This window comes from Passer domesticus, chromosome 12 (genome assembly GCF_036417665.1).
Source record: "Passer domesticus isolate bPasDom1 chromosome 12, bPasDom1.hap1, whole genome shotgun sequence".
In the NCBI taxonomy this organism is placed as follows: domain Eukaryota; kingdom Metazoa; phylum Chordata; class Aves; order Passeriformes; family Passeridae; genus Passer; species Passer domesticus.
The window spans coordinates 2,783,174-2,849,514 of record NC_087485.1 but is presented as its reverse complement, the minus strand read 5'-3'; the positions used below and the strand labels follow the sequence as shown (position 1 = coordinate 2,849,514).

Here is a 66,341-nt window from a genome sequence, read left to right as displayed (position 1 = left end):
TGTTAAAATATTTTCTCTCTATAAAAATGACAGTGACTTCTTTCATGCCTCTGCCAGACCGTTCATGAAGAAAAGCTAAGAACAAATTCCTCTTGTGCAGCATATTTCTCTTTATGACCTGAAGAGCAGTTTAAGGATTTTCTTTAGGCAGAACTGATTTATCATTTATCTCTCCACTCCCGGAAGAGACCTGTATTCTCTTTCTTATTTCTTTAAGCCTGGCCTTTCCACATTGTTTCTTCCAGCAGCCCAAACACTGTCTGGGCATCCTTTCCCTGCTTTGCACCCAATCACTGCAATTAGGAGAAATTTTGTTGTCTTCTCTGGTCCTTGTGCTGCTTTGATGATGGGGCTTTAGGCAGCAAAGAAAAGCCCAGCCAGATACCCCCAAAGCTAGATTTTAGACCTCTTTTTTCCTCCATGTCACAAAGAACCTTGTGCTTGATCAGACCCTTTCTGCTTTTTGTTTTCCCGTGGGATGTTGCCTCTTTCCATGTGTGAGTTTAGCCTCTTGTGGAGCGGCTGGAAAAGTTGCTGTGGGGACAACTCACATATTAAAATTAAAAAAGAGAGCAATTCAGACAATTTCTATACTCCACAGATAAAAAAGCTGGGAAAAAACCCCTAGACTGTGGGTCACAAATATCACTGAGCTCATCCTGGTGGTGTCACCTGCAGCTCCTCACTGCTGCCCCCAGCAATGGCTTTGGACCCAGCACCTCTGCTCTCCTTTGCCCTCTCACCTCTCCTCATATGGGATTTGCCAAAACCTTTTCCACAAAAGATTGTCAAAAGCTGGTCTCTTGACATAGCTTGAAGACAAAAGTTTCTTTGTTTAATTTCTGTTTTCCAGCAAAGGTCCAATGTCCTTTTCCACAGCAGGGAGAAATGTTTTCAGTTCATTTCCCTGACAGCTGTTCTACCTTGTATATTCTCCTTTCCTTCAAACCCTCTCTTAACACCATTAACAAATCTTCCCAGTCCTGTTCTCCCCAGGAAGTGTTCATATTTTTTGTACATTGTTCATTTTCTTGTCTTTTTTTTTTCCTCATCTAAAGCTGTAGATCCTTCAGGGTGAAGGAAAGAGCTACATTTTGAGTTTCTCTTTGAAATCATTGACTTTATCTGGGTTAGGTCACCAAGAAAAAGGGCAGCAGAGGTATTGTCTGCTCCATGAAAGTCCACATTTAGAGAAATGTTGGGTTTGAATATTTTGCATTTTAAAGCAGGGGATGGTTTAAGCACTGGATTATCTCTGCCACTCAGCTGTCCATCACTCCAGATGTTTTCTTGGCATTATTCCTTTGCAGCCAACAGTGCTCTCTCCCCAGCTGCCCAGAACCAACTGAATGCCCAAATGAGCTGAGACTCCTGTGGTTTGTCCCTCGTCCAAGAAGCCTTTCCAAGGCACCCGAGTGAGCTGAAAATGCAAATTTAATGTTGAGTTGGCAGCAGCCTGCACTGGGCAGGGATGAGATCTCCATAACAGACTCACCTCTCTTCCTGCTGGTCTCAGTGAGTCTGTCACAGCTTGTTATCCAAAAGTGATGCTCCAGAGAGCTGTTATGGCTGCAGCCTCTGAGATGGGCAGAGAAAATGGTCAAATGTGTCTGCAAAATGTGTGTGAGTGGAAGCCAGCCAAGAGTTACGGAAAGAGGCAGGTATTTATAAAATAATGGTCTTTGCAGTGTCTCCTTCCCTGCAGAGATGGGGTTTGGCCATGGCACTGGTGGCTCTGTGCTTGTGTATCAGGGTCCAGGAGCCCACATCATCCTAAACTTTAGAATTTGGGAAAATCTTTACATTTTCACTGTTTTCTGTTAGCTACACTGACAGAAAATACAGTAAAAAAAAAATACAGAAGCCCAGCAGCAATGAAAGCAAAGGTGGTGTTGGTATTTAGTTCAGCTAAGATAAATTTATTTCCTTCCAGTGGTGTTCCAGGAAAAGTGGCAGCAATGACAGATATAAAGATAATTTTGCCTATTATTATGTGATGACAATCCTCTTCCTTTCCTAACATATCACTAATATTTCAAGCCTGCTTTTCCACCCAGCTCTAGCAAGGTTTGATTATTTCCTACTGGAGGAACAAATAAAATAACAGAGAGCTGCTCCACTCGATAGTGCCTCATGGCTGGTGGTCTGGCAGATGAGCCTTAGGAATACTTAGAGGAAAAGCATCTTGGAGAGCTTTAAAAGCCTTTCTTAGAAATGGATATATGTGTGATTCCATTCACTCCTCTGCCCCAGCCATGACAAATAAACGCCACCAGTGTCAGGAGGAGCAGTCCTGGTGGAGGGCAGCAGCTCACTCAAAAAAGGGATTACTGGTGAAATCTGGATTTAAAACTCTGCCTGCCCTGCCCAGGGGAAGAGGGCAAATGTTCTCATGGAGAGGGATGTCACAGAAAAAAACCCCAAAGTGTTTCCTGCCCTCATGCCAAGTTTTTCTTTCTCTCCTGGGGAAAGGCTGACCCTTTTTCCTTTGGGGATGATGTGCAACCCCATAAAGATGCAATAGAGCCCTGATCCCTCAGCCACGTCAGACCAGACAAAGCCTTTGCTTTGTCTGTGCAGGTTTTGTCCAGAGCAGAGGAATTAATGAGCACTATAATTAATTTCATGTTTGAATTTTTCGAATCCGCCAACCAAGACTGTAAGTAATAACTGCATGAGTAACTGCAGAAGAAAAGAGATACATTGTGGTGTCTGCTGCAAGCTGTATTTTTCTGGGAACAATGATCCTGCTTTTCCAGCAGAGGATTTGATGTACATCCAGGCTGAGTGCATGAATCAGTGCTGAAAACCAACAAACTGCAGCTCCTCTTGCTCCTGGAACTCTGCTTTTGGAAGGGTGTGATTTGCTTCCTCTTGTGGCCATTGAATCACTGCTGCTGCTGGGGAAGGTGACAGCAGAGGGCTTGTCAGGGCTGTCCCCTCGTGTCACCACCCAAGGCGTGGCAGATGTCACCTGAACTCAGTCTGACCTGTGTGACACATCCTGGGCACCAAACCCGGGGGGAGCGCTGTGCTGGGGAGGGTTTTTTCTTTTCAAGAAAAGGACAGGACTGCTGGGAGATGTTCCTTGAGCTGTTATTGCAGCATCAGCCTCATCATGTGGTTGAGACAGCAGAAAGGTGGCAACAGCTCATGTAGAGCCAGCAACAATTATTCCAGCTGTTTACTGGGATTGGTCTGGCTGGTTACTGGGATTGATCTAGCTGGTTATTAGGATTGTTCTAGCTGGTTACTGGGATTGTTCCAGCTGGTTACTGGGATTGGTCTGGCTGGTTACTGGGATTGCTCTAGCTGGTTACTGGGATTGCTGTAGCTGGTTATTAGGATTGTTCTAGCTGGTTACCAGAATTGTTCCAGCTGGTTACTGGGATTGTTCTAGCTGGGATTGTTACTGGAATTATTCTAGTTGGTTACTGGGATTGTTCTAGCTGGGATTGTTACTGGAATTATTCTAGTTGGTTACTGGGATTGTTCTAGCTGGGATTGTTACTGGAATTATTCTAGCTGGTTACTGGGATTGTTCCAGCTTGTTACTGGAATTGTTCCAGATGGTTCCTAGGATTGTTCTACCTGGTTCCTAGGACTATTCCAGCTGGTTACTGGGATTATTCCAGCTGGTTACTGGGATTATTCCAGTTTGTTACTGGGATTGTTCTAGCTGGTTACTGAAATTGTTCTAGCTGGTTACTGGGATTATTCCAGCTGGTTACTGGGATTATTCCAGCTTGTTACTGGGATTGTTCTAGCTGGTTACTGGGATTATTCCAGCTGGTTACTGGGATTATTCCAACTGGTTACTGGGATTATTCCAGCTTGTTACTGGGATTGTTCTAGCTGGTTACTGAAATTGTTCTAGCTGGTTACTAGGATTGTTCTAGCTGGTTACTGGGATTGTTCTAGCTGGTTACTGGGATTGTTCTGGCTGGTGACTACAAGCACACACACCTGCTTCACACAATGCTTGCTTGTCTTCTTTCTATTAACAATACACAACATTCCATCATTAAGTTTAAAACCTTCTAGTGTCTTGCTAAACATATATTTTGCAGTCTTAAGGTCTGTCTCAGACAAGCCTAAAACTCAAGCTATTATTTCATGTCCTTGCTTTTTACTATTGTAACTTTTTCTGCTTTGGAACTTTGCAGCTGCAGCTAGCTCCAATTTCTCTGCTCTTTGTGTTTCTAAAACCTCCTTTTCCAACTTTCTAAAAATCTTACCTTTACTATTTCCCACAAGCACTGTCCCGTGATGTGCTGCCAGTGCTGATCACACCCCAAGAGTCCTCACAGGAATTATGGAATTGCAGTTCCAGGGAAATCCTCACCTTTATGCCTGGAATCAGTAGGTTTAAAAGGAAGGTTAAGGCTGCAGTAACAAGCGTGAAGGGTTGCTCATGCAACAGCAATCCCATCTTCTAAACAACCCCAGGAGCAGCTGTGTTTAATAGAATTAACCTTGCTCCAACAGCCTCCCCAGCTGGAAGAGTCTGAGATTACCCAGAAAAATGGAAAATCCCAGGGAAGAGGTGGGTCAGATTCAATATCTGCCCTTCCAGCACCACATTCCACAGGGGGAGACTGGAGCTGCAGGAGGGTGGGCACAATGAGGATCTGCTTTGGAAAGACACTTGCCAAAAATCCCGGGGATTTTCACCATTATTAACGTCAGCTCATGTGCCTTTATATTTTCCTAAATTCTATTTTTTTCAGTGTGGTACAAAAATCTGTCAAGGACTTTCATTTTCCAGTGGTTTTTCAGTATAAAAAGTGCCATTCCCACCCAGCCTGTTGTTCCCAGTGTAAATATGTTTTTAGGCACAGAGCAATATAATCCTACAGATTTTCAGAGAAGCTGCAAACCCTCCTGGCAGGGTCTGAGGCAGCATAAAGGCTCTCTTTCCATCACTCCTATATGGAAAACCAAAGGCCATTTATCTCCTTGATTCCCCTGAGATTTTCTATAGCTTAGTCAATAACCATGAATTACTGCTTGGTCGAGTTATTTTAGGGAAAATAGGATAGGATGGGAAGAGGATGTGCCTCAGCAAACAACCAGTGTCTCTAGCCTGGCTTCCCAGTGGGGCCACAGTGGGGCCCCTTCCCCTAGGAACTAATATTTCACTGCAAAAATCAGATTAAAACTTTAAACTTTAAAACTTCTCTGATCAGAAGTGAGTTTGGAGTTTGCCCTGCTGATCTGTGGCTCCTGGAAGGATTCCATCCCCACCCCCTAAACCTGCTGCTCCTGGGAAGTGCTGGATTGCTACCACAGGGAATTTCAGCCAGAGGGGAAGGAATTCCCTGGGTTCCCTCTGTGGCAGGAGGGGACAAAAATGGGGATGAGGAGGGACACAGGACAGGGAGGAGATGCAGGGACCTCCCAGCCATGGTGGCTGCTCCGTGTCCCTCACTCCTGCCAGGGACAGGCAGAATTTTTTCTCCCCATAGACATTCTGTAATTGCAAAGCTTTTATTGAGAAATTCCAGCTGTAAAGAAAAAACAAACAAACAAACAAAAATACCAACAAACAAACAAAAACACCAACAAACAAACACAAAACCAAAACAAAACCAAAATCCCCCCAAAAAACCAAACCAAACAAAAAAAAATTAGAGAATATTTAAATCTTCCTGATTGGACCAAGAGAAATTCCTCGTGGTTTCCCTGGTTAGACTTCAGCTATGTGCTGGCAGAGGGCCCAGCTGGGGGGGATGCATCCATGGCACTGAGACCCTTTGGAGTGTCCTGGGTGTCCCTCCAAGTGCTCCAGGATCCTCCAGGGAGCACCTCGTGGTTTTAGAGCTCAGCTGATGGTTTGCCCCTCACCAGTGACACTTTGGCAGCCCCAGAGCTGTTATTTGATTGATGTTTACACTGCAATTAACACCCTCCTATTTATTTCTGCCCTCAGCGCCTCACCTCGGTTTGGAGGGAGCTTTATGTTTCTGAAGTGCTTTGGCAAGAGTGGAGGGTGAAGTGGGGTTATTTCTGGGTTTGTTTTAAATAGAAACACCCTAAAAGGCAGATTTATTTATTTATTTTATTTTATTTCTAGGAGAAGATGCTGAGGGATGTGTAAACCACTTCGCAAGATCATCCCAGAAAAGGAACTAAAGCAGCCAAAAATTAGGTACAATTCTTCCCTTATTTTTTGGTAATAATTATTTGTAGAAAATCAAGCTTCTAGATAATATACTCTTGCTTTTGAGAAGATAACGATATTTTAAAATTAAGAAAAAAAGAAAATCCCTTCATTGGAAAGTTCTAAGAAGCAGAGAATGAAAAGAAGTTCCTGATCTATTTCCTATGGAAGATTTTCCCCTGCTCCATATCTGAAGGGATGTTTTAAATTACATGATGGCTTTGGAAATGCAGTAATTTCTGCTGGGACTTTAGTAGTTCCTGGGTTTGCTGTCAAGAAGAGCTGTCTACTCTCCCTGTGGCTTCTCTAATTGGGCTATAAGTTTGCAAGAAGCGACATCAGTCTCAGATTTCCCTGCTCCTTTGGATGATTTCTCATTTTTTCAGGGCAGCAGGGGCTGCACTGTGGAGCTCTTGGGAGGTTTTTCCTATTTTTGCTGTCCCCACTGCAAGTTGAACTTGCTTCTTAATGAAATCATACTGCCAGACTCATCTTTTTTTTCATTTGATCTTTTTTCACTCAGTAGCTCAGTGAGTTGTTTCAGCTTTAGGATAGCTGAAATATTTATGACAATTGTTTTGTTAAACACAGCCCGAGTTAAAAAGAGTAACATGATTTGGGACAATTCTTTGTTTCCATAGCACAAAATTGGATTTGTAGGGGTTTCACCAAGAGGAAGGGTGTGCTGGTCAGAGGTGAGATGATATTTGGTTGGATGATACTCTTTAATTGCTTTTTTGAAGGTAAAAATATGGATCATTCCCTAGGGAAATTATCTGTAAATAGGATATCTATTGTGCCTTGAAGGTTTTCTCCTTTTGGAGATGTTTGTAATTGAAAGCAGATAAACTGAACTCTACCTTTTGTATCTAACACAAAAGAAGCAGAAATCATCTCCCTGAGTACAATTACTGGTGTAATTATAATAAATATTAATGTCATTATAATGTCCCTTGCTCAAGTTCTTACACTGGCTCTGAGCCTTTGCCCTCCAGCTCTCCCTTCCACTGAATTTCTCAGATTTATTAAACTATTCCCATGTGTTCCAGGGCAATAACTGAGGGTTTGGAACTTATTTTGGGCAGCTGGTTCCTGCATGGATCTTCCTTGGTGACTCTGCTGCTGCTGGGTGTCACTGCTGCCCTCGTGCCCTTGTCAAGAGTGAAGGGCCAGGGTAATCAGCCCTGACTCTAATGGGAACTAAATCCAGTTTTTGTATTTCAAAAAGGGGTTAAACTGCTGGTCTGGTCAGGGAGGAACTGGCAGAGAGTCATTTGTGCCGACGCTGGCTCCTGGAAGATGCAGCAGACAGAGAGAGATTCATGTTTGGGTTTAATCCTCTGCACCAGGACAGAAACCCCAGACTTCTGTGCTCTGATAAAATCCCATGCAGGTCATAAATCCATTTTAACAGAGCCTAAAGAGCTCTGAGGGGGTTTTGCTGCTCTGAGCAGTGTTAGCAATCTGCTGTGGTGCCTCAGCCCCAGAGACAGAAGAAATCCTGGCAGTAAAAAAGCTTCCTCCAGTAACACCTTCAGTGCTGGCACTGCTTTCGGGGCTGGGAGCTCACATGGAAGCAGCTGCCTCTCACCATCACAGAGCACACATCTCCCAGGCACTTTTAGCACATGGAAACCACAAAATAAGAAAAGAAATAAAAAGCACAAATCGGGGCTGAGGCATGACATTTCCACCTCCACATACAGGAAATAAGAATGGTTCAGTAGTGCTGGCAGGAAAGGGACTGAGCTCAGCTTTGTCTCCTTGGGAAAGCAATAAACACCCATCTTTGAGCAGAGCTGGAGGTCACCCCCTTCTTCCTGCACACCCACTGTGCTTCTCTTGATCCTGTCTCCTGCCATCCCACGGAGGAGCTGGAATAACAAGCATGTCCTGCAGTGGATAGGAGATTGCTGAGGCACGGGGTTGGTTTTGTCCACAGCACAGCAAAAAGAGCCATTCTCTGCTCCTTGAACTTCCAAAGAAAATTCCAGAATAAAGGAGTAGAGGTGGTCTGCTAGATGGGCTCCAAGCAGAGTTAGGGAAACGGAAAGGGAAGGTTTTAATGGAGACTTTTGTTTTTCTGCAGCTGGAAAAGGGAAGGCTGCCTGCAGAGCATCAGAATTTTGCTCGCAACTTCAAATTTTTGTAATTCATAGAATCATAGAATGATTTGGGTTGTAAGGGACCTTAAACATCATCTAGCTTCAACCTTCATATTGCCCAGATATTTCATGTTTCATATTTCATATATGAATAAATAAAGAGCAGGTATAGAGCTGAGTTTTTGTTGTTAAGCTACCAGGGTCCCAAGAGCTCAGATTTCAGCCTTAAATTTCATTGCTAAAAGGAAACATTCAATGCAAGCTGTGGTAATACTGGCATGGGTTATGTGGACCTTTCAGAAGGGACCTCACCTACTAGAAATGTTTCTGCCTTTCCAACTCTCCTACCCTTTGCCACCCCTGGAAGAAACTTGTGAATAAATCTGTGTTATGTTTTCATTCCTGGAAGACAGAAGTCTTGGAGAAATGTCTACCTTTGCTCTCAAAGGGCTGTGGTAGAGAACATGAATTGTGGTGTGTTCCGTGGCTGGGAATGGCAGAAGGGGGCCCCTCTCTGGAGACAGAAATCCCCAAATCCCAGGTTTCCTTCTGCTGAATCCAGAGATGCTGTGTGGGATGGGATTGTGGGTTTGTTGTTCAACAGGGCTGGTTAACAGCAGTTCAGATTTCAGGAAAGGCAAGGCAAGAAATTCCTTCTCCTTATTGTTTGCTCTCCAGGATGGAATTGAGTGCCTGAGTGTCCTGCCTAACTTCACGGGCAGCTTGTTTCCTGGATGTCTTGAAACAGATGACCTGGAACAGACAGAACTTGGCTTTTTCCTCCTGCAGCTGTGAGGAACAGGAACACTGATCTCCCATTGTTATTTACTGGAATTCACACCCCTTTTCTGAATTAGCTCCTCCAGGTCGATTCTTCATTTTGAACAGGTTTAGCTTGATGCTGCCATTTCCAAGTGCTGCTCAAAACAATCTTCTCCAGAGATGGAAAACCTTCAGGGGTGCCATTCCATGGGCTACCAAAGCCTCTCCATAGACTGTGGCCAGAGACCTGCTGGGATCTGTGGGAATGCTCTTCCCTGGTGCTCCTTCAAGAGGAGCTGTGGCAGTGCCACACTCTGGTGCTGTCACCTGAGTGAGGTTTAACTCCCTGAGCTTCTGAGCAACACAAATTCCTCACTCAGGTCTCACCCTCAGCATCCTCCAGCCCAGTCCAGCTTCTGATCTTGCTGGAAAACCAGTTTGTTCCGCAGGTGTTTGAGGACAGGTTTTACAGCAGGATGCTTCTGTCAGTGGTGACCTTTCAGGAATGCTGCTGGAAGAAAATCCTGACAAACACCACGGAGTGGAGAGGTGTGGGTGTTAACAACCCTCAGCACTCACTGCAATGGACTGGAGGAACTGGGAGTGGGTTTTGGCTAAATGATTTATCCTCCCTTTCACCACTTCCTCCATATCTGCCTCTCTTGGACCATACCTGGTGGCAGGCATGTCAGCCACAGTTAGTTTGATGTGGGATTATTTCATGTCTATCCATCTGAAAACAATTGTCATGAAACATCAAAACCTTAGGATTTCCTAGTGTTTATTTAATATTTTCCCCCTGGATTCTTGTTCTTAATGCAGCAACTGAAAGCAAAAGAAATATCTTGCACTTAGCTTGCACTTTCTCCTCCTGCTGACTCTTCTGTTTTAATTCAAATTTGGAAGTTTTCTGTAGAAAACAAGTATGAATAAAGTACTTAATGAAAGCTCACATGCTAGTTTAACTTTTCAGGGTCCAGCGCTGCTGTAGTTTATTTACTTGCCAAGTAATTACCAGTTTGAAATTGCAGTTCTACTCCCAAGTTTTAGGGCAGTTAAATTAAACAGGAAAGATCATCCTCAAGGTCAGACTTTGAGAGCCTTTAATGTCTTTGTTCCTGATGTGGAGAGGGCACAGACTCATCCAGGTCAGTGGGGAGTTTGTCTTTCCTTGCACCAAAGTCTCCAGCCAAGTGTGGGAGATGTGTGGAGCTCCCTGGTTTTCTGTTTGCTGCCCAGGTGATGTCAGCCAAGCTACTTTTAGCCTGGGCACAACAATTAGTCCTATTTTATCCCTCCTTTAGTGGTTTAATTAAATTTTACAGCTGCAAACCCCATACTCAGCTACCAGGGAAATCTAAATTTCCATCAGCAAATGTTCTTAAACCACTAAAAAATACCTGTTCCCCTAAATTTACTAAAAATGTGGCAGTGATGAGGAGATGGAAGTTTTAAAGACAGTAACAGGATAATAAGGGAAGGTTGTATCAACTATAGAGCATCAGGGGCAGGCCTGGAGAGTGGCCTGGAGGAGGTTGGAATGCAGAGGTGAGGTAATTGGGGAGCAGACCCTACCTGAGTCTTTACTCAGGTGTGAAGCCTTTGCTTGGTAGGAAGCATTTATTGAGACAGACACCAATTCCACGTCTCTGCCTTTCCTATGGTGGGTCCAGCATTCCAGGATGCTGTGAAACCTGGCTGGTGGGAGACACAGGTTTGTTCAGGCTGATTTAATTTCCTGGGGTTGTAGAGAAATAGCCTTAGTGCTCAGATACTGGGAATATCATGGGATCACAGAATGGTTTGGGTTGGAAGAGTCCTTAAACCTCATCTTTTTCTACCCCCTGCCATGGCCAGGAACACCTTCCTTGATGGTTTTTTTAGTTTTTTTTTTCTAGATTTGGGGTAACTGAGAGGCATTTTAAAAGATTTTATTCCATTATCAGTTTCCATGAATAGTGAGACACACTATTACTACTAACACCAATCACCTATATTTTTCTCTACTCCCACTCCTACTACAATGCATCTTTAACACTTCTAATTTTCTAAAATATCTAATATTTTTGTAAGACATTATTTTGTAACTTATTAAAACTTCTTTCCAGTTCAATCTCTCTCTCAGCAATGTCATCTCTACTCCGTGGCCTTCCTGAGTCAGCACACCTTATCTCAGTGTTTGCACACAGATGCACAAAACTGTGTGAGCCTTCTGTCAGGTTTGGAGAATTCTTTACAAATCCATTCCTCACACTTCCTCTATGCCAGGTTGCTCCAACCCCCATCCAAGCTGGCCTTGGACACTTCCAGGTCTGAGGAAATCTGCAGATAAAGTCATAAAAGATGTCACGGATCAGGCACGTGAGAGTATCACAAATTGCTTATGGCTACTGGTGTGACAGATATGAAATATTGGTTTACAGCTCTTTTATGGCTGGCTGATATCTCTCAGTGTTGCAAATGCACACTCTTCAGTCAGTGGATTTCCATTCACCTTTTCTGTGGTGATCTGCCCAAAAGGGCCCAGACTAAGAGGTACCTTTTGAACCAAAAATGTTAAGGAGTTACCAAACCTTCACAATAACCTGGATGTGCTCCCTGTTTCAACCAATCCAGGAAAATAATAACTTGTCATCTGGTAGCTGTTGTGTTTTCTTTCCTCTGTTTTCTTCTCTGTTTTAGAGAATATTTATGGAGAGAGGATCCTACTTTCCAGGATAAATCCTCCCTGATATAAATCTGTTCCATTGGCACTGCATTTTATCAGATCAGTGAGGCAGGCAAAGCACAAGAAGTGACAACAAAGCAGGTAAGAGATCCCCATTGGTTGTGTGCCCAAATATTAAAATCAAAAAGTTTACGTCAGCCATGTGCTCTTTTTCAGGGAGGAGGAGGACATCAGGAAGCCTCCTAATCCTTGCTGTGTTGCCAAATGATGGAAATGTGACAGCTGCCAGAAAAAACTGGGATCAGAAGTGTAAGTATTCAATTTTTGGGGGGAAATAAAACTAACTATTCCATGGGGAAAAAAGAAAAAAGCCCTGCAGTTCAGTGTTGTATCTGAAAGGTATTCAAGTTGACTTATTAAAATACTTCTTAAAATACTCTTTTAGTCAGTTTATGGTGGTGGTTTCTGAGTTCTTTCAAGAGTCTCCTTTGAAGCTGTATTGGGATGTGTGACACAATTCACACCACAGGAGCCCAGGCTGAGAAGCCAGAGAACATGACTCAGGTGGGGCTTTCCTGACCACTCTGAAGATATTTTTTCTTTTTTTTTTTTTAATAGGTTCATTTCTAATCAGTCTGGGAAATTATACAAAAAGATCACAACAACACATGCTTACAGGTATGTACTCTGGAGAACAACTTGTGCTGAAGTGTTTTATTTTCACTGCAAGCTACTTTGAAATGGAGCTTTCCTGCAGGTTATTTGTGCAGGCTGTGTGCTCCAGGAGTTCCAGAGGGTCTCAGGTGTCCCTCCTGCCTCACAGGGGCTTGGGCTGATCAGCTGGGTCTCCCAAGCAGAGTTTAGGCACTTAGGGCTGAAGTCACCAATGGAAAATGTTGGTTGATGGTGGTTTAGCTCACAGTGTCTCAGTCCAAAATATAGATCCTTAATCTTCCCATCTTTGGCTTGCTGCCCAGTTAGAAAGCCCCTGAAAACCCACCTCCATGTCCACCAGGAGATTCCTGGGGCAGCACAGTGTCCCTTCTGCTGATGCTCCTGGGCAAGCTGACCGTCACTGCCCTCGGGGAAGGTGGGGCAGAGACACAGATGTTCATCTCCTCATTCCCATCCTGGGACCATGAGCATCCCTCCATTTTTCCTGCCTTCTCCAGGGGCCCCTGGCTACAAGGGGAGGGTGTTCCCAGAGCATTTTTAGTCACAGAGCTCAGTCTGGAGAGTTGATTGAGAGCTGAGCCAGAGCGTGGCCATCCACAGAGACAAGGGCTGGCACCAGGGCATGGGACACAGGAGGAATTCTTGGCCCAGGGGTAAGGGAGGTGTCCCACACCTCCAAGGTGACTCCTCTAGCACTGAATGAGCAGGTGAGGGCTGTGGTTGTCCTCAGGACCCTTCCTCAGGGTTTTTATCCAGCTATGGATGGATAGCACAGACTGGGAGCCAGCACCCAGTTCCCTGCAGGGCTGTGACTGCAGGCATGCCTCTTCCCTTGGCATTTTCTCTTGGACAGCAGCTCCCTGATTGCCATGCCAGCTATTTTGGAGCCTGGGCCAAGGTGTCCTGCTGTCTCCATGAGCTGGAAAAGGAGCCTTGGCAGCACTGCCTGCTCTGCACTTGGGATGTCTCAGCTGCCTGGGCTCCTCAGGGATTTAACCCTGCCTGGTTTGCCTGAAGCCATGGGCGAGCTCTTGTTCTCAGCTGACCACAGCAGCTCAGATCACTATTAATTCATAAATTATCCTTGCCAGCCTTTTCATCATCACAGAAATCCACAAAGAACAAGTCTTGCAATTTTTCTCCCCACTCCTTTACCCTACTACTTTAAAGTGTGATAGAAAAGGCTGGTTTAATTACCTTTCTCTTCCTAAAGCACAATAAGCTCAATAAGAAAAAAATCCACCCTGAGTCTGATGTGTTCACAGCAAGTAAGAGATCCCCAGACCTCAGCAGCTGTATAACTAATTTGCCTCATGCCATTAATCATGTCTTATCTCAGTGGAGAGAACGGGACTGGCATTCCTGCAGTGAGTTTTCCTAATAGCTCCTGTTAATTAGGGAGCGATTCTGGAATAAGGAAGTCAAGCAAAGAGCAAGGCCAGCAGCAGAGGAGGCAGAGGGCGTGCCTTGGGATCACTCTGAGGGGAGGCAGTAAATCCTGTGGTTGTGCAAGGGCTCTGGGGAGCACAGCAATTCTCACACATCACGCCAGCAGAGGCTGGGGTGCTGCGTGCGTGATAAGGAGCAAAAGCAGGACTTCAGCCAGTGGGCAGGTGGATGCCATCTCTCCAGAAGCTTTGCCAGGCTTGATGCCCATGACTTGGCTTCTCTAGAAGGTCTGCATTTGTTCCCAAACTCTTTTTACCCACTTCTATTTGTTGTGTTGGGCAGTGTGCTGTCCTGGTGCCAAAGGAGAGGAGGAAACAAGGTGGGATTTAACCTTCCCACCTTTCCCACTAGGGAGAAAAAAAGGTCAGGAGAGGGTCAGTGCAGAGGGGATGGATCCTGTCCTCTGAGTCATGGGCTGTTCTTGGATTTGTTGGTACTGCTGAAAGCTCTAAAGCCTATGAGAACCCTTGCAGGGTATGTGACCTAAGTGCTGCTGTGATTTATTGAATTCACTGTTCATGGGAGAGCTGGGGGAAGTCCCTAAACCACTGACCAGTGGTGTCTGGGGTGGTGTCCTGGGGAAAGACCTTGCCCATCCCACCCCTCCCCACCAGGAGCAGGAGCCTGGGCAGTGACAGGGTGAACCCTCTGCTCCAGAGATGGAAGGCAGTTCCCATAAGCAGCCACCCAACATCTGTCAGGCACTTCAGCTGCAGCTCATAATACTTTTATTTTCCCCTTTGTTCTCTGCCTTTTATCCTTTGATGACTTAGCAGGCCACCCAAAGCAGACGAGATCCCCGGGTCAGCGTCTCACACAGCAGAACAATATCAGGGCAAAGAAATGCTCCCCCAATTTCTAGGGAAAAGGGCAGTAGCACTTCTCAGAAGGTTTATTTAAACATGGCTGTTTATTTTTGCTGGAGATTGAGTTACCTTCCCTTATAGGAGTAATGTTTTTGGAATCCTCCTTGTTTCGCCTGTAATAAATCACAGTTGTCTGAAGGAAACGAGAGGGGCTCTTTGTCATTTTTCTTTGCTTTTCCTCCATTGGCAAGTGAAGGAAGTGCCCCAAAAAGAGTAATTTATTATGAACTTGCTTTTGACATTGCTGGCAAGTCCTTGGCATGCTGGCTTCATAAATTACTGCCCTATCTCTGGGCAGACAGAGCACAAAGGCAGAGCTCTTGTTTCCAGTTGTAGGCTGGCAGGACCTCTGCTATCAGGCACCACAGACAACAAAGAGAACGAGAAGAAAGGCTCCCAGCTGGCTCCCAGCGAGGGTGGCAGGGCTGGAGGGAGGGGAGCCCAGGTCCTGTTGTGACTCCAAGCCATGTTTTGTCCCAGAAGTTGCCAACAACCACAGGGACAGGAGTGGCTGGCTGGTTCTCGGCTCCGCTCCCCGTGCGCACGCGAACAATGCAGAGCTGCACCCAGGGCTCCTCATCCTCTGCCAGGGGATGGCATTTGGGCTGAGGCACAGCACAGTGACCTCGGGGAACAGCAGGCTAACACTTCAAAGAAGTTCTGAAGTGGCTCTGACTTTTCTCATCCCCTCTTTTTCTCTTTTTGTTTTTTTTTTTTTTTTTTTGATCAGTTTTTCATTGAGATTTGCTGCTCTGGGCTAAATGGTTTGGAAGTGTTTGGCTGATAGAACAGCTGGAACTGGTAATGTCCAGCATCTAACAGGCTCTGTTATGATGTTTTACTTGTTTTTCCCCATGAAGTTCTGAAGAAGTTTTAGTTTGAAGAATAACTATTTTTTGGTGTAACCATGAACGTTTACATCTAGAGAAACTGAAATTGTATAAGTAGGACAGGAACAGATCAGCAAGTGAGCAATGGGAAAAAGTAAAAATAGGGTGAAAATCATGGAACTTCTATAATTTTAAATGCTATTTTCCTAGGGAATTGCAGTCCTTATCTCTCTGTCCCTGATCACTTCTTTATGGCTTGTGACAGAAACGTGCTGGGCAATGAGACACAAATATCTGTGAGGTGGCAGAAGTGGAGATGTTTTTTAGGAAGAGAAGGCACCTTCCCAGCACTGTTCACCACTAATGTGGTGGAAATGCCTTTATTTGGGATCCTGGTAGAGCACTCTTTCATTCATTTGAGCTAAAAAATGGTGAGTGTTCAGCTCTTTCTGCTGGGTAGTTTTGTTGCAGTTGCCTCCTTTTGAGCCCTCAATGTTATTGGATTTTTCTGACTATCTTGGTGTAAAGGTGGCATTCTTTGATTGATATTTGGCCATCATTTATGAGACTGATACACATTCTGCTGTATCTGTTGTAACCTTTGAATGCAGCCCTACTGCTCAGCTGACAACTTATACTCAAGAAAATAAAAAAGGTGCAGTTATTTTAGGCTTTACAAGGCTGGAAACAGGAAAAATTAATTTGATTTCCAGTCTCCATCTCTCTTTAGTGGCATTTGGGATTTACAAGGACTTGGAGGGTGTATGGTTCAGCAAAAACATTTCCCCAGATTAGGTGATGCTCATTCCTTGATCTCCTTTAAAAAATATTAAAAGAAACTTCATCAGATAATGGAGCTTGGAAAGTCAAATCAGAGTCTTACACAAATAATCCAGGTTTTGGGGATTCTCATGCTAAGTGGGTTTTTTGGCACTGACTGGTTTTATTATGGATGGAGCCTCAGCAGAACCACATTAGAAAAGGATATTGTTACAACACTTTCAGTATCAACAATGCTACTTGGAGAGGAATAATCTGTTCCAGATGACTGTTAAGAACGTCTGTCCTTTTTAGAAGGGATTTTTTTTTGTTTGGTTGATTTATTCTGATAAAATTTGGGATCATTTAGTCTCCTGTCAAAGAGTCAGTAAACATGAAGATAATGTGATTCACAGAAAGGGCAGTCTGAGAGGCTACTTTCATTTAATTCAATTAGATGGGCTTTTATATTGGATTTATTTGTTTTATCTTGAGTATTGTAGCAATTTTTTCTCTTCATGAAAGAGGAGGCAGGGTACAATTACTGCAGACATCAAAACTGCTGGGTTAATTCCAGGGCTTTTCCATGCCACTGGCAAGTAATGGGACTGCAGTTACCTGCATAAATAACTGGAAGTAACAGCAGCCACTGATAAAACAGATGAGATTTTGAGAGGCTTGAAGGAAAACCTCTGTTTGTGATATATATCACACCAACATTTCCCACCACACCCATGTGCAAGGCAGGCATCCAACTGAACAGTTAGAAATGAAAGCAAAAAATATATTTTAAATTTGGCTTTGCTGGGTATGACTGAGAGGAGTCTGGAAAACCAAAGTTACTGTAAACCTACAGGTTTCTTCAGTCCCTTTGTGCCCTTTCTGTGTCCTGCTCCTGGGATAACACCCATGGTGTTTATAGCAGTGATGGGGACACATTTGGGATCTCCTTTCCATCTCTGTCCCAAATCATCCTGCACAGAGATACACCAGGCTGGGAACACCCCTGGACAGAGCTCAGGAGCAGCAGTGCAGGAGAATATTCCATGGCCAGTCTGGCAAGGGGCAATGTTTGAATCTCCCTCTGGATTTCTGGTTTGCCAGGGATTTCAGCTCATGGGTTTGTGCCTGTCCCCAGGCACAAGGGTGTGAGCAAATGCTGTTGTGGTGAGCCTCAGCTTTTTATTGTCTGCTCTTCTCAAAACTTGCTCTATCTGGGCTCCCTCCCAGCTCCTCCCTCAGCCATTGCTCAGGTCCTCTTGATGCCTCAGGTTTTAGCTTTTCTATTTTATCACATTCTGTGCTGCTTTAGTGTGTGGGTCTGAGCTTCACATCAGGGCATGGTGAGCTCTGTGCACAGAGCAGGGACACAAAACAATTCCTGCTCCAGCTGGGCACCAAGGACAAATGATCCAAATCTCAGCCCAAGAGCACAAACCCCGTGGGCTGCAGAGAGAAAAACAAGCAGGATGGGACTGCAGGGGCTGCAGCTGGAACTGGACACTGAACTGCAATGTGCACATGGAGCAGAACTGAGCCCAGGGAGAGACCCCGGGAGCGCTCGTGCATTTTGGGACCATTTGGGTTCATCTTGGGTTCATTTTGGGACCATTTGGGTTCATCTTGGGTTCATTTTGGGACCATTTTGGTTCATCTTGGGTTCATTTTGGGACCATTTGGGTTCATCTTGGGTGCAGCCCTGGCTGGGCTCCTGTGCTGCCCAAGGTGGATCCATTGAGGAGATCCTTTTAATAAATCCCTGCTTTATCCTTTAGCTCTGTCCAGCCTCTGTTCTAGCTCAGCCTTCCAAGGCATCACCCTGATTCAGGTATTCCCAGGAGCCACGGGCAGAGCACTGGGGGCTCTCTGGCTGCATCTGGATGCCTCTTCCACTGAGCAAAGCCCTTGGTGACCCCCCTGACAAAGCTCTCTGCATTCCCAGCACATCCACTTCCATCCACATCCATCTCTCCAGCCGCTGAATTTTCCCTCTGAGGACTTCATTTTACTTTTGGGTGTTACTCCAGCAGGCTTTAGTTAAGCCTGAAAGGCTTTTGAAGATGTTCCCCAGAGCTGAGGGCTGCTGAGCATTCAGCAGGGGAAGAGTTTGGGGAGCTTTGTTAGTCCTGGATGAGCAGACTCCTGTTTTGTATTTGAAATAGATCTGCACCCACTTGGTTAACAAAATATTATGCTCAGGATAACTACCTGAGCCACCTCGCCAAGCCAAAGAGCCCTAGGAGGGTTCCAGAAAAGCCAATATTAAATCCAGAGACATCAACATTAGTGAAGTAGGACTAAATTATCTCCAGCTGGTGCTGGCTCTCGCCTGAGGCTCTGAAATAAGTAGCTCTCTGGAAAAGAAGGAAAGAGGAAGGCTGTGCTAACAAGGAGCAGAACCAAGCTTGGAGCTCAGGTCATGTTCTGTTCCCAGCCCTATCAAGTCCAGTCAGTGACAATTTTTCTCCTCCTATCACTTGTGCACCATCTACTCCATCAAAATCAAATTCCTCTGGCAGTGAGAAGGATCCAGTGCTCCTCTTGGAACACTGAAGATGTGGGATGCCCCTGCTTCCAAGTCTAGGTGAGAAGCAGAGATCCCTTGAAACTTCTATTTTTCTTCATTCAATTAACTTTTTGTAACTGTTAATTGCCTGTTAACCATGATCAGAACTCACTACCAAGGGCTTCTCTCCTCACTGAGCAGCACCTTTGAGTGCAAGCCTTGAAATATTTGGGGAAAATGATGGGTAAAAAACAACCATTTCTCTGTGCTGAACGTGACTCAGAATAGCAATGTGTGAGCAAGTTAAAAATCAGCACCAACATCACCTGGATACTCAGAAACCTTCACTGTGTGTTTCTGATCACTTCCTGTGACAAAAGGGGTCTTAGAAGAAACAGGGATTTCAGACATGAATTATTTACTGCTGTGAGAGATTGGGAAGATCTCCTCTTGCATGTACCATACTATTATTTTTAATTAACACCTCCAGATTCTCTGGAAAACCCTACTTGCCATGTGAATCTCTGTATCTAAGCAATTTGAAAACACCTTTTCTCATTGAAAGTGCTCCAGCTCTGTACCTAGAGCTGCAGAATCACAGAATGATTTGGGTTGGAAGGGACCTTAAGACTTCTCTTGTTCCAATTCACCTTCCACTGTCCCAGGGTGCTCCAAGCCCCAGTGTCCAACCTGGCCTTGGACCCTTCCAGGGATCCAGGGGCAGCCACAGCTGCTCTGGGTGAGAAGGAGATGGGTATTTGTATGAGTGTGGCACTTTGTGCAGCACCTTGGGGCATGTTGTTGGGCAGAGATGGATATAATGAGGCATGGAAAACATAAATTCAGCCAGCTGGGAGCACGGGGTGAGTAATTATCCCTGTGGGAACACAGCAGGTGGATTAGTTACTGGGCTGCCTCTGCAATAAGCAATTAAGAGAAAACATCTGTTTCACATCACCCATTCCTCCTTTTCCAGGATACTCCTCCAGTTTGTCTCTCCGATGCTGCAGCCTGGAGACAAGCGATTTCTGCAAGGAGGCTGTGCAAACATCATGTGCTGCTGTGTGGAAAGCAGGGGAGGAGGCCAGGAGCAACAGGACACGGGAAGGAGCATCCGGAACCCACTCCTGACTCCCTCGCTGTGTTTTCTGCTGGGTTCTGCCCTGTTCCATTCCAGAGGGAAGCTGTTTCCAGGCGCTGGGAGCAGCCCCGCTGGAGGTGCAGGAAACAAGCCCAGCTCTGCTGGGTGAGTCAGCATCTCTGCTGCCATCTGGAGTGAGAGGAAAGCCTGAGCATCTCATCTACTGCTTGATCAAGGTTTTTTAAGTGGGCTTTGTTCAATTAGCCAAGCCAGGCTGATATCTGGTGCTCAAGGTCTTGGAAAATCTCTCTTTGCACCAGGAAAGGTTCCCATGCTCACCAGGGTATCCCTGGCTGATGCTGAGTGTCCTTGAGCTACTGAAAAGTGAGAACAAATGAAGCAAAAAGGTTTTGGTGTTACCAGCAGGATTTCTTGATGTTCTGAGTGGGTTTAATTGGGAGGTATTCTGTTCAGAATGATGGTAAATCCAGAATAACCCTGCTTTAGGTGAGCTGGTTTCAATGCTGCTGCTGTAGCATAGAAGAAAGAGAAGGGATTTCCCCCCTAAATTGTGGGTATTTCTTACTGGGATAAGTTATCCAGTAACTAAATCTGATTGTCTATAGATTATCCCAATGTCTATGGATCTGCCTGTTTAAAGAACACAGAAAAATAATTTTTGAAGGTGTGGATTTCATTATTTAATTTATCCATCTTGCCTAAGTAAGAATTGCTTTCTCTGAAAGCCCCTTAGCCTTATTGCTCTTGTCTGGGATTTATTTTTCAAGCAGGGATTAGATTAAATTTCTGCAAAGATATTTAATACACTTGATCAGCAGGGTGGGTTTAGCAATGCATTGGTGTGTCACCTGCTGTGCACACAGCAAATGTTGGTTATTTTCTTAATATCTCGATCTAAACTCATGAGTATACAACTGGACCATACATTTGGGAAAGAAATGTATCTACCCTCCTTTAGAATGCCATGAAAATCACATGTTTAATTTAAAGTACAATGGAGTTGTTCCTTGGCTTGAAGTGCTCAAGCAATATTAGGAACTTTTGCCTAATCTCTGTTTTGCAGATTAAAATACAAATATTTCCAGTGCAACCAGAATTTATTAAAGCAGTCTATTGCCTAGGGAAATATGCCTTTGGATGTGTTTCTATCAACTCTCCTGGAAAAAAAAAAAAAAGAATGTAATTAGTGTTGCATCATCTTCTAGAGAGAAAAATGGGCCAAAACCTAAGTGCATAAAGAGAATATTGCAACTGTGGAGCATAAATTGCTTGTGGCTGCCAGGCTGGTTGTTATTCCTGGGTGCCAATGCCAGTTAGAAAGTCCTGGCTGGAAGAAAGCAGCAAGGCTGGAGATGTCCAGGAGGAAGAAGAGACAAGCTGTTGTATAAAATTGGGAAAACAGAGTTCCAGAGTGGCAGGTAATTTGTTTTATATATGCCTTGTATAGCCATCAATGAAATTCAGGCCAGAAAGAGATTGTTCCAGTCCTTGGTGATGGTGTTTCTCTCTGAGTTCATGGAGGCTCCACCGGCTCATGAGATGCTGCTGAATAATTTTCAGTGATTGTTCCATTCTTTCTCATTTTCGTGGTGAAATCAGTTCTGTGGAACAGCTCCTTTTAAACTGAAACAATTAGCTGGTTAAACTCTCCATGCAGTGAGGTCAGACTCGGGTGGTTCTCACAATGCAGAGACTTTATTTGGTGAGACTGAGCTGGTGTGCTCTCCCTCTTCCTCCTCCTCCTGACCTCTTGTCTGCTGCAGTTGTTATCAGCAGGGATGTTTCCTTTTCCTGAGCACCCTCTAAGTGCTGCTGAAGTATAAATAAGAGCAATAAAAAAAAATCATGGTGAAATTGTGCCAGTGCTTGGTGAGTTCATGGAGACTCCATTGGCTCATGAGATGTTGCTGAATAATTTTCAGGGATTGTTCCATTATTTTCATGCTGAAATCAGTTCTGTGGATCAGCTCCTTTTTAATTCAAACACTTAGCTGGTTAAACTCTCTCCATGCAGTGAGGTCACATTTGGGTGATTCTCACAATGCAGAGACTTTATTTGGTGGCACTGAGCTGGTCAGGTTTCCCTTTTCCTTCTCCTCCTCACCTCTTGTCTGCTGCAGTTTTTATCAGCAGGGATGTTTCTTTTTTCTGAGCACACCTGGGCTGGGAGTTCCCACCCCCTAAGTGCTGCTGAAGTATAAATAAGAGCAATAAGGAGCCTTTTCCCTCAGCTAGTAATTCATTGGTGTTTTTATGCAGAATTCTGGCCTGGAGCAAAATGTAATTGGCAGGCAGCTTTTAACAGGGGAGGCCACAGTGACCTGTTTCAGCAAGGGACCATGGAATAACAACCCCATGTAATGCTCTAAACATCACTGAAATCAGAAATGAAGCTTGGCTTGGAGAGCTCTTCCACAATTTAAGACTCTTTTCCCTGAAATATCTGGGGGAGAAAACCCCAAACAAACAGGAGGACAGAGATTTGGTTATTCCATGTGTGAGTGAAAAAATAGCTGTTGAAAATAGGTGTATGGTGTAAAAATGCAGGGCTGATCTGTCCCCCCGAGCCTGTGACATTTACCATACATTTGGGTTCACCAGATTTGCTAAAAACTCTGCCCCGAGGGAATTTTGACACTGGCAATTCATGAATGAAGAAAACAGAGGAGTGTATAATTTGCTGGTTAACTCCAATTTCTAAATGATTCATTCGATGGCACATATTCCTGAAGGTATGAAATGGTTCTAATTAAAGGCAGATGTGCAAAATATAGCCTATAGGATGGATATAGGGAAAACATACGTCTCCATGTGAGTGGCAAAGCCCACAGCCACAAATACCTCTCCAGTATGGCAGCCTCAAAAATGCATCCACAAATATTATTCATCTCAGTGGTCTGCAGAGATTTATCAGGGGTTAGAGCTTCCTGAAAATATCTGTGAGGCTCAGGGGTTTGGAGATGGGTGTTTGTCACTTGGCAAACAGTCACTTGCTTTCACTATGCCCACTAAGAGGGCAGCAATTATGAGTAAGACAGTCTGGAAGAGACTGAAGTGTTCAAAAGTGGATATTATGGGGAAAATATAGCTGGATGTTTACAGTAATTTCTTCAATTTAAAGTCATGAAAAGCATCTTTCCACACGTCAGTATGTCTGTGCGCTGCCTTTTTTTTTTTGCGGGGGAGAATCTTTTAGAGAGGAAAATCTGTCTGAATTTGCCCCAAATACTTTAAAAATAACCTGTCATTTTGGATTATGAAATATGATTTGGGTTGGAAAGGATTTTAAGGCTCATCCCATTCCCTCCCCAGCCATGGCAGGAACACCTCCCACTGTCCCAGGCTGCTCCAAGCCCTGTCCATCCTGGCCTTGGACACTTCCAGGGATCCAGGGGCAGCCACAGCTGCTCTGGGCACCCTGTGCCAGGGCCTGCCCACCCTCACAGGGAAAAATATTTTCCTAATATCCCATCTAAACCTAAATTTTTGCAGTTAAAGCCATCACCCCTTTGTTCCATCACCAAATGCCCTCTCCAACACATGCACAGATAATCCTGAACCCCCAGGGGTTGAGCAAGAGGTGTCTCACTGATGAGGAACCACCACAGCTTTCCTCATGGACATTGCTGAACTTTTATGCTAAGTATCTATGCTTTCTCCATGGTCCCTAAAGCATTTTTAAAAGCTATCCCTCACTAGAAATAAGAAAAAAGGAAAAGTCTCCCTGGGATAGAGGCCTGGGAGCCTGTTAGAGATGATTCCCACATGGAGTGTGCTGAGGACTGGAAGGGTACAACACTGCTCCCATCCAACAGCAGCATTTCTTTCCCACATTCCCAGAGGCTGCAGTGCCTTAATGTCCCTCAGAGCTCTGCTTTGTGAAGGAATCTCAGCATAAGCTACTAAACAACAGTGATGGATTAAATATTTGCTGATGAGTCCCATTTTCTGTCTCTCCATGTCCAGCTGAGATGGGTATTTTCAATGACTCCTGGGTGCACAGATAAAGAGTGAGACCCAGAATTACTGGGGTTACTCATTCTCTTGCTTTAAAAAGAGATAAAATGGGGATTGGTCCTGTGCCTCAGAACTTTAGAACAAGCTATTGGACTTGGAGTTGAACTCAATGATTCTTGTCCCTTTCAACTCAGGATATTCTATAATTTTGTGATTTTTTCTGGAAGCTTTTCTCATTTTTCTTCTTGACTTTACCCCTTTGATGCTATTATAACTCATAGATGTTTGCTCCAAAGACCCCTTAATTTAAACACAATAAACATTTCAGATAATCCATAATTTTAAAAATAAAATCAATATTTATTTAGGTTTGTGCATGTCTCAGCTTTCCAGTTCCCTGCAGAAATGGAAAGTTTTTTCTCCAGAACACTTAAAATGTTGGTTGAGGACTTCTCCCTTTTACCCTAATGCTGAGCTCCAACAAAATGCTTGTGTGTGTGAATGAGCTGCAAGGTCAGATGTACAAATATATAATGGATTGTTGCAGATAAAATGGACTTAACCTGTGGGTTTTGTCTTGGCTTTTTTTGAGTGGTCTATCTTCTCTCTGAAATTTTTATATTTGCACTTAGTTTACTTAGCAGGCAACACTGAAAGGAGTGTTTTGGAGGAATTCCATCTTTGCCCTGAATTATTAACTTGTCTGAAGAAGGGCAAAGAGAGAAAATCTGGGGGACAGAAACAGAAATCAAAACTACCCCAAGAAATGCTGCCTCATTTCCCTGGAAGGAACGTTGTTCATTTTACTGTAAAGCTGCTGATGATTCTGTGATCACAGTCAAAGGTCAACCCACCCTTGGTGATTCTCTGAAATACAATCTGTTGGTTCATCTCATAAAACAAAAATACAGTGTGAAGACACTGAGGAGAATGGTTTACAGAAAAAAACCAACAACCCTTACAACCGGAAAAGGTGAATTTTGGTGACATTTGAATCTCCATTGTGAGCAAACTGGATCCAGATTCCACCAGAGGAATCTTAAAATGCAAAAGAAAAACAAGGGACAAGGTAAATGTTTTTAAACACAAAACTAGGAATTTGTAAGATGCCAGTCAAAACCCAAGTCCTGGGTTAATTTTTGGGGATGTGGGAGATTACAGATCAGAATAAATGAGTATAGCTGTGATAGAAGAACCGCTTAAAAATGGTGTTTTATGTGCTAGGAAAGGGCTTGTAACCTAACAAAGGCATTCCCTAAAATAGAAAGCAAAACACCAACATAAAACACTCATCGTGTTTTCAGTGCAAGGCAAGGATTTGCACTCCTAACCTCCCACGTTGGAGCTGGGGCTTGAATAGCATTTCTGTTCTCTCCTCAGCTGAGCTAATGACAGAGCTGAAGAAGTGTCAACACCGCAGCCCAGAAAGCTCGAGGTGGCAGGAATGTTGCTCACAGGGGATATGGGAGTCACAGCAAATACTCTCCTCGAGGCTGGCTGCTCCTGACTAAACAGAGTTTTCAGCAGCAAAAGCCAAAATCTTGCCCAGAGGCAGTGGAGTGCTCCAGATGAGTCCCATGCCTACTCTGGCTGCAGCGGTGAGGTAATGCTCTCCCTGGCTCCTCTCTCCTCTCCTGCTGCCAGCCCTGTCTGGGATATTTGCTATTTATTTGCTATTTATTTGTTATTTTTTTAAATTTCTTAGCTGTTTGCTATTTACTCCTTGTTATTTATTTATTTACAGTTTGTTATTTGCTTTAGTCAGGGGCCCACATCACCCGTGGTGGAGGAATCCAACCTAATTCCTGATGGCTCCGTGTGTCATTTTCATTCTTGGCAGGGGGATTTTATCTTCTGTGACTTCACCTCCCATAAAGTTTGAGTGGAAGTCACCTAAACTGCCCGTGAGCTCCGTGGAGGGAGGTTGGCACTGATGTGGAGTTCCTCTGAGGTCCCTTGGACACCTGAGTTTGGGATGAATCACCCTCTGGACACAGCAGGAGAGGAAACGGCCTCAAGTGAGCCAGGGAAGGCTGAGATTGGATAGTAGGAAAAATTTCTTCATGGAAAGGGTTATCAAGTGTTGGGACTGGCTGCCCAGGGAAGCGGTGAAGTCACCATCCCTTCAGAGATTTAAAAACGTGTGGATGTGGCACGTGGGGTAGTAGTGGGGCAATGGGTGGACTCGATGGTCTTGGAGGTCCTTTCCAATCTTAATAATTCTATGACGTTCCAGTTTTTCTTCAGGGGTTGCAGAGGTACTGATTTTTTCCAATCCGTGTGTGAAATCTTAGTCTGGGATGGTGAAAATCAGGGGAACTGAGTGATGTTGATCTGGAGAAGGGGCTCTGATGCAACCTCGTGGTTCTCTGATGGACAAAATCTGGATGAACATGTGGGAACAACTCATCCCGAGGGCAGTGAGGGGAGAATGAGGGGAAAAAAATGCAAGTTTGATTATTTTATGATCTCTTCCCCATGTTTTGGTTCTCTGGACAGCATATTCCAATGCTGTGTTTTCCAGTTTCTATTCAGTGTTGGATAAATCAACAGCTTGGAGGAATTTGGGGTGGATTGTTCCAAGATGGAGCAGACCTCAGCCCAAACTAGCAATTATTTGAGTTTGGATTTTCTCATATAAGCCCAGAGTAGGAAAAACTTGCTATCTTTGTAGGAAATAAATGGAAAAAGAACATTTCCCTGCCTTAGAGTGAAACACTGCTAAAATCTCACCTGTGGAACACAATATAAATTCATTAAAGTAAGCCCCATCATAATTTTGGTGGGTGAGGTGGAGTTTCACAAACGAGTTGATGTTTTCATGGGTTGATTGTGCCAGATTATGATCTCTATTGAAACTCTTAAATTTTCAGACAGAGGCTGATGTTCCCACAAATTTGTCAGTTTTGCTACCTGGGACATAACTTTAATTTTAGTTTTAAAATGTTGCCAAGGCTCCCAAACTGGAGTCCACGTTCAACATTTGCAAACAAACGTAAGAACCAAAATATTTTGTTTCTACCCTTTTAGTACTTTTAATTTTGTTCATTATTAAATATTTTAATTGCCTTCCCTTCAGTGAAATTCAAAGTTCATTTACAAATGAAACCAACCATTTTTTCCACAAAAAAACCTATTAATTGAAGCTTTATCCTGTTTTTCCATAATTATTTCAAGTGTTGATCAGCTGATCTCTTTCCAGAAAGGCAAAGAGACAAGAAGTCCTCTGAAACATCCACAAGGAATGCCCACTGATAGCAGTATTTGTTAATGTGAGGAAAAATATTAATTTTGTTTTTTCAAAAATATTGCAGGCATGTCTTATTTCTGAGAATTTACTTCTGCTTATGGAAAACAAAGAGAAATTCCAACTGATGCATGGAGCTATCAGGTGTTGGCTATCAAGCTTTTGCCAGGCAAGGACAGGTTTTTAAAAGGTATTGGACCCTACGTAAGGGAAATGAGATTTTAATCAGATTTCACTCAGTTGTCCAAAAAAGGGGATTTATTTCTAAATCACCTGTGGCTACTTCTTTACAAATCCAGTTGTTATTCCCAGAGGGAGCTCCCGTTTCTCAACAGAGCTGAAATTCAGGCTGCTTCACATTTGGCAATCAAAGGGAGCCCTTTGTGCTTCTGAAATTCCGGCCCTGGCCAAGTGCTCTGCAGCCAAGAACAAAAGTTAAGTGAACTCAGAAAGAACAAGTCATCAGCCTGACCTTTGGTCATCAGAAAAATGTAAAACATCTCAGAGTTATTCCCCAAATCCAAGTCAGGTTTCATCTGTGCTGAACATTTGGTGCAATAACTGGGAATTTCACAAATTAGCCAGCCTGAAGTCACTGCTGGCAGTGGGGTCTCTGGTGATTTGCACTTTACAGTGTGTAAAGATCAGAATCCATCATTCCAACCTGGTGGAAAGAGATTTTAATGTTTTTTTTGTTTGGTTTGGGTTTGATCTTTTGTTGTTGTGGTTTGTTTTTTTTTTTTTTTTCCAGTTTGTTTGTTCGTTTGTTTAAATTGTTGTAAAGGATTTTTTCCAGCATAGTGACTGGAGCTTGCTTAAGTTTCTATTTACTCCAAAGGGTTGTTATGTAAGAGCTAACCTCATTGTTCTAAAGCAAAATGAGTAAATGATAAATGAAGGTGTTTGGCAGCAGTTAAGCAAAATAAGTTTGTCTGCAGAGAAAGGAGGTGAAGGTCCTGATTTTTTGGGGTTTTTTCTCCTCTCCATCCTCCTGAATGGTGGGTGATGCTTTCCCATGTCCATCAGGTCATTGTCCATCACTGGACTTCAGAAATGTCTTGCATTATTTTTATTTATGAATAATCACTATACAGAGAGAATCTTTTTGGGAGATGACAGCTGGAAGAACAAGGAGACCCTCACAGTGGAGGTCACAACATGTAGAAATGTAATGTTCATTGTAATAACAAATACCTGAAAATGGAAAGAAATATTTTACTGTTTGGTGCATCACAAATACCAAACTGCACCCAGGAAAGGAGGGAGCTGATTTAATAACATCTGGTCTAGATAACTTTGACCTGTCTGCCATGGTAGTTACATGTTAAGGACATAATTTCACACTGCTTATAATGTCAGAAACACACAGTTTCTAATTACATATTAGCAGAAAAGGGCCTTGCTGCCTTCTGTCTTTAAATTATTGCTTTTATCCCAACACCACCTGTCCAGGTAGGTAATATTGTGGCTAGTGCTGATTCCAAGAACCACCTGATAATTGATGGATTTATGCTCACTGCATAAAAATCCTTTTCCTGAACCCTGCAAGTTCACAAAATGTGATTACTGCTGCATTTCAGTCAGAGAAAATTTCACAACAGTGGTAGGGGGTTTTCAATGGCTTTCTATGAATAAAAGAAGAAAACTTCTGTTCCAAAAATACATGTAGGGACTTCTGCCTCACCATTTTGCATACCAACAAGTCCTTCATTAAGTTTGAGTCTCTCAGACACCTCTCCCCATATGCAGCATTGAGTTACTTTCCATTGAAATCAGCCTCCAGAGATGGATGTGCAGCTTCCATGGCTTGCAAACATCTTCCCCCAGCCCTCACCTTGCCAGAGAAATGTTATTTCTGACACCCTGCCCACAGTACTTTGTGTTCTTTCTTAATCAATCAAAGTGTCCTTATCTTTGCTGCACTTCATCTTGTCTAGCAAGCGTTCCCAAGAGCACCTGAGTTTTATTTCTAGGAATAAGCGTGTTGTCTTATTGGGACCATGTGTTCTTCAGAGCCTGCCCTGTGCCCTCACACAGGAGAATCCACACTGATTCATTCCCAGAGCTCGAACTTTGAACGCTCATTTTATTTTTATTAAACTTAACTCTCGTCCTTTCTCCCTTCTCCCCTTTCCCCTGCACCCTGCAGCTATATCCAGCCTCAGAGTCAAAGCAGGAATAAATGGAAAACACATTGAAAGGAGGATTATGTCCATATGGACGAGGATTGACATCCATTTCCAGACTGGGAAGATTGAGTTATACCAGTTTTGCCTTTGGTTATCCACCTAAGATGCCCGTGCAGGTGAGTGAATGCCTGAGCACCCAAGGAAGGCACTCTGGGAAGTGCCTCAGCACAAAGTGCTGGCCAACCTCTGTGGTTGTGTTCAAGGGTCCCAGGATGTGGGAAGAGATGAGAATCTTGGATCCATGTTTCAGAAGGCTGATTTATTATATTACGATATATATTATATTAAAATGCTGTACTAAAACTATACTAAAACGAATAGGGAGAAAGGATCCATCAGAAAGCTGGAAAGGAATGGAATGGAATGGATAACAAAATCTTGTGACTGCTCACAGCCTCGACACAGGTAGCTGTCACTGGCCATCAAGTAAAAACAATTTCCCATGCTGAGTAAACAATTCTCCAAATCACATTCCAAAGCAGCAAAACATGGAGAAGCTGGAGCTTCCCAGCTTCTCAGGAGAAAAGATCTTGGGAAAAGGATTTTTCATAAGATATGTCTGTGACAAAGCCCACAAGCCTCTTCTCAAATCCCTCCTTTCTGTTCCACAGTCTGGGCAGGATCTGACTTCTCTTCCCATCTCCCTGGCTGCTCTGCCAGGTCGGATCATGGCAAGGCAAGAAGAAACCAGCTGGAGATTCCTGGCTCTTGGCTGGGCCTTTGTCACTTCACTGTGACAGTGAGCTCAGCAGATGTGAGGCCACCTCTGGGTGAGTTTGATTTCTCCTGATATTGATAAAAAATCAGCCCCAGCCTTGAGTAGGTCCTGGTTGGATTGCAGCTGTTCCTCAGAAAGCGGTGTAAGAAAAGGGAGAGGAAAAAGAGGAAACTGCCCAAACCTCAGCAAGGTTTGGTCCATCTTCAGGGCTGCTTTTGTGCTGGAGTGGTTTGGAGCAGGGTGCTGACATCTGTTTGGAACAAATGCCACGTTCTGTCCCTCCAACACCACCCTCCACAAGTCAGTCCTGATTATCAGTGTGGATGTGGTGCTGAAATCTGGTCCTGAACTACGAATTTTGCTCTATAACCTTTTGTCTTTCCCAGAATGAAAATTGTCCAAGCACATCCTCATCCCACAACTTGCCTTGGAAATTATCCTCAGCCCTCACATCAGACTGAGGGATGGAAAACTTTGACAGATCACAAAAGCAAACAAGATCAGGGCAGGAGCCCAGATTTCTCCTCTCTGAGCCATAGCTGCCCAAAATCTTGATAAATACCAAAACGGCTATTTTAATGGTGAGAAATCCATTAAAAAAAATAAAATTTAAAAAAAAAACAAAAACAAACAACACAAAAAACCCCAAAAAAACTAAAAAAACCCACCAAAACCCTAGAATTATAGAAATGTGAAAAATCTTGCTGTAATAGTAGCAGACTGCTGAGAATCAGGCAGGATGGTGCCCACAGCTCAGTTTAAAAAAAAAAACACAACCAAACAACCAGATTAATGGGCATAATCAAGCCTGACATTGAGTAAGAGGCAAGAACAAGTAATCAGATCCCAACTTAGCTGATGCTGGCATTACTGGGAGCCTGGGGCACAGTCCAAGGATAAAAACATAACGTCTTATCTGAGCAAGGAGTCATTTATGCACCAGGTTACAACACGTCCTTAAAAAGGGAAAGAAGGAAAAGGAAAATATGGCACATGAAATTATTTTATTTCCCAGAAACGATAAGAAAGTAAAGCTAAAAGTTTCTACACCCAATCTTTATAGAGGAAAAAACTATCTAGAGTTAACCCCTTGCAATATCCACTGTAAAGCCCCAGGATACGGAAAAAGGTATTAAAACAAAAAGTGAAATGGAGATTAGACCAAATTAGTATAATGAAAGCAGTTAAAGATCCAGATTTTGGAATATTCTTTGCTGTTTGGACATTGCTGGGATCCTTGGGGCCAGCCTGCTCCTCGGTTCAGTGAGAGTTCAGGCAGTCTGGCAATCCCATCCTTTTGGCCAAGACTCCTTTTCTGGCAACACGTCTCCCTCTTTCTCAAGAACCCTTCTTTTCCTCCAGATTCAACAGGATGTTGACCTGGATGTCTCAGAACAGCTCATGGAGAGGAAAGACCCTCTGACACAAAACCACGTCACTGGAGAGGGAACTGTAATGTCAGGGAGGGCATCTGGAAGATCAAAGTGGGAATAAACCAATCACTCCAAGCTCTATGGCTTTGCATGGCTGAGTTTCATTTCCAGCCTTTTGAAGCACAGCTCACGGGCTTTAACAAGGAAAGAACTTTTGTGTAAAATTCAGTAAATCAAAAAAGCCGGTTTGTGTAAAATTCAGTAAATTAAAAAAAAAAAAACCAGACCAAACACCATGGGCCTGTGGGGGAAAAACTGGAATTTAATTTCTGTACTACAGACCTTTCCCAGAAAAGCCAGGCGTGGGTCAGCGTGAAATGTAACACCAGACATCTGGGAGGGAGTCTGCCCAGTCCTCCCAGCCTTTTCCATTTCCATCATTTGCCGTTGTTTGAAACTTTCCATGATGACACCTCACCAGCAGAGCCCAGCTCTTCCCCAAAGGGAGCTCTGGGACACTGGGGCTGCCTGGAGTCGGGAGGAAGGCCCAGGTGAGAGGGATGGAGGGTGGTGCGTGGAAGCCGCCTCCTCCACCTCGCCTCTGCCTCTGGAGCAGGGTGAGACCATGTGTACAGCTGGAATGAAGCCTCATTTTCCCCTTCCAGCTGCAACTCGAGGTGTGAGCACTGTGGTGTCTCAGGGAAGTGACTCAGGTTCTCAATGCTGACCTGCCCTAGTGGTTTTCATTCAGTGGGACATTGATTTATTGTCCTCACGAGCCTCAAGTGACACGGTTTGCTCTTTCCCCAAGGGCTGGTAGGCCAGCAAGGTGACAATTGGTGACTGGAGGTGACCACTGCTCTGCCCTGGGAGACTGACATGTGTGTGACAGCCGCTCCTCAGCCCTTCTCAAAATGTTTGTGCAGGAGCAGCCATAAATGCGGCTGTATCGACCCGAAGATGCAATCCAAGGCGTTTGAGCCTAGGCCTTATCTACATCACCTTATCAGGAGCCAGAGAGCGAGATGCACCCCGGGAAGGGAGGAGACTACGCCAGAGGGTTTGGCCTCGTCCCTTCTCTTCTGGCACGGGGAGGGACTGCGGGCAGAGCTGGGTAATGATTTGTCATCGCGAGGAGCGGGGTGTCTCTCCTGCAGAGGAAACCTTGGCCGTGATTGACAGTGGGGCTGTTTCTGCCACTTCCCCCGCTGTTGTCAAGTAATAATGAAGCTTTGTCAGTCCATCATGGACATGGATATGCCAGATTATGTCGACTCCTTGGACTCCTCTTATACCATGCTGGAATTCGACAACCTCCGCGTGCTCCCCAATAACACCGGTGAGATTTTTGTTCTCTTTCTCTTGAATATGCTCCACTACTTTTGCTGTAAAGCTGGACACAGAGGAAAGGCTGGTGGGAGGTATGGGGCAAAGGGTGGAAGGGGTAATATTTAAGCAGCTGACCTGTCAACCTCTGTTGCATCCGTGGTGATGTTTGGGCTGAAACGCGACCCCTTTGCTGGTCGGTCCCGTTTTGGGTTATTCTTTTCATTGGTGGGATGAGTGTTATGCCCTGAAGAGCCCACCAGGTTTTGCAGGTGTTGGTAGAGGTCTTCATGGCATTCCCTGGATTTGTCCTGCTGTAATGCATATGAGAGGAGTTATTACCAATATTTCTCGTTCAAATGTGTGTTTCTTTCCCGTATACGACTTCAGATGATATTTAATCCTCGGGAAAACATGTCGTCCCAAACGGCATTTGTCCATGACCGCGTGCCTGTTTGAGTTGGTCCTGGGAACCTGAATTGAGAAGCAATATCCAAAACATTGCTAGCTTTGTATTCCTTTTCTGGCTACCATGATGGTCCAACAGTTTTTAGGGCACAAAGGACTTGGCTGGGAGGCGGGAGTGTTTATACGCCGAGACTTCCGCTTGGTTCGCAGGAGTAAAGCGCTTTGTGCGGTATTTAATTTTTCTGCAGCCAAAAGTACTCTGACATAAAGTGAACTCCATCCTGTGAAATCAGCTGCTCGCTGTGTAAAAATAAAGGGCATTTTGGTCATCTTGCATGAAACCATTTGTGCAGCTGAATGAGATTCGGGCGTTAGCGATCCCTTTGGAGAGTTTTGGCAGGCTTTTAATTCCTTAAGAAGCTTAGAGAAATTAAGATGGGATTTTCACATTTGCTCATTAACTGGCTCATCAAAAGAAATCAGAGTTTCAGTAGAGATACCACCTGCAATATAAAATGATTAGACTTATTATTGTGGGGCCTGGAGGGAGGTCAGAAGACAAGTAAAGTTAAAAGGCCCAAAGGAAGCTGAATTTAAAATTGCCTTCTGTAAAGCTCTGTCCCCAAATCAAGGATTTTCAATACATATAATTTTTGTAAGCTCCAGCTAGACTGGATCTTATTTTTGCAGAAAGTTTTCCACCTCCTATCCTATTCCAGAAATATCATTTAACACAGATGTTTTGCTTTGTCACTTCCCGTTGAACAACAAGATACTTTTCACTTTTTGAAGCAGCACAAATTTTCTTGAAATTCAATATAATTTTGTAAACGAACCACCAGTGCCTGTTTGGGTTCTCTGTTGATTCACGCAGTAGAACTGACAGGTTGAGTTTTTTTCTGAACTTTATCGAACTCGGTATTGAGTTATTTGTTTAGCTGTTAATGACTAACCAGCTCTCTCGGGAAGTAGCTGCTTTGAAATTAGCTTGTTTGTCTTGTGTAAGTGTCCTTTTCTATGGTTTGTAAAAATAACTTCAAAAAATACATGAAATGGCCATGCATGGAAATCTATTGCTGCCCAGCTGAGGTAATTCAAAATCACACTTTCCTTGTGGCTTCAAAAATATTTTAAAATTTCTTAGAATCAAGAAACAACCTCATTTTAGGTATTTTTTTAGAATTATACTGCATTTTTTGAAGATTGCTTATATCTCTCCTAAGGTTCATCTGTGTTTTCCTAGTAAATGATGACAGCTTTGCCCTCTATAAACATGAACAGGAAAGGATGAAATATTTGTCTTGGTGGACTCAGCGCAATTTCTTACCTTCTGAACAATTCCAAAAGTGAAAATTGGAATATTTTCAAATAAGGTCATGCTTTCTTGAAACTAACACTTTCCTTCTTCAGAGCATTAGTTCATCAAAATTTTGGGTGGAATAATTCTGTGGAGCACTTCCTGTGCTTAGATGTTTCTTCTTCATGAAGCTGCTGTCATTCTGAGATTTGCCCAGATATGTATTTTGGATTTTCCACCTTCAAATAGCTCATAATTTGCCAAATATTTTAAGATTAATTCAAAATAAAGAATAGAACACTTTACGGGAGCGATATAAGAAATATGTAAGGTTTAAATAGAAAGACTGGCAAAAGGAAAGGAGCAAAAATCACTGCTAATTCTGGCTTTGCTATGTGAAATATGTGTTGTAACAGCAGAATTTTTCCCATTCTGTACAAATTTGTTTCCTTCACCTTGGCTGGCACTACAACCCATATTCTCAGTTTTGCTGTATGGTTAATGGCCATTCCCTCACTCTCCTGTCAGAACTGTCTCATTTTGGTGAAGATGTGTTGTTGCAATGCAGCCCCAGTTCTTCACTGGAGAGTTGGGGAACTCTTTCTTCCAGGGTGGTGCTCGTTGTCCTGCCTCAGCCCCACACTCCACACTGATCCTGGGGACCCTGGCACGAGGTTGGTGAAATCTTTCCCGGCCCTGCAAGAGTCTGAGCCAGTTCAGACCGTGCCAAAGCCACCAGAGATATTTTGGGAGTGATTTACCATCCCTTGAGCTTCCAGTGCCTGGAGCAGCACCTTCACCATCACTCCTCCAGGATTTGGGGTCACTAAATCGCAGCTCTGTTTTATATCTCAAAAACTCCTCTATTTGCTGATGTAGAAAGAGGCTGACCTGCACGTGGCCAGGGTTTAAACCCCCTCCTGCCCTACATTTGTGTGTACAGGTTTCACAATACTGGCTTTGGCACCGAGTTTGGCTGTGTGTGTTCAAGCCCTAAACCCACACTTGTGATCTCTTCACATTCTAGCCCAGCACATGTAATTTGGGGATTTGTTAACTGCAAATTATCGGCACCAAAACTAGGATTTCCTGGTAGATAAAAGCCACCCTGGAAAGTATTGCAAGACAATTTTATTTCACAATGTGCATCTAGAAGAGCTGTAGCCAGTAAAGGAACTGAAAGGAAAAGCAGTACAGGGGTCAGGCATGATGAGAACATCCTCAGTGTCATTTCTTATCACTGTAAAACTGGCATTATCATCTCAGCCCTGGTTAGACAATGATTAACATACAGAGGCAGTAGGTACCAAAAAATCTGTGTGCATTTCAGTTGTGAACTTGGCTGATCCCAAATCTGGGGAAGCCACTGGATGCTCTTCTCAGCCTTAGGGAGCTCTCAGTCTGCACACTGATTATATGTAACTCAAAAAATGGTCACAACTTCAGATATTTCTGCCAGTGAACCTTGGGGGCAGCCTCAGCTCAGCCTGGGAGCACAAAAAGTCAGGATGAGTTGTGGTCTCTTCCTGGAGAACAAAATCAAGTGCCTCTCTCCAGTGGAGATTTCAAAAGCACCGTGGCACAGCACAGGAGCTGCTCAGATTTATCTCCTTGTGTCAGGCAGGGATGGAGCACACAGAGCAGATTTCACAGGCAGGCAGGGGACTGTGCTGCCAGGGATCCTGGCCTTCCTCTGCCTTTCCTCACAGAGATCAGTCCAGGAAAAACCCAAATATTGGGGAGGTTTGAAAGCTGTGTTGAAAGAGTCTCCTGGTGTCTGTGCTATCAGCTGTGCTTTGCTCTTCTCTGAGCTAATTCTCATTTGGAGCCCATCATTAGCTGGTGACAGGATTTTGTAATTAAAAATTGTGATCATAATTAACGTGCGTTCTGGATTAGGGCTTTCCTTTTATTTATTAAAATTTCTGTCCACATTCAGCCAATCCAGCTGAAAAGGTCAAGTGGCTCCCTCCCAGGGTTTAAAATTTTAGCTGTGGGGCTGCCCTAACACAGAGCCACCCAGCTCACTGGTGATTTGTTTGTGCTTCCATGGATACAAGTGAGGGCAAAATTTGGTTTGCTAATTTCCAAAGGCCTTCACACACACAGTGCTGATGGTTCCCCTCCAGTAATACCTGGTTTAAGGCCAGATTATTAATTTCTTCCTTATATCAGCAAGCAGATTCTCATGTCCTACTCACATAAAAGGAAACAAAGTATTTTCTGGTGAGTAAATACTTTCCAGCCTCAGGAATATTTTGCAGTCTGGACCTGGATGAGGGGTCTGTTGGAGACCTAAACTGTTTGACCTTGGCTTGATTCCTCTGAAGTGAAGAGAAAGCATGAGTGGAGTGAAGAGGAAATTGGCTGCCTTATCTTTATTTCGGTTGTGCAAATTTTTAAAATGGAATCCAACACAGTGCATTTGTTTATGGTCATGTGCTCCTTCAAAAAATGGATGGAGCAACAGATGCCCAAATGTTCTTCAGTTATCCTCAAAGGAATACTGTTCATTTAACGCTAAGCTATTAAATAGCATAAAATCAAGAATAATTTTAAAAAAGGGCAAAAAATCAGCCTAAATTACCATTAAACATCTCTGACATAGACAATGTTCCCAAAGGACCCAAGTGTCACTTCCTGACAAATGTCAGGGCTGGGAGAATCTTACACAGAATTTGGGAAGAGACAAATCTCAATTCCTGTCATTATGACCTAGGAATGATTTTGGGGCTGTCATTATTTCTTGCCATGTTGCTCCCATCTTGCTGTAACTCACTTATTTACTCATCCATACACCAGAAGGTGAATATGGACCAAAAGGGTTATTTAAGGAGGTGACAGGAAGTCTGAACTTTGTGTTAGTGAAATGTTGGCTAAAAATGTCTTAGTCCCAGCCTTAGCTAAGAAACTATCCAGTTTTTGAAAAACTGAAGCTTTGTTGGCTTTGCTAATTTTTTCGGGGGGGGGGGGGGGGGGTGTGTGTGATTACAATTCTTGTTGCACAACAATATTTTCACTATAAATTTTTTTTATGTGTATTCACACACAAAAATAACCTTCTCTCGCTCTCTCTTTGCATATATTCTGTGTGTGGATTACCCAGAGCTATTTTTATGCATTATGAATTAGAAAACTCTCTCTAGGCAGATCAGGTGGCAATTCCTCCCCTTTGAGTAGTTTTCTCTAAGAAACTGCTGAGTTTTTCCATCTCTGTTGGGAGGATGCCCCATCCCAGAGACACATCAGGGTGTGCCTTGTCCCTGGGACTTTTCTGAGGTCACTGGAGCACAAGATGGGCCCCCCTGGAGCACAGAACATGCTCCCAGAGGTGTGATAAATTCATAAAATCATCCTGCAGCAAGTGCCAGGTCAGGCTCTGCAAACAGGTACAAACACTGTCAGCTGCTTCTTCACAGGGGTCTCCTCTCCTTTCCTTCCCCAAGCTGTGCCTCAAATTAGGAGGATTAAGAGGGCAGCAAGTCTGGTGCTTAGGGCAGAGGGAGAGTTCCACGGGGAGTTTTCAGCAGTGTGTACACGCAGGGGCAGATCCCAATGAGTGGGTGCAAACGGAGGACATGACAGAAGGTGGTCATATCACCCAATTTTCAGTCCCTAATTTAGAAGTCTGATCTTCCTGCACACCTCTGTTGTTTTCTAGTGGAAAGCAGTGAGCCTCTTCAGAGAGAATTTCAGAGGAGGACCCAGACTTAGAACTAAAGTGATGCCTGTGGGAGCTGCTGTCTCTGCCTTCCAGCTGCAGAGGAGCTCTCAAGAGCAGTCTTTTATCTTCAGCACCTCTGTCATGGGCATGAAGTAGTTCATCCTTTCTGCCTCTGCTGCTCTTCTCTGCATTCTATTTATTCAAGTTAATGAGCTTTTTTTCCCATTTTCTTCTGTGGACACCAGCTTTGAACCATGTTCTCCAGGCATCTCATTGAGGAGGTGGCTCCCCATCCCTCAAAAACATAAAACCCACATGCGAGTGAGTTTTCTTTATATCTCTCCAGGAAAGCAGCGATAATTGATAAACTCTCAAGAGCAGTTTGGGCTATGCAGCTTGAAATCTCTCTGATCACTCAAGTGAAGAAAAACACCAATACCAGAAGCAAAGGAGCTGATCTTGGGAAGAGCATGACCATAAATTCAGAGGTTCCCACCGCAGGGAGCTCTAACTGTCCCCATTCTCTGCCCACAGAGGCCATCGCGGCCGAGTCAGCAAACACCAACCTGCTCCCCAACGGTGTCAACTCCCTGTGCTCCATCTGTGGGGACAGGGCCACGGGCAAGCACTACGGGGCCTCCAGCTGTGACGGCTGCAAAGGCTTCTTCAGGAGGAGCGTCCGCAAGAACCACGTCTACTCCTGCAGGTACCGAATTCCGGCAATTAGCAAATGCGATTTATCCGGGAGATGGTTTGGGGTGGGGACCTGGGGATTGTGTCTCAAATGCCAATTTGCCACGCTGTGAAGGCCACCAGGACTGCAGTTTGGTTTTCAAGGAGTAAACTTAGTTTTGTCTTTAAACTCAGTCCTATCTCATTTGGACCCTGAGGCCTTCTGTGGCATTCAGTGAATTTGCCATCACTGCTTTCCCCACGGGGTAAATTGAGGGAAGATCATAGACCTGAGAAACACAGAATGAACTAGGTTGGAAAAGACCTTTAAGATCCTCAAGTCCAACCCCAAAACTTGAGGTTTGACTGATGTGTAAAATACATAAATACAGACACTGGGTGTGGAGCGACACCATGACCTCGTCACAGCAAGGGGAAGCCAAGGTGGCAAAGGACCAAAGCTCCAGAGATTTCATCTTTCTTGCTTTTCCTGGTAAAAAACAACAGGCATCCAAGAATCTGTCACCTCCAAAGCCCTCTCACAGCTTCTCCATTCTTGTCTTGAAATACAATAAATTATGTAAACTGACTTATCAGTGATGATTTTATGAATATTCTGAGAAATATGTGTGGACCAGAGATGATTCACATCCACTTTGGCATGCAGGTATACATTGGAGAGAGATTTTTTGCCAGAAGGAGGCTATAAATTATAAAGCTATCTTGATTGACCTTAGAAAAATGATATTTATTTTAGCACAGGAGAAAGTGGAAAGAAATCCCAAACATCAATACACTTAAGCCTTTCATCTCTAGTTAAAACCTGGAAGTTTTCTTTCTGTTCCAAAGCTTTTCCTCCTCTAAGGGCATTCCAAATTTTTCCAATGCGAGTCACCCTACTTGTTCAAAATGTTTCTGGTGCCCTTATCACTGCAGGACATGAAGGACACCTGAGGTGACAGCAGTGTCCACCTGCACAGTGCCCATCCCATGAACTGTGGGATTCCTGCAGGAGGAGATGAGCTCTATAATGGTTTCTTTGAAATTTCAGCTGTCAGTCTCCTGGGAGAGGAGCTGTTGCCTCTCCCCAGGAATCCATGAATCTCTGTGATATTTGGCAGCTCGGGGAAGATCCACAGCACGGAAGCCAAGCTTGTGTGCAAGCCCTTATTTGGTGAGCTCAGCCCAGCTCAGAGCTCTGCTTATGGCAGATATGAATTCCTCTGAAAGTTTTTGGGCCTTTGTACCTTTGGCTTTTTAGCAGCCTGGGAAAGTGCCTCAGCTTTTACAACCTGATGGTCCCAGAGCAACCCAGATCTCCTCTCTGCATGGAAGATTCCCCCTCCATTGTTTCGCCCTCCGTGGGGAGAGCTGCCAAGCCTGTGTGGGCCACCCCTGGCACAGCACAAGGGTTCCTAAATCCCCACGGAAAGGAGGAGGAATTAGGAGGCCATGGGCCTCAGAACACGGCTTGTTCCCAAAGGGCTTGTGGCCCATAACGCATTTTATTCTACGCAAAATGTAGAATAGTTAACAAGTGAAATCAGACAAACCCCAACGCCACACACCCAAAAACTGTCTGGAAGTGGGAGATGGAGCTCCGACAAAAGCACAGCTTGGGTCACAGTCATGTTTTCATGGCCAAAACCACCCCAATCCCTGCAGGGTGGGTGGTCTGCAGCCGCTGCGCTCCCAGCTGGAAGGAGCGGCGGTGGGGAAGAGGAGGAGCTGGGCCAAGCCAACCTTCATTCAATCCATTTCTGGCAAACCTCTGACTTGTCTCTAGGATCATACAGTGCGGAGCTCAGGGAGGTCTGGGGCTGGATTTGGGGCTGCTCAGGGTTGCAGATGGTTGCTCCATGTTGTATTTCCCGTCTCCTCCCAGGTTCAACCGACAGTGTGTGATAGACAAAGACAAGAGGAACCAGTGCAGGTACTGCAGGCTGAAGAAGTGCTTCAGAGCTGGCATGAAGAAAGAAGGTGGGTGCAAAGAGACATTTCCAGCCTTCCTGCTGCTGTCCTAGGCCCTGTTCCACTGCAGAGCATGGTGGGGAGCAGCAGCAGCACTGGCTGGAGAGATGATGATTGTGTGCCACAGAGAGATATTTTTGTTGCAGCTGTTTGCCATTTTATCTCAATTTCAATGAGAGCCCGGTGACATTATTCACCCATCCTGTGAGGCTGGTCTTTTAGTCCTGGGAAAGGGATGGGCTTCCTCAGGGCTTATTTGGTCCCTTAGTGCTTCACAACAGCAATTTCCTCTCTCCATAGCCACTGGTGTGGCTCCTAATCCCACCTGTGCCAATCTCAGCGAGGATCTGCCACCTCCAATCTCATAAATGCCATCAGTTTGCTGCTTCAGGTGGTGTGGTTGGCTCAGCTGATGCCCACGTAGCTGCACACAAGGGCAAGGTACAGCCTGAGCACAGAGCCCTAAGGAGTGCGAGCCTCTCCATGGCACAGGGCACACGGGCACAGCTCCAGGAGAAGGGTGACTCATGTGTCCCCCACAGCTGACTCATGTACCCCAACAGGGGACATGACTCACAGCAAAACCCTTTGGTCATGCTGCTGGTGACAGGGTGACTGTGGAGCCACCACCAGCACCAGCACTGAAGGGCCAATCCCATACTGGCCAACACTTCCCATTGTCTGTATTGAGGAGGAGCAGAGTTGTAGGTTTGGGTGCCAGTGACCATCAGGATGTGCCCTTTCTAAAGGAAATCCTGTCATAGTGCCTAATGCTCTGCAAGGAAAACCCATTTCTGTCAACCTGTGCCTACATGCAGCTTCCCTGGGGAATTCTGGGACCTACCACAGAACTTCTGATCTCTGTTTGTCCAGTTCTGCACACTGGGAGAGCGTGGATGATCCTGTTTTATTGTGATTGTCCTTGTTCACTGAGTGCCTGACAGAGTGGGGGCCCAACCCACCCAAGGTGCAGGTTGTTGGGTGATGGTTTCACACTCTTCACCCTTTGTGCTGTTTCACACTCTTCACTCTTCATTTTTGCTGTTTCCCAACCCACTGGCAGCTAAAAGATGAGGGAGGTAGAAAGGAGCTTGAAAGTTTCTTTCCAGTCACCAAGTTCACCCAAGGGGTGGAATTGTGGCCCCACTGAACCCAAGGGGAAATTTGCCTTCGATTTCTGGTAATTCATAAGATTTTACTGGTGATTAAATGATCTTTCCCATGTTCTGACCATATGTTTTCCTGGAGAAGAAGGGTGTTTTGAAACCATGGATGAAGCAAAAATGCCAACTGGTTTAATTTAGGAGAAATGGAGTAAATACAGCAGATGGAAAAACAAATAGTCCTCAAATTAATAAAGACAAAATTGAAGCTGATCTGGTCAGTTCTGGATGGGATCAAGCCAATTGCCAATGCAGCAAACTGCACTGCTTGGACAGGCTGAAATCTTGTTATCAGATCTATTCTTTGAGCTGAAGCATGATTTTTATTGGTTTTTATGGTAAAAGTTATAAAACCTTGGCTCATGCCTCCATCACTGAGTGCAGCTTGATGGGAGATGACTCATTTCAAGTTCCACATCGTCACATTCCTTGAAACTTTTTTATGAGTGCAGCCAGGTTGTGCGCTCGGAAAATGCTCCTGTGTTTGGCAAGGAAGATTTTAAAGCACCTTGAGCAACTGCTGTGCAGAAATTAGCTTAGCTGACCAGAGCTCTATCCCGAGCACATGTGCAGGACGGGGAAAGAAAAATTCTTGCACAATTGTGTGCACAAAAAGAACACAGCTATTTGCTTTTGGGTGGTTCTAGATTAATATTAAACAGCATTGCGAAGCGTTAGGGAGGAGGAGAAGCCATGTCTTGGATGGGGCACTACTGGAGTGTCCAAATATTTGTACAAAATCCTTTGGAGGGTGCAGGAGTTGGTGCTGGGAGGTGGCAGCGGTGACATCCACGCTCCACATCCGTGCTCTGTGTCCCAGCACGGGCACAGCCCTCTTTCCCTGGCACATTCCTTTAGGGCCAGCCCTTATAACGGCAGGCAGAGTTTCCAGGGTGTGGCAATAGCATTGTTTATCCACGGCAGAGGGGAAGGAGCTGGAAACGATCCTTTTCCCAGGCTGGCTGTGACAATACACCTGGGGTGGGGTGCCCCACTGACCCACTGCTCAGTGGCTGTGTGCTCAGCCTCGGAGAACTTGCTGTTCCCTGGCAAAGCTAACTGATAAATGGGAATCTTGGATCCAGAGGGATTGTTTTTTGGGTTTTTTTTCCCACAATCTTCATGTGTTGTAAGATGTGATGTGGCACATTGAGATATTTCTTTTTCTCTCTTTTTTTTTTTTTTTTTCTTCCCCCCCTTTTGGAAACTTTTATAGTGGATAAAGAATCACAAGGAACTGTGTAGCCTGGTAGAAAGGAAATTTCTCCCTAAAGAAAAAAACCAAAACATATAATACAAATACCTGAGCTACACAGTGACCAGATCTGCCTGGGGCTGCAGGATTTAAACTGTGTCAGGGGAGGTTTAGGTTGAATATTAGGAAAAAGTTCTTCCCCCAGAGGGTGGTGGGGCACTGAACAGGCTCCCCAGGGAATGGTTGAGAAAATTACCTGTTGATCTTTAGATTGCTTTGTCTGCACAGCCTGAATTCAATCCTGTTTTCAAGAAGGACCAACACTGCCCTCCACAAGAGGTTTGTGAATTGGCATGGGATCCAGGTTCCATCAGCACTAACGAGAGCAGGGAAGGGACAAAACTTGAGTCTTGTGGAAAGTCCAGTTCCCAGATTTCCTAGAAAATAGCTCACTCAGAACTATCCCAATTGCATTTTTGGTATCAATAATTCACTTTAATAACAATAAAGTTAGGAGGAGGGGAGAGGGAAAGCCTTGTCTGAACAACAACAACAAAAAAAAAACAAACAACCCTCTTATATCCTGAACACATTTGTGATCAGGATCTAAGATTTTTACAGGAGATTAACTCCTTTATTCTTGTGTTGGGGTTAAGGCTGGGGCTGTGCCAGAGAGTGGTCTGGATATTTTGGGGATTTTCTGCCTGTTTCCCCTGAGTTCCTCTGTCCTCAGAAGGTTCAGTTCCTATTGTCTTGCACAATGCCACCAGACAGGTTTTGGCCACTGCAGCATCAGTGGCTGGGTAGAACACCAGGTACTCAAACACCCAAAGAAAACAGGGGGATTCTATTTTTAGCATCTCCCTGAGATCATGTTTAACCTGGAGCAAATCAGCAGGGTGTGATTCCTCAAGTGAGCCAGGTCATCTCCTCACATGGAGCTGAGTGCCTGAAAACCTGGAAGGTCAGCACTGCACTGTCAGGATTCAGCTTGCTGCTGGTGGGGGGGAAAAAAAATGAGGGGTTAATATTTAACCTCTCATCCCCTACAAAGTAATTTATGAATGTGAATGAACTTCTTTAGTTTTATGCAGAAGCAAAAAGAATTGTTATATCACTTCTGCAACAGTAAGGAGGAGGGAGGGTTTGAGGGTTTCTCTTTATTATTGTGAAATTGGACAGGTTTATAGGACAGTTTTATTAGTGCTTCATGGGGCCTCTATCTTGTTTCATACCTTTTGTTTGCACATTTCTTTTGCCAGCTTTCAGAATGCTGGGGCTGCAGTTTATTGCAAAGGAGGATGGAAAAGATAAAGGATCTTCTCTACCTTCAGCAGTCATAAATCAGCCCACAAGCCCATGAAAGGATTAAATGTACATGTACCATTGGGATTTATTTGCAAATAAAACACACCACACCTACAAAATCCGAGGTAGCTCAGGAAAAAAAAAGATTATTTGTGGATATAAATTAATCAGGCAGCAGGAGGAGTAAATCTGCCGGTGAACACAGAAACACTGTGAGCACTGCTGGGTGCACCAAGCAGGGACTGCCCTCCTCCTGCTCCCTCTGTGCCATTTATCACTGCATTTCCAGCCCCACCAGCAGTAACCAAGGCTGGTTTTAGGGCAATAATGCTGGAAACAGTAATTCCTGTGTAGGCAAAGCTAGAACTTCCTCATTTGCTGTGGAAAGTTACTGGTTTGCTGCTCTCCCAGTGCCTGTGCCCCCATTTACTGGGCTCCCTGGAGGTTCCTCATCCCGTCCCCTGGCCCTGCATGGCAAGGCAGTGAGGACAAACAGTTTGGGAAGCAGGGGCTTGTTGCAATCCCACAAACCCTGCTTGCCCAGCGTGTCCAGCCTTGCTGTGGGTGACAGAACCCCTCCGAGGGCTCCCCTGCGTCACAGGGAGGAGATGTTTGTTTTCCCATCCTCTTCCCAGAGCCAGGACGTGCTGTAGCCAGGGACAAGTCCCTGGAGGGAGACACGAGCATCCTTCTGCCCTCTCTCCCCTTTCCCTGTGGGAAAGCCCAGCCTGGGGCCACGCTGTCCCTGGCCAGCACCATTCTGGGGACTCGTGTCCCTTCTGTAGGGCTGGGTGGCTCTTTGTGGTGTTTTCTGGCTTTGGGAATGTGCAGAGAAGGGTAAAAAAAAAAACAGGGAGCAAAGATTCTGCCAGGCACTTCTGGAAATAGCATCCCCTTGGGAGACAGAGGGATCCAGCAGTGGGGTTTTAGTCTTTCCTGCAGGTTTGTTGAGGTTTATTGACAGCAAAGCCAAGATCACACCTGAGCCCAGCACGTCCCCCGAGCACTCCCACTGCCTCACCAGGAGTGACCTGTCCCTTCCCTTCCACAAACACAATAAATACAGCAATATAATCACCGCACAGTAATAGATTAATTTTTGTGGCAGGTGAAACATTAACTCCCCTTTGTATCTAATTCCATCACATCTTGTGCTTTCAGCGATAACACCCAAATCACCTTGAGAAAGTCACTCTGTACCATCCACTTGCACTGGAAGATTGAGCTTATCAGAGCATGAGGGAAGCACTGAAATATGTGCCATAAAAAGACTGGGGGGAAAAACAGGCTGAGGCTTCTTAAACGAGTCTGTCATAGGGTCCAGGTCTGCCTGGCACTGTAGGATTTACATAAAATTGGATTTACATAAAATTGGAAGGCAAAACCTGTCCTTTTTCTTGTAAGTAGGCAGGGAGGCCCACCCTAGAGCATGTGGGGGAGCATCTGATATAAATCCAGGTGTAGAAGCTTGGATGGGGATTCTAAAAAATAGCCAGTGATGACACAGATGGGGTCAGGCTTGTTTCTTCTGAGATGCTGCCACTCATCCTCCTGGTGGACCAGTAAAAGCCACAAAATGTCAAGATTTTGGTTCCTAAAACCACCTTCACCTTCAGGCTCACCCTCCCCTCGTGCACAGGGCAAAAAAAAAGCTTTGTCCTCCAAAAGCTGCTTGTTTTTTCTCTAAATTGGTGACAAATTGTCTCTCTGTAGTGTCCCCAGCCTGAAATGCTCCAGGGATGTGTTTGTGTGTGGCACCTTTCAGAAATGGATCCCCTTGCAGGCAAGGCTGGCTCTGAGGTACAAAGTCAGAGCCCCCCAGGCTGATCCTGACTGACAGCAAGGCTGAGCCCCAGATCTTGGAAAATAAACCCTGCACTCCTGTTGATAAGGGGAGGCATTGATTTTTGTCACTGGTGCTTGTTTTCTGCCCTTTTGCTTTGTTGGCCCCTCATCAGAGGCTGGTTAGGAAAACAGAGCAGTGGTTGGACATGAGCAGGCAGCAAAAAACACCTTCCCTCACACTGTGCAAAGCAATGCCCATGTTTTTCCTTCCTATGGATTCCCAGGAATGAGTCCTGTGCTCTAAAACAAGACCCAGCAGAGAGGCAAAGACTCAAAAGAATGATGGCAAAATAACTCTGCTGATTCTGCAGAAAGGGGAAAAAAAAAGGAAAAATCTTCTCAAAAGTGGCCACTTTTGAGACAAACCCCCAGTGTTCAGCACTCAAGGGGTTAAAGCACAGAGTGAGTCGTGCTTTGGCAGCTCTGTTTGAGTCATTTCTCCCCAAAAAAAGCAAAAGGAATCTGGGATTGCTGCATGAAGGAGGAGGGATGTGCTGCCCTGTCACCACATGAATCTTCCTGCTCCCTCTGCCTCAGGGACATGGCAAGTTCCTTTTGAGCTGTTTGTAGCCAAGGTCTGTGAGCTGCCAGGAAAACACTGAGGGTGTTCAGCTCCTTCCCCAGCCCCGAGCTGCTGGACAGAGGCAGGAGGGGCTGGGGGAGAAACCAGCACTGAAACCAGCTGGGGTTAAATCAAAATTCCCTTTTTTTTCTCTCTGCTGCTGTTTCACTCCACGGCTGCAGTGGAGGTGAGTCAGCTCTCAGAGACTGCTGCAAAAATGAGCTGCTGAAGTGCAGTCCATGCCTGCTGCTCCCTGTGCAGGGCTGATGGAGCAGGAGGCTGGCTGTGGCTCGTGCTTCGGGGGGAAGGATGGTTTGAAGGGTGGAATGGGCCTCAAAAGCCAGTGGGTGTTTTTCCAATTCATCACGGCATGTCCAGCAAAGGGTCTGGGCTGATCTTCACTCCTCTGTGGTCCCTGCAGTGTGTCCAAGGTCTGTGGTGTTGCTGTTTCAGGACTCTGAGCTGGTTTCCAGCAGGGATTTGCAGCAGCAGGGCTGGTGACAAACCCTGGCTTGGTGCTGTCCTCATGTGTCACAGCTGCTGGGGACTCAGGCTGGCTGAACCCAGCTGTGTGATGGGCAACACTGAGGGAATGGTTTTAAGGGGGATTTAACCTTCCTTTTCATTGTGCTTCCTTCATGGAGTGACTCTTCCTGTGCCCCAGGAGTGGGGATGTCCCCTGGGTCACCACCTCAGGGGCAGGGGACACTCCATGGCTGCTCTGAGGTGGCAGCAGGGGATGCTTTTCCAGCCCTGCCATGAGGTGAGGTGCAGCCCCAGGAATACCCTGCTGTACCAGGAGCTCAGCACAGGAACCCTCAGTGCAGCCATGGCACAAAGGGTCCCAAAGGCTCCAGCAAGTGGAGAGAGGTGACACCAATCCCCCAAATTCCCCCTGGGCTGTGTTAAATCCAGTAGGACCAGCAAACACCCATGGGTGCTGCTCTGACCCCCACATAGCCTTATCTCCCTCTCGTGCTTGGTCTTCTCCCTCTGAAGTGGCCTTTTTCCCTCCCTGTTTATTCCAAATCCAGCCCCAGTGGAGGGTCCTGCAGGAGCAAAGCCCCAAACACTCCTGTTTAGGGACCAGAAGGAGCAGCAGCCACTGCTTGGGGGGATTTCTCCTTGCCACAAGCACTGGGAGTGTCTCACTGGCACAATCACTGGGATTTTTTCACTGGCACAATCACTGGGAGTTTCTCACTGCCACAAGCACTGGGATTTCTCACACAACCATTGGGATTTTCTCCCTGCCACAAGCACTGGGGGTTTTGCACTGCCACAAACACCTCTCTCTCTCCTTTCAGCCGTGCAGAACGAGCGTGACAGGATCAGCATCCGCAGGAGCAGCTATGAGGACAATGGCTCTCTCTCCATCAACATCCTCACGCAGGCTGAGGCCATGGCACAGCAGGTAGGACACCTGGGCACAGCCCCTCCAAACGGGTCCACGGCCCTCAGCAATCCCAGCCCACTATACCAACCAGGGTTTTTCTGCCCTTGGATGGCTCCTGTACAAACCCACAGGGAAGAAAATGCAAAATATCCACTAGCAGACTGGAAAAAATCCATTATCAAGGCCATACATCCTGCAGGGAGCAGATGCACCTTTGGTGGAAGATAGAAAGCTGAGATTCCAAGGGCTGAGGGAGGTTGCAGAGCCCAGGTCCCCTCTTCCAGCCTAAATTGTTGCTGCACCCCTAAAATCTCACTGCATTCACACAGAATTTTATCCTTCCTCACTGCACTCTGTCCTGCTCTGAACATAATATTCCAGTCATGGTTGATTGTGTCTTTCCTCATAACTTCTTTATCAGGGCAGAAAAATAATGTGAGTAAATCCACTGACACTGATTGCTCTTTTATTTCATGCTCCACCATTAATTTCACCCAGAGTCCTTTAAATTCTTATGCAAATACCCTTGCTCCACTGAAACACACGGCCCAAATGTTGCACATTACATGCAGCAATGAGCCCACTTCCTTTTCAAAAATCATTGGTTTTAACCCTCTCCCAGCCAGGCAGCCCTGCAGACATCCCAAAGGCAGTTCTGTGTCCCACCTTGGGGATGAAAAGCTGGATGCATTTCCTGCACCTGGCTGCCAGGAGGGATTGCTGGGGAGCTGAGACACGGTGCTGCTGGCTGCTGCTAGGGATGGGAATGTTGGTTTTTGTCCTGGAGAGCGGGGAAGGAGGCTGAGGAGGGCTGGGTGTGTGTTGGGACTGAGCACCACCTCGTGGAAGCTGCTCCATGGGCTGTGAGTCGGACACAGCCGAGCACAAAGTGTCCAATCACAAGGAGAACATCTCAGGGATGAGTCCTTGCTGTGGAGGGTGATAAAGCAGCGCTGATCTGGTGCAAACACAGCCAAAACTGGTTTCCCTTTCAGTATTTATCCCTGAGCCCCGTGCACAGCACAGACATTGCCATGAAGAAGATCGCCACCATCAATGACGTGTGTGAGTCCATGAAACAGCAGCTCCTGGTGCTGGTGGAATGGGCAAAATACATCCCAGCCTTTTGTGAGCTCCCCCTCGATGACCAGGTAAAACCCAAAGGCCTTCCCGGGAAATCCAGTGCCTTTGAAAGGAATTCCCAGCTGGGCTTTCACGGGAGAATCTGGTATTTACATACACATCACCCTATGCAGAGTACAAACAACAGGAGAGAAAGTGGGACCAGTTAAAAATAACTTCAGTAGCCAAATCCCCCAAAATATAGATTTTGTCAGTCCAACCTGCAAAAGATCCGGGAAAAAAATTCTGATTGTCTCAGCCTGCTGCAGTTCTGAATTACCAGGCAGTTCTGATTTTGTGTTTACTGGTACTTAATAACTGAATATAGAATCCAATTATTTCCTAAGAATTCAAATTACTCAAGGCCCTCTTTGCTCTTTTAGTCAAAAACAGCTTCTCATTTAGTTTGCCACGAATGTAGCACTTCTCAAAGTGAACATACACTGATATTTTCCAGCCCTGAACAGAACTTTATCTGCAGATCTGCCAGACCTAAGCAAGCACCAAATGGGGCTTAATTAAACAGCAACAGCTCAGCACTCCATCCTCTGCTTTTCCAATAAATCTTATTTCTGTCTCCTGTGCCACCTCCAGGTTGCCTTGCTCAGAGCCCACGCAGGGGAACATCTGCTCCTCGGGGTAGCCAAGAGGTCCATACCCTACACTGACTTCCTGCTCTTAGGTAAAGTAGTGAAACACACTCCTGTTTTTATAATCCATCCCTCCCAACCATTCCCAAGCATTCTGCATCCCTGAAACCCCCTCTGCACTGCTGGGCGTGGGCTGCACATCTGGGTGGAGACACGGTGCTGGAGTAAAAAAGGAACAAGTAAATTCACTGGGATTTTTTTAACTGTTCCCTCACTGCTTTGAAATTGTGGATGAGAGAGCCCCAGGATTTATGTGGCATCTCAAACTGGGTTGGTTTTGTACTTGAAATTGCCAAGGCCCAAGCAATGAGGTATTTGGGTATAGATACTTAAAAACGGATCAGAAATGTCTGTTAAAAATTACAGTGCAAATAGGTGCTTCCTTTTATAGGAAAAGGAAAATTATTTCTTTTTCAATTTATTTATTATTTTATAGGAAAATAGGTGTTTTCCACCACAGGTGGGATTGTTTTCAGAAAAATGAGAATAATGACCTAAAATCTTCTCATTAAAGAAAAGAGAGAGGGATAACTTTGTGTGGGAAAAGAAAACCAAAAATAGAGATGCAGCACTGCTTACAAACAGATGCTCAGTGTAACACAGGGCAAAGCAGAGCAGAACATGGAGCAGGCTGTGTGCACAGTGTGGGTGCACTGACGTGCAGCTGAGATAAATGAGGAGCAGGGGATGAGATCTGGGCTTGCTTCTCTCTCGTGGATCAGATTATAAAGCTGCAGACTGGAAACTGAAAATGGCACTGGGACCATCAGGAAACCCTCCTTTGGGAACTGTGGTTGTGTTTGAGGGTCCCAGGACGAGGGAAGAGATGAGAATCTTGACTCCATGTTTCAGAAGGCTGATTTATTATATTATGATATATATTATATTAAAATGCTGTACTAAATCTATACTAAAAAGAATAGAGAGAAAGGATCCATCAGAAAGCAGGAATGGAATGGAATGGAATGGAATGGAATGGAATGGAATGGAATGGAATGGAATGGAATGGAATGGAATGGAATGGAATGGAATGGATAATAAAAACCCGTGACTTTCAGAGAGTCCACACAGCTGGACCATGGTTGGTCATTAAGTAGAAACAATCTACATGGATCAATCAAAGATGCATCTGTTGGTAAACAACCTCCAGACCACATTCCACAGCCATCAGAAGTTATTGTTTACATTTCTTTTCTGAGGCTTCTCAGCTAGAATAGGAGAAAAATCCTAGCAAAGGATTTTCATAAAACATCACAGTGACAGGGAACTGCTGGATGAGACCAGGGCTGGAGCCAAAACCTGATGGGGAATTCCTCTTGCCTTCCCAGGGAATGATTTCATCATCCCAATGCACTGCCCAGAGCTGGAAATTGCTCGTGTGGCCACCAGAATCCTGGATGAGCTGGTGAAGCCCCTGCGGGACATCCAGATCGATGACAATGAGTACGCCTGCCTGAAAGCCATCATCTTCTTTGACCCAGGTGAGATTCCCTCTGGCTGCCAAGCACGGGGCTTGCACAGCAGCTGGGGCTCTCCAAACTCCAGGAAAACCCCTTGGAAGCAGCTCTACATCTCAGCCTGCTTGTGCTTTAATGAGTATAAATACTCAGTGGTGCAGTTTTAAGGCAGAAGTGACCAATTCCTGAGTGTGAATTCCAGCCAGGCTGATGTGCAAGGCTCTGCAGGCCCTGGAGGAGTTTGGCTGCTGCAGGAGCTTGGCTTTGGGAAAGCCCATCAGCCTGAAATGCAGGAGATGATCATTAAGGACACACATGCCTGTATTAATTATGTATAAGCAAAGAGAGCCAAACAAGCAGCAATGTGGAGCATCCATGAGTCCAGAGAGCACCATCAGAAACCACAGAGAGCTGGGCAGCTCACAGTGCCAGAAATATCAGGGATCTGCTAATGGGTCTTGCTGGAAGCCAGCAGCAACCCGGGGCAGGGCTGGTCCACAGGATGGAGAACAGGGAAATACAGAGAAAAAACAGCTTCTTTTGAAGCTTTATTCCAGAAGCACAGGGGGTTCTGCCTCAGCCCAGGTTCCAGTGGGTATCCCTGGAGCTCAGGGAGGAGATGGGAGAAAATCCCAAGTCCAGACAATGCCCTTTTGCCTTTTAGAAATCAGAGTATCATCCATTAATTATTAGGTTTTTTGCTGTATTCACTGATTGAAAATCAAGATCCAGTATCTTCAGGAGCATCATAAATTTTGGCTCACCAAAGCCTGCTGTGAACAGAGGAGGGATGTTTTCATCAAATTGATTCTGACAAATTACCTTCTCAGCTGATCAGTGTCTCCGTGCAGCTTTAGATCAATGTGACAATGAGGTGCTGAGGTTTCAGCTGGAAGGAGGGAGTGTGAAGTGAAGTTCATCCATGCTAAGGAGCAGGAATGTCCTCAGAGCTTCGTGCTGACACACAATCATTTGTTAAACACTTTATCTAATCTCTGGGCACTACATTCCCCAAAATGTGGTGCCTGTGGATTCTTTGCAGACAGTGAAGGAAATGGTGGCAGTGATGCAGAAATCTCAGGTTTAGATAAGAGCAGAGGCAGGAGTGGGAGGCTGTAAATGCCAGCACTTCACCCGACCCCGGGACAAATTTATTTGCTTAAGGAAAGCTGGACCAGTGGTCCCTGAAAAAAAAAGGACTGACCACAGGTCAAAGACAGGAGAGCAAGACAAGAACCTGATGCTGCAGCGAGTGTAATAACAACACACAGGCTAAAAGTCCTTGCATTTAGTGGTGGCAGTTGTGACTCAAGGTTTTCAGGGGAAAATTCCAGGCTGTTTCCTTGGAAGGATAAATATTTTAACTTCTAAATTTTTCCCATTTGCTAATGGCAGTAGGCAGACACATCCATGTGAAGCAAGCTCCTATTTTCTTACTCATTTTCTCTCCTATTTTCTTACAGTTTCCCTTCAAAGTCTCCTGCAGTTACTGTTTCTCCTCCAATTACTGTTTTCCCTACAATTCCCATCAGTGTTTCCCTGTTCCATGTGAGATGTGAAGCAATGGCAGCCCAGCCATTGGAGACCCTCTCAGAGCATCACTGCCATCTCATCCTTTTCCCTGCACACAGCCCCCCTGTGAGAAATTATAGTCACTTCCAAAAACTTAGAAAGGTTTATTAAAACATTTTCAAAAGTACAGCAGAATACAGATAGACTTTCCTCTATTCAATTGAACAGAGGAAATATTACAGTGCCAGGAGCAGAGGATTTTCCCCACCATGTCTCACCCACACATGGAGGTTTTGCCTTTTAACCCTTTAGCCCCTCCCAAAGTTCTGTCCACCGACTCCTTCGCTGTCCAGTGGTGGAGACCACTGCCTCAAATCCTGATTGGAGATCAGGTGCTGCCAGAGTAACGAGCCAACCCTCCCCAATGTCCCAAACCCAGGCCACCCCTGATAACAACACAAGGGGGTAAAACACAACTATAAACCTATAAAAGTTTCTTAACAGATATACATATTTTCCTTTTAATTGTGAGAGCCAACCATGTCATTACTCACCTATCCCACTGCCTGACAGGCCAAAACCCACCTGTATGGGCCACCAGTTAACCCCATTTCCCCCTGTGGCAGACTGCAAGGGGCTGAGCGAGCCGGGCAAGGTGAAGAACATGCGCTTCCAGGTGCAGGTGAACCTGGAGGATTACATCAACGACCGCCAGTACGACTCGCGCGGCCGCTTCAGCGACATCCTGCTGCTGCTGCCGCCCCTGCAGAGCATCACCTGGCAGATGATCGAGCAGGTGCAGTTCGTGAAGCTCTTCGGCGTGGCCAGGATCGACAGCTTGCTGCAGGAGATGCTGCTGGGAGGTAGGAAGCTGTGCCCAGGAGGGGCAGCCAAGCCGGGTGGCGGTAGAGGTGTTGTAGGGCTTTGTGTCTGCTGGGGGAGGATTGCAGGAATGTGCTTCTTGTTGATGGGGTGACACAATTATCCTTTGTCTCCTTAAAAAGGAAAAAAGCCCAGAAGTTTATTTCCTCAATTAGTGAAAAAGACACCTCATAAGACCCGAGGGACTTCACCTCAAACTCGCTTTTGTGGGGTGTTTTACCAGGAGCAAGAGCCTCTTGCACCTAGCTCAGTTTTTCTCTGTAAAGAGCTTTGTTATTTTGCCTTTTATTAAAACTTTTCTGTTTCCAGCACTACCACAGAAGCTATCCTGCTAATTTTATGCCTTCTAAGGTAGCTGAGCTATCTTGGGTGTGATATAAATCTCCAAGAGCTTATGAGAGCTGACTCAAAGAGACCATATATCAGAGGATGGAGGGAAAGGGTTGGGGGTGTTCCGCCTGGAGAAAAGGAGACTCAGGGGTGACCTTATCACTCTGTACAGCTCCTGGAAGGTGGCTGTGCTCAGCTGGGGCTGGGCTCTTTCTCCAGGCAGCACTGACAGAACCAGAGCACACAGCCTCAAGCTGCATCAAGGGAAATATAGGTTGGATATCAGGAAAAAGTTTTTCACAGAAAGGGTGATAAAGTTCTGGAATGGCTTCCCGGGGAGGTGGTGCAGTCCCCATCCCTGGATGTGTTTAACAAAGCCTGGATGTGGCAGTGGGGGCCAGGGTTTAGTTGAGGTGTTGGAGCTGGGTTGGACTTGGTGATCTTGAAGGTCTCTTCCAACCTGGCCATTCTGTGAATTCTCTGAGGACAGAGGGAAAGGGTTGTAAGCTGAAAGAGAAAAGGTTTAGGTGGGATGTTGGGAAAAAATCCTTCCCTGTGAGAGTGGGGAGGCCCTGGCACAGGGTGCCCAGAGCAGCTGTGGCTGCCCCTGGAGCCCTGGAAATGTCCAAGGCCAGGCTGGGTGGGGTTTGGAAGAACCTGGGACAGTGCGTGTGATCCCTGCCCATGGCATGGGGTTGAAATGAGATGAGCTCTAAGATCCCTTCCAACCCAAACCATTTGATGAATTGTAGCTTGAAGGGTCCTTCTCACTCCAGCCCAATCCGAGCCATCCTTTCCAGCACAGCCCTGGAAACCTGGTGAGATTCACAGCAAAGGATCCCCTCTGTGGCGTGGGACTCCACTTAGGCCTCCAGCCTGAAGCAGTTTAAGGCAGACAACACATCTTTTGTTGGGAACATGTAAAATTTCTAACTTTATGAGAAACCCAGATAAGAGCAGCACTTGGGACACACCCCAGGCAGAACAGTGCAGCTGGAGAGCAGCTGAAAGCCCAGACATCCCAGGGGGCTGCTCCTACACAGCCAGAGGCTGAGAGCAGGGGAAGGAAGCAAAGCCGAGCCATTAACCTTCACCCACAGAGGGCTTCCACATCCTCTGCATGGAAAAGATTTAGCCCAGAGCATCTTGTCAGGAGCTGTGCATGGAATGATGGCTCTTCCCAATTGCACTTGCAGGAACCTCTGCTGATCTCCAGTACCAGGCAGCACCTCCCAACCTCAACCTGGAGCCACTGCCAGGACACGTCCTGCAAAGCAACATGACCTCTGTGATCCACGCTGCTCCAGACCGTATGTTATTTACATAAAATTTTTACATTTTTACATTATTTACATACATTTTTATGTTATTTACATACATTTTAACATTATTTACAGCCTGTCATTAGTGACAGCATAAGCAAGGAACTGGGCAGCAGACACAGCTCAGAAAAAAAAAAAAATTATTAATTTATTTGAAATTTTATTTATTTAAAAAAAAGTTTATTTTTAAAAGTTTATTTATTTAAACATTTTATTTATTTTAAAAGTTTATTAATTTAAAAAGTTTATTTATTTCTTTTAAAATAAATTTAATTTAAATTCTTTAAGTTTATTGAAGTAAATGTGAATTTAGTTTGGTTCTTTATTTTTATGAGTTTTAAGTGTTACACTGGAATCAGAGTTCACAGCCCTCCTGGCTGACTCATTCCCATGATTCCAAAGAGAAGTTAGGGTTTTTAATGGTAGCAGGGGGTTTTGAGATGTTACTGAAACAACACAAGATTGAAAAAAAAAAAAGGGCTAGAAATCAAGATTTGGTGTTTCTATGGATTTGGCAGCCCTGGGAGAAGCCACAGTAGAGGACAGATGGTTCTTTATGGCAGGAGTTCCCTGTGGCTGCTGCCAACAACAGGACCTGAATACAAGAGCATCTTCAATCACCCTGGGCACTGCTGGGCTGTGGGTTAAGGCATTTATCCCCTGCAGGACCATGCTGTTGAAAAAGGAAAATAGAACAGGAGGTGGAATTTAACAACACTGCCCTGTAATCACAATGTCCTGTACTCACAGACTCCCTCCCTCTGCCAGTTACAATCATTTACCTCCTGTAGTGTATTTTGCTGTTTCTCAGCTATAGAAATGTTGGCATCATGTATTTTAAGTGGCTTTTATTTAGCTTTTAAGCCCCTTTCCACAAAGGAGATTAGAGAAATGCTCTGTAGATGAGAAACAGTGGGGCTGCAGGCTGAGCTCCTCTCTGACAAGGAGATGAAGGATTGAAAAGCCCTTGGGGGCATCCCCCAAGTGCAAAGCACTGAGAAGAACTGGTCCATGCCTGCCAGTCCACCCTGTGCCTCCTCACAAACCAGGAAAGGAGGACGTGCCAGGATCCCCTAAGCTCCTGCTTTTGGGTTTGTAGGATGGTTTGCTGGTTTTTATTGAGCAGCATCCAAGCCCACGTTAATTCTGTTTCTCTTCTCTCCCACAGCATCTCCTGAGACATCCCTTCCATCTCCTTCTGCCAGCACAGGCAGTGAAGACTATAAACTAGGCTCTAGCGCAGGGCCCAGCACCGTAGTGCAGCTGCTGCCTCAGACAGCGATGCCCAAGCAGGAGATTTTATAGGCAGAGGAGGAAGGAGGAGCTGGGAGCAGATGGGATCCGTGCTGACAGTGAACCGGGCCCTTTCTCTTTGCAGAGGCCAAGCACAGCACGCCCCTGCCCGCAGCCGGAGCCGCTCCCAGCCTCGCCCGCCCCTGAGCCGGGACAGGCACGGCCTGCAGAGGAGCCTCGCCTCGGGACTGCCTCCAGCAGCACCCCCTGCAACAAGGACTGGGCTCGGTGCCCCCCTCAGCAGGGCCAGGACTGGCAGCTCTCCGGGTTTTGTGTTTGTGACCGTGGCTCGGGACCCTCCATCAGCCCCAGGGCCTCGCGCGGCTCCTGGTGACCTCAGAGGGTGCACACAGCGGGGCCTGAGCTGGCATCAAAAGGTCCATTCCCTGCACAAAGTTAATTAATTGCACTCCCGTTTCTCCCGTGAAGCTTTAGGAAAAATATCATCACCATCCTTAGCAGGCCAAGGCCTTTGTCCACCCCGAGGGGCCTTGTCCCAATAGAGCAACCAACAGCCCTACTGGGGTTTTAATGCTGTCCAGCTCTTTTTTATGTACAGAAATGCCAACATTTTGCCATTTTCCATAATTTCCAGTATATCCAGAGTCCAGTGGATGGGCTCTACCTTGTGAGCACATCTAGCAGCAAAGATCTCTGCCTCTCACCGTGGCTGCTGCTCTGGTAAACCCCAAATCAAGGCTGACTTATCCCAAACCCTGCTTGTTATCTTCTCCTGCAAACATTTTTGGAAGAAGTGACTGCCCTAAAATACCTTTTCCCAGTACACAGATGTGATTTTTCTGTAGTTTTGTGTTTCTTTCTAAAGAAAAGAATGTGGCTGTAAATTAGCCAAGAAAAGGAACAGGCAAGTCTGTGAGCCATTTTTTATGAAAAGGGTTTGTATTTAAAACAAGGTGCTTCTGCCTTAATGTAAAATTTAATCAGCAGTTCAACAACAAATTAAATAAGCCCAGTGGTGACTACACAGCCTCAAGATTTCCCAAGGTGCTGTCGTTGTGCTATGGAGTTGATTTGAATGAATGGGACCTTATTAAAAAGCAAATTACCAGATTTCCACACAACCTAAGCTCATTTGTGCACCAACCTCTGCCAAACAGCCACTGAGGGATCAGGAGCGGCCGTCCTGAGCCCTGGACACGATGGAGAATTCCTGGTTCTCACCCTCTGCACAAATTCCCCAGGCACCCCTCCCTGCTGATGGCAAAGCCGAGCTGGTGGAGCCCAGGGGGGCTTTGGGGAGCACCTGGAGGAAACACAATCCCAGCCACTGAAAGGGAGCTTGGGAGGAGCATCGGAGCTTCCAGCAGCAGGGGAATTTCAGCATTGCCACTCTGCAGCACCACAGAGAGCTGAAAGCCATCAGAGAGCGGCTCGAGTTTCACCTGGATCAGAATGTTTTGTTTTTCTCCTGCCTCTGATGAATTTGAGCTGACATTTTATGCTGATAGCCCTGATTTGAAACAGCTCTATCTGGAGAGCAGGTTCCACTGCAGGCATTCCTGCTGCATGACAGATGCAACTGTTCTGAGCCAGCATTGCTTCCAGTGCCTCCAGCAGCTCCATTCCATTCCTCTTCCAGACATTAAATGTACATTTATACTCATTAATGGTAAGGAAATAAATCGATGGGGGAAATAAATTCCATATTCTCGTATTTCATCCGGACAGTTTGCCTTTTTTCTTCAATTCAAAACCAAGTTTCCAAGGTTCTCCACTGATTTCTCCAATACAGATACCTATTTTTCATTAAAAAGAATCACCTCTGGCTGCAAAGCCTGGCTTCCACTGGATACTGATGGAATTCAAAAACTAAGAAGAAAATAAAGTTGTCCATGCACCAGTGGATATCAGACTCAGCTCCCAGTGTTCAGCTGGTCTGGTGAAGGTTTGCAGCAATAATTTACTGTATAAAGGCCCAAAATAGAGTTTTGCTGTGAATTTTTCTGGCTTCCCTATCTCAAACCCCATTCTAATTAAAAAAACCTTGCAATTGACTATTTTATTGCAATCATGGTTTTGTTAACAGGAGGTTCAAAGCCATCATTTAATAATATTTCCCTTGTCAGGTGCCAGCTACTTATCAGAATGGGGAACCTCAGGCAAGAAAACTTTAAATATTTCTGAGTTATCCCCTTCCTTGCCAATTCTAATATTTGGCATCTTTAACACTGAATGTGGGTGCAATATTAACTTTATGCTTCACTATAATATATGGAGAAATTGCAGAAGTATTTTGGAGGTGCAAAGTTTTGTTTCTGGTATTAAAAAGCAGCCTGTGCTTGCTTTGATGCCTGCTGGATAATTTCCAGGGCTCTGGTTGGGGATGACAGGGGTGAAGTGCAGGACAGGAGCAGATGTGCTACCAGAATACAGGCAGGAAAAAAATTAAAAGCTATTCAGAACACAAAAAACCATGACTAAGTGAAAGAAGCAGAATAAAAAATTAACAATCTCATCAATGAAGAAGCACCAACCTGATTAAAATTAGAATTGACCTGGAACCCTGTTCAGAAGAAAAAAATAATAAATATACAGAACCAATGCTGGTGCACTTCATTTTAGTGTTATTAACAGATTCCAGAATCATTTTACAGCCCAATTTCTGTATTTCAAAACCCCTTAAGCTATTTTCTTTCTCCAACAGTATTGGGCCTGAAGCCAACAGAGAGAAGCAGAATAATTATAGAAATTCAACATTTCTGCACAGGACAGGCATAAAGAAATCCATAAATGAATTCTTGCTAAGTCCAAGACTTCAGAAAGGATTTCTGGAACAATACTGACATTACTACTAAAAATTAAACAAGAAAATAAAAAGGAGTTAATTGGCAGGATCCATCTGCTGGGATGTCTGTTCCCTTCAGAGAATAAACAAACTGTTCCTTAAAATACACAGAAACACAATCAAATCATTAACCTGCTCCAAAATATCAGCAGCACTGGCACAAAGTCTGTGTTCATGGATTTGGAGCTCTTTTCAGCACAGAAACATCAGAGTAGAGTGTGATACAGACCCAGAAAATATTTCAAAGTGGTTTTTAGAATTATTGCAAAGGGGAAGTTAACAGCTTTGAGTCTGCCCATCCTTTCCTGCCATTTGTTCCTCCTCCCTTGTTTGGGTGGACACTCCCAACCTGCTGCTCTCCAGGCTCAGAACTCTCTTTGCTCCAGAAGCTGCAGAAACAGAGGAAAAATCCAACATTTGCATAGAAAAACTGGAGGCTCAAACCTGTATTTATCCCAAATTCCTTGGAAGGGCAAAGGCTGGAATACTGAGGTGAGTTTTCAGATTGGAAGTGTTTTCCCACTCACCTCCGACAAACTGGGTGGGAACAAGAGGAGCTTTAAGGTCCAAGTAAATCACTCCATGGTTCTGTAATAAGGAACTACACCACAGGATGAAGAAAAGGGAATGGCCCAGAAAGGCTAACAGAGTGTAGCTTAAAATTCTTAATAAGCAGAGGAGCCTCTTTCATTTGGAGCAGTATCACCTGTTAATTAATATAAATACAAATTAATTACAAACCAAAGGATTCAAGACTATTTCCCTGAAGCTGTTTCAGTCTAAATATATGTGAAAAAAAAACCTGACATGTAGAGAAGTTAATCAACTAAGACTTCAATTCATTAGTTTATTCTTTTTTACATTAAAAAAAAAAATTACAACGTAAGGATTTGAAAAGCCAGTAAACCGGATTTCACACGCACACATTTGCCAAGTCACAGGGTCCAACCACCTGGAGTGCTATTTTCTGATTTTCTCATTGAACAATATACACAGTAAGAGCCTCAGGACAAAGCCAGACACATTTTTTTCTCCCCAGTCTTTAAAGTGTGCAACTGAATCTGCACAGAATCCTGTGGAACTTCCAGCTTCCCCCTCAGTTTTGTTCACAGGACTGCAATTCCAGTGGATTTCCACCTAGGAAGGCTCCAGCATTCCACACCACCACCCTCCCCCAAGCAAAGTGAAAATATCCCAAAGTATTGCACAGTTTTGTTCACAGGGCACAGACAAGAAATGGATCCCTCGGTACCTTCAGCCACCCCATGGAACAGAAACTGATGGAGCTGGGATCAGGATGCCACGAAGAGATGGAGAAGCAGGGCACTGAGAAAGGAAACAGCTCCTGCAGGGCACAAAGGTTGGAGTGCAGGGCTCTGAGCTGCTGCAGGTGGGACAGGTCACCAGTGCCACTGGCTGAGCAAAAGCAAGAACAGGACAATTTTAAGGCAAGTCCCAAAAACAGGGAGCTATTTACTTTCTAGGCACGATTTCAAGCTATGCATCAAGGCTCCTGCTTTATCCTTTATATGGTCAGTAATTTATAGGTTAACAATAATACAAAAAATAGTCTAAATGTCATTTTTAAAGAATCAACTTTTAGCTGGATTTTTATGACTTGCAGCTTGTATTTCATTACTTGCAGATTTATGAACATTTTTTAGCACTACTGTTGTTTATCAGGCCCACATAAAGCAGTTCTAGGTCTATATTGCTCTCATTTCTTCAAAGTAGTTTTGGTTGGAAAAGGTTAAATTCAAAATAACTCTTTCTATTGCAGATGTTTCTACATTTAAGATGTGCTGTACTTGAGAAAGGAGGGAAGTTGCCTCTTTCTCTGCTGTCTTTGTTCAAGGGGTCATTAACAGCTTTCCCTCTATGAAAAGTCTGTACAGTAAAAAAGGGGCAGAGCAAGACCCCACAAGGACAAAGTGTCTGCAGTGAATGACCCCCAATTTGTCCACTCACTGTCACCTCACACAGCAGGACACTGCTCCCACTCATCCCTGCACAGTCCACACCTGAGCTCCTCTGCAACCAAAGCATGAGGAACTGAAAATGCACATCCCAGGGCAGGATTTGGCCCCCAGCCAGGTTACAAGTGAAAATTTAGCCTTTCCCTAAATGCCAGATGGGATGGGCACTGCCAAACACAGGCCATGCTCTAGGGAGCCTGGGAAGACACAGGGCAGGGTGTGACAGTGCCTCTGTGCTGGGCAGCAGTCCTGGGCATCACCTGCACATGAGGAATGTGTGGGACACACAGGGACAGCTCTGCTTATCAGGACAACCTGAAAGAGAAAGGAGAACTGAACAAAGCACAATTCCCTGAAATCTGGACTGAGAAGGCTGTGTCTCACTGCAGATCAACTTCCACCAGAATGCTCCTCCTAATGATTGACAACTGCATCCAAGGACTTAGACTCGTTATAAAAACACACAGGTAATTCCCCAGACATGTATCAAATAAAAAGGGTTTAACAAAAAATTGGGGAAGTAATCTCAGAAAATAAATTACAGTAGCATGACAACATTTGGCTTCTTTAGTGTGACCACGTGCTTATCCTGCTGTGAAGATCATGGCAGATCCAGTTCCTGTCTCAGAATTAATGAGATGTCTGTGACAATAAACGTAGAAAACTCTGCTTGCTACAAGCAAATGTCTGTTATCAGTTTCACCTGGTCACAGATTATATGTAGACAGCCTTCTCTGGCCCCAAAATAAATACTATATAGGATTCTTGCAAGTTCCAGCATATTTCAACTCAAACAGAAAACTCAGGTCCTCCTTTCTTCCCTCGCAGTAGAAGTCTCCTGATCCGAAATCCTGCGAAGGGGTTGATCCACAGCAGGGAGGGCTGGCCCCCAAAAACAGATTTCATCCCTTCCCAGCGGAGCCTGCGCTCCCACGTTGGCTTTTCACTCTTCAGTCTTTCAATCTCCTGCAAATAAACACAGGCAGGGATGCACTGCTAAGTCCAAGGTTTAGTTTAATGGTGGCTATAAAAACCAGGTTTGCATTTTTATTGTGCTGTTTCATTGTGTTGTTCCTCAGCTGATTGGCTTCTTACTGTTACTTATTAATTATTAAGGGAGAAGTTAGAAAGTGTTTTAGCCCTGTGGATACAGGGCAGAAGATTTAGAACATAAAATATGTACAAGGAGGTTGATACCTCTATCTCTTTCCCCCTCTAGCTAAAAGACAAAAATCCCAGAAAAGCTGATGTGCAATATCCTCCACTACAAGTTGTTTACTCAATTAATGAAAGCAGACAATAGGGCTCCTGCTCCACAATTACTGGAGGCAGGATTACTCTCCCAAATGCATTATTTTGGTGGTCATTTTTTGTGCTTCCCACTAATGAAAGCTCAATATTTACCAGTTGTTTTGTACTTACTCCTCAGTACAGAAATACACTTTTAAACATGAGGAAATATTGAACAGTCACAGGATTCAATTCCCTTTCAATTTCCAAGCAATTATTCTCTCCAGGTGTGACACTGCAGATCTAAGGACAAGGGAGCCAATGGCCCAAACTCTGTTTTATCCTCTGATAAAATGTACCACAGTGAGGTGACAGACAGTGATTTTCAGTGTAAACCTGAGAAAAGCAAACACCTCCCCTGGCACCCAGCAGGAATTTGTGCCAGCTCAGAAGGGAAAGTCAAACCTCAAGTCAGAAGCTTCACATTCTTTGCCATTTAAAACCAAATTACAAAATGTCAAAAAAGCAAACAGTGCAAGAACTTCTGGTAGGAAGCAACCCCCACTACACCATTCCAATCTTCCCCCAACTGCAGAAAATAAAAATGATGAACTATTGAAGTTTTGCAGCTTTCTCTGAAATAAGAGCCTCTCCTCATGCAAATAAAACCACATCTAATCACATCTTCCCAGAATAAATTTTACAGAATACAAAAAAGTCAAGGTTTTTACCGTTTCATCATTGCATATTGAGTGGATTTGGGTGCCAAACATGACTGCAGTGAAAGTGAGAAACAGAAAACCCTCAAGGCACAAGAAGATCATCAGGATCACAGTTACAGGTGGGGAGAAGTCACTGCACTCTGTGAAAATGAAATATTGTAGTTACAAAAAAACCCCATGGTAACTATTCCATAAAATTCTTTATTTTCTTGATCAGCAAATAAAGCTGCTGCAAAATCAGAAGTTTATTTTAAATGTGAAATAGAATTTATTTGCTCACCAGTCCACTGCCCTCGGACACAGGAGAAGAACTGAAATCCACAGAGTACAAGAGCATGAGCTGAAATTAGGGCTATGTACATCTGCAAACAAGAGACAGCATCATTTCACTCTGCCACTGCATAAAACACAGCAAAACCAAGAAACTTTGAAACAACAGCACAAAATTAAAATCAATATGGGTGGAAACACCTTGCAGAGAAGGAACAAACCCACCCAATTTAACAACACAATCATGTCCTAAAGCCATTCCTCACTAAGCACAACATAAATTGTTACAAGCAAGGAAAATTCAGACTAAAATCAAGCTGCTGTTGCTCACTTACCGTAAACAGAACAAAAAATCTCTGATTTTTCTCCCCCACACAATTGTTCACCCAGGGGCAGTGGTGATCCATCTTTCGGATGCATCGCTTGCAAATACTGGAAAAAGGACAAGAGGCTTCTGTTGAGAAATTGTATTTGAAATGTAGAAACAAGGGCAGCCAGTGGTCACAGGATGATGGGCTGAAATATTTCCTGACAAAATGCAGACAGGGATTTTATTTGCATTTCTTTAAAGAAATGTTTGTTCCCTCTCACAACTCAGCTTTTGGTTGCTCCAAAATGGACTGTGCACATAAAATACTCCTCACAATAAAACAAATCCAGAAGTTCAGACACCTGCAGCTCAGAATAAGCAAAGCTTCAGCTCTCTCTCATTCAGTATTAATAAGACCCTTTCCTTTCTGGAGAAGTTTTTTAGATAAAGTAAATATTTCACTTTTACAGGCTTTCAAGTTATAAATTTTGCTTGTGGATAAGAAAAAATTGACATCTCCAAGGGAGAAACCGTCACTCTTGAGGTCTCAACTGGCCATAAAATTCTAAATTTATGCAATCAAAATCTCAACTAAAGCACAGCCTACAGTATCAAACCTCACTTCCTCAAGAGAAAACACAAATATTGAAACTATAACCAGCACTTATCAATTAGCTACTTGTTCATGACTGCTTGAACACTCCTGTTCTCTGCTGGTTCACTTGGTTCCTGCCCAATTTTGAGTCAAGACTATATCCACAGAAGACAAATAAATACTCCAATAACTCCATTTTACATCTGCCATACAGCAGCAGAGGGCTCAGTTCTGCAGCCAAATATGAAGAATTACACACCAAAAACTAAACAGTTGCAACATCTGTTGTAGTTCTTCATAAATCAATAGCTTAAGCAATCTGATATTACATTTTCCCAGCTTTGTACTCAGGACAGCCACACACTCAGTGCTCCAGATTTTCCCACTGAATATCAGAATATTAAACATTTTCACTTCAGCACACACAAAGCCAAATAAGCCTAAAAAATGCAGGCACTGTTATTCAAACCCCTTTGTTTTTGACACAGGCTAATTTATGTGTGGTATCTACAAGTGCTGCAGTGACAAACCACAAAGCAAAGCTCTCACTGTCACTGGAGAGACAAAAGAGGGAGGTGTGGGGGGAAATCAGTGCTCTGAGGCAGAAAATAATTTTTAAGTTGTCACATTTGTATGATTCTAAGGTAATTCAGCACGAGGCAGAACACACCATGTGCATGTTAGGTGGAAGAATCCCAAATGAAGCTGCCTTTGGTCGGGGTTATAAAAACCCAGCCCCTACATCACCCCTGCCTCTTGTTTTGTGGACATTAAAGAGGATTCATCCTCTGCTACCAATGAATTTTTAAACACAAGTGAAAATCCCAATAGCAGATAAACACCACAACCACTCCCTGCCCAGGAAAAGTGGGTATGACTTGAGAGGAGACATTCAGGAGGCTCCTCAAAAGATTTTCCTTGCTGCCTGCAAGCTCAGCCTCTCATTTCCCGAGTACCACAACCAGACAAGGCTCCTCATGTGCCACAGAATCTATGCCAGCACCCTAAAAAGCAATATTAATGTGAAGTGCTGAGTAAAATCCTACCCTCAGCTGAAGGCTGGAGGATGTGAGGTGGGCAGGACTCGATTCTGCTCATTCAGAATTTCTCACAAGCCCACACAGAGCTCTCACAAGAGCTCAGATATCTGGAACCCTGCCTTCATTCCTGATCTCCCACCAACAATCTCCCAGCAATGCTTCCAGCAGCAGTTCTGCCTTCTTCCTACCCCATCCCCTGTATTTTACTCCTTTTGGTGCAGCAGGAGTTTGGGGCAATCCCTCCTTCAGCTGCACCCAGGGTTGCTCACAAGGGAGAAGCAAACAGAGCAAGCACCTGTGGATGGAGGAAAGTCTCTCCTCCAGCCTGGAATTGCTGCTCCATGAACTCAGGCAGGTGCAATTACAGCTCTGAATGGCAAAGATAACATTTAGAAAAACACAGATAAAGACCCAAGAGAAATGGGTGTGGGCAACAGATATTCCCTGGGAGCCTGGTGGAAACATCTCAGTGACTTTATTCAGAGTAGCAGCTCCCCACACACAAACACAGGCTCTCAGAAGAGGCAGAAATGATGACAGCTGTGCTCCTTCAGTGAAAATGAAATCCCATTCACTCAGGGCTCTTCCCTGTGCTGAAAATGTTAACTGCTCACCAAAACATCACTTCAATTTCAGCTCTTTATTTCA

General features: G+C 44.8%; 2 protein-coding genes across 3 annotated transcripts in view; one reads left to right on the top strand and one right to left on the bottom strand.

The window, feature by feature from the left end:
* Positions 1-6,120: 6,120 nt before the first annotated feature.
* On the top strand, positions 6,121-58,703 carry LOC135279809 (hepatocyte nuclear factor 4-beta-like). Its single transcript, XM_064387349.1, has 22 exons — positions 6,121-6,151; positions 11,713-11,839; positions 11,915-12,007; positions 12,317-12,376; positions 19,760-20,371; positions 21,091-21,303; positions 24,475-24,911; positions 25,223-25,445; positions 25,683-25,860; positions 27,157-27,279; positions 29,239-29,394; positions 29,890-30,048; positions 32,181-32,708; positions 38,599-38,770; positions 40,622-40,716; positions 48,088-48,194; positions 49,172-49,327; positions 49,893-49,980; positions 51,277-51,429; positions 53,544-53,780; positions 55,326-55,439; positions 56,620-58,703. The coding sequence occupies exons 13-22, from the start codon at positions 32,594-32,596 to the stop codon at positions 56,754-56,756; spliced, it is 1,374 nt and encodes a 457-aa protein (XP_064243419.1). The 5' UTR covers positions 6,121-6,151; positions 11,713-11,839; positions 11,915-12,007; positions 12,317-12,376; positions 19,760-20,371; positions 21,091-21,303; positions 24,475-24,911; positions 25,223-25,445; positions 25,683-25,860; positions 27,157-27,279; positions 29,239-29,394; positions 29,890-30,048; positions 32,181-32,593; the 3' UTR covers positions 56,757-58,703.
* A 1,665-nt stretch (positions 58,704-60,368) lies between these two features.
* The window catches only part of ZDHHC7 (zinc finger DHHC-type palmitoyltransferase 7), an 18,940-nt gene continuing 12,967 nt past the window's right edge, over positions 60,369-66,341 (bottom strand). For both annotated transcript variants that reach the window (XM_064387350.1, XM_064387351.1), the window contains exons 5-8: positions 64,084-64,180; positions 63,759-63,840; positions 63,488-63,618; positions 60,369-62,492 (exon numbers count right to left, since the gene is read on the bottom strand). In XM_064387350.1, coding sequence (XP_064243420.1) covers positions 62,316-62,492; positions 63,488-63,618; positions 63,759-63,840; positions 64,084-64,180 — 487 coding nt within the window. In that variant the 3' untranslated portion in view covers positions 60,369-62,315. The remainder of the gene's footprint in view (positions 62,493-63,487; positions 63,619-63,758; positions 63,841-64,083; positions 64,181-66,341) is intronic.

What these genes read in the sequence shown, in the direction of transcription:
- LOC135279809 (XM_064387349.1), top strand. Translation starts at nt 32,594, where the DNA reads ATGAAGCTTTGTCAGTCCATCATGGACATGGATATGCCAGATTATGTC. An exon ending in CTGAGGCCATGGCACAGCAG is followed by an intron (nt 48,195 to 49,171) that starts GTAGGACACCTG and finishes TTTCCCTTTCAG; the next exon opens with TATTTATCCCTGAGCCCCGT. An exon ending in CACTGACTTCCTGCTCTTAG is followed by an intron (nt 49,981 to 51,276) that starts GTAAAGTAGTGA and finishes TTGCCTTCCCAG; the next exon opens with GGAATGATTTCATCATCCCA.